General features: G+C 44.7%; 6 protein-coding genes across 10 annotated transcripts in view; 3 read left to right on the top strand and 3 right to left on the bottom strand.

The window, feature by feature from the left end:
* COQ5 (coenzyme Q5, methyltransferase) overlaps positions 1–2795 on the top strand; it is a 15936-nt gene extending 13141 nt beyond the window's left edge. For both annotated transcript variants that reach the window (XM_073881003.1, XM_025889505.2), the window contains exons 5-7: positions 1157–1245; positions 1826–1937; positions 2016–2795. In XM_073881003.1, coding sequence (XP_073737104.1) covers positions 1157–1245; positions 1826–1937; positions 2016–2117 — 303 coding nt within the window. In that variant the 3' untranslated portion in view covers positions 2118–2795. The remainder of the gene's footprint in view (positions 1–1156; positions 1246–1825; positions 1938–2015) is intronic.
* A 2265-nt stretch (positions 2796–5060) lies between these two features.
* Positions 5061–7538, bottom strand: DYNLL1 (dynein light chain LC8-type 1). The gene is made up of 3 exons (XM_025889499.2): positions 7385–7538; positions 7048–7185; positions 5061–5484 (listed from the first exon to the last, which is right to left on the bottom strand). The coding sequence occupies exons 2-3, from the start codon at positions 7177–7179 to the stop codon at positions 5347–5349; spliced, it is 270 nt and encodes an 89-aa protein (XP_025745284.1). The 5' UTR covers positions 7180–7185; positions 7385–7538; the 3' UTR covers positions 5061–5346.
* A 28727-nt stretch (positions 7539–36265) lies between these two features.
* SRSF9 (serine and arginine rich splicing factor 9) lies at positions 36266–43152 on the top strand. The gene is made up of 4 exons (XM_025889481.2): positions 36266–36573; positions 39350–39510; positions 41008–41180; positions 42663–43152. The coding sequence occupies exons 1-4, from the start codon at positions 36386–36388 to the stop codon at positions 42804–42806; spliced, it is 666 nt and encodes a 221-aa protein (XP_025745266.1). The 5' UTR covers positions 36266–36385; the 3' UTR covers positions 42807–43152.
* GATC (glutamyl-tRNA amidotransferase subunit C) lies at positions 38600–54181 on the bottom strand. 4 transcript variants are annotated; one of them, XM_073881006.1, is made up of 6 exons: positions 54000–54179; positions 53734–53906; positions 46194–46297; positions 41193–44620; positions 40447–40521; positions 38600–39526 (listed from the first exon to the last, which is right to left on the bottom strand). In XM_073881006.1, the coding sequence occupies exons 1-4, from the start codon at positions 54144–54146 to the stop codon at positions 44568–44570; spliced, it is 477 nt and encodes a 158-aa protein (XP_073737107.1). In that variant the 5' UTR covers positions 54147–54179; the 3' UTR covers positions 38600–39526; positions 40447–40521; positions 41193–44567. The 4 variants fall into 4 exon arrangements, with proteins under 4 accessions (XP_073737107.1, XP_025745267.1, XP_073737108.1 ...); XM_025889482.2 differs by having other exon boundaries at positions 40447–44620; XM_073881007.1 differs by lacking the exon at positions 41193–44620 and having other exon boundaries at positions 54000–54177.
* On the top strand, positions 54140–56269 carry TRIAP1 (TP53 regulated inhibitor of apoptosis 1). The gene is made up of 2 exons (XM_025889484.2): positions 54140–54322; positions 55298–56269. The coding sequence occupies exons 1-2, from the start codon at positions 54176–54178 to the stop codon at positions 55379–55381; spliced, it is 231 nt and encodes a 76-aa protein (XP_025745269.1). The 5' UTR covers positions 54140–54175; the 3' UTR covers positions 55382–56269.
* Positions 56270–57944: 1675 nt separating this feature from the next.
* On the bottom strand, positions 57945–59936 carry COX6A1 (cytochrome c oxidase subunit 6A1). Its single transcript, XM_025889483.2, has 3 exons — positions 59803–59936; positions 59509–59651; positions 57945–58226 (listed from the first exon to the last, which is right to left on the bottom strand). The coding sequence occupies exons 1-3, from the start codon at positions 59903–59905 to the stop codon at positions 58143–58145; spliced, it is 330 nt and encodes a 109-aa protein (XP_025745268.1). The 5' UTR covers positions 59906–59936; the 3' UTR covers positions 57945–58142.
* Between the last annotated feature and the right edge of the window lie 4954 nt (positions 59937–64890).

The following is a 64890-nucleotide window of genomic DNA, read 5'->3' on the forward strand; positions in this document are numbered from 1 at the left end:
ATGTTTGGTGAATATTAAAAATGTTTTGCTTTTTCTTTTTTTTATACAAATATTAGCATATGAAATTTGCCCATTGCTTTCTTTCCCTTAAAAATATATCTTGGGAGATTTTTCCATGTCAGTGCATAAAGAGCCCTAGCTCTTCCTTTTTTTAAATAGCTGCATAGATTCCATTTATATAGACATTCCATTATTTTTTTAAAAAGATTTTATTTATTTATCTGACAGAGACACAGCGAGAGGGAACACAAGCAGGGTTAGTGGGAGAGGGAGAAGCAGGCTTCCCGTGGAGCAGGGAGCCCGATGCGGGGCTTGATCCCAGGACCTCTTGGGATCATGACCTGAGCCAAAGGCATATGCTTAACAACTGAGCCACCCAGGTGCCTCTGGACATTCCATAATTTAACCAGTATTTAACCAGTATCTCATTAATAGTTAAGATGCTTCTAATCTTGTGCTGTTCAAACAGTGCTGCAGGGAATAACCTATATGCATGTCATCTCTACAATAGATGCTTTTTTTTTTTTTGGAGGGTGGGAAGGGGCAGGAGAGGGAGAATCTTAAGCAGGTCCCACGCCCAGCATGGAGACTGATCTCATGACCCTGAGACCTTGACCTGAGCCAAAATTGTCAGATGCTTAACTGAGCCAGCCAGGTGCCCCTACAACAGATGCATTTCTATAAGATAGTTTCCTTGAAGTAAAATTCCTAGATCAAAGAGGATATCCATTGTGATTTAAATGAGTAATTGTAGGGGCACCTGGCTGGCTCTGTTGGTAAAGGGTGCAACTCTTGATCTCGGGGTTTTAAGTTCAAACCCCATGGTGGGCAAAGAGTTTACTTAAAAAAAAATGAAGAAAAAAAGAAAACCTCGAATGAGCTTTTAATAAATAATCAATAGACAATTGAGAAATTGGCCGCCATGTGATTGTACCAGTCTGAGTACTCCAAGTAACCCCTTCATGGGCAGCAGAATGCCTATAAAATTTAGGATATTGTAGGGTTATCTCTGCTGCTACAGCTTTCCAACTGAGAATGCCAAGGGATCTTTGGGAAATGCTAACTTTTATAATGCCCATCAAAGTTAAAGCTGTTGTGGCCTCATGGAATTGAGTTCTGCTGAGGAGTGTGTTCTCTTGTTCCTTGTCTTGCTCAGGCACTCCAGGAAGCCCATCGAGTCCTGAAACCAGGAGGACGGTTTCTCTGCCTGGAGTTTAGTCAAGTGAACAATCCCCTCATATCCAGGTTGGCACTGTTAACAGGGCTTTATTCTCATTGGCTAGCCAGCGGTTCCCCATCCCCAAACGGACATAAAACAGCCAGTAAGCGATAAGCATGAACCTCATAGTTCAGAGTCTCTAAGGGTCAGTGCCACCTCAAAGTCAGCCAGTTCTGAATGACAACACCTAAGCCAGAAGAGTTTCAAACCAACAGAGGCTCAGGTTGGCCCACAGATCTATTTTGTTTGATTCATTTTATTTTAAGAAATTGACTTACAGGTTTGTATTTAAAAATCAGGAAGTTTCACATAAAAATCTGAGTATCCAGCTTCACCTGAGGAACCATATAGGGCAGTGCTGATCACTTACTCCCACGTGGCAGTAGTCAGAGCTGAGTAGTACCTGCCTCTTCTCCACTTTTATGCTACTTCCTAATTGCACCTGTCACCACATCCTCACTAGTCCCTACTGGTCTTACACGGGGCCCACATTACTTTCAGGGACTTGACCCCTATAGGCATTTGAATTTATAAATCCACGCTTAAACCTTCTTGCTTCTGCCCAGGGGGCATGTTGTAATCTTAATCTTTTGCCTTTGTGTTTAGGCTTTATGATCTATATAGCTTCCAGGTCATTCCTGTCCTGGGAGAGGTCATTGCAGGAGATTGGAAGTCCTACCAATATCTTGTAGAAAGTATCCGACAGTTCCCATCTCAGGTACAAAACTTTGATATTTTACAACAAAGGCCCTAGAGTTTAAATCCAGGTGATCCTTGCTGTATCTTTGTGTTTTAGGAGGAATTCAAAGAGATGATAGAAGATGCAGGTTTTGAGAAGGTGACTTATGAAAGTCTCACATCAGGCATCGTGGCTATTCATTCTGGCTTCAAACTGTAACTCCTTTACCATTCTGGAGTGTGAACCAGTCCCATCCTGTCGAAAGCCTGAAACTGAAGGAGAATCTGGCTAGTGAGACCGGCTGCAGAACATCTCCTCTTAAGGTCATGTGCCTTGGACGCATGTTCTGACGTGACCAGTCTCAAAGTGGAAGAAACAGATCCTACTGTCACCCTACTGCGGCTTTCACTAGGAGCTGCTTTAGGGCTTCTCCCAGAGATATTTGCTCTGTATTTTTTGCTCAACTCCTGCTAATTTTTCTTGGCTGTGCAGTGTGTGGTTAAGGTAAAACCAGCACTACTTCTCATTTTTGAAATGCATTTGTAGCTTCTCTGCTGGTGCTGCCTTCCACAGGGATGACGACTCATTTGAACCCAACAAGGATTTGAACCAGAAAACGTCCTAGCTGTACCTGAGTCAGTCTCTCAGCCTAGGACTAAGTCTGGGGCCGAAAACCAAGGCCCAAGTCAGAGTGCTAACAATCACAACTAGAATTATGAACTGGACCACTGAATGAGTTTACAGTTTGTGTGGTATTTATTTCTTCTTGGGTGGGGGAGTGAGGGAAATACATTTTTGTCATCACTCAGTCCTCTTCTACCAAAAACTACTATTGGATCCTCAGTGCCTGTCATGAAAAAAACCCTTGAGGAGAGAATAAATGTTCCAGAAAACTCCTGCTTTTGTGTTTTATGTGGAGAGCTTCTTTATCAGAATACATTTGAAGGGTTTTATAGCCAAAAAAGAAAAAAAAAAAAACAACTTGAAAACAGTCCAGCCTAACCCCTTTTGGTACTAAGGGGCAGAGCTGGGCAGAGTGCTTGTCTCCTTAATACAGTCCAATGTTTGATGTTGAAATGAGACCAAAAATATTTTGAATGTGGATTAAGCTTATGGTTTTTAAGGGGCTTTGCTAAGACATTGCAGAAAGCAAACTATGACTTGACTGGCCATTTGTTAATTGTGGGTAACTTAGTTCAAGGCTATTTCAAAAGCCTTTAGATATGCTGCCTCTAGGCCCAGCACAGTAAGGGTCTTGCTTTGCCCTATCATTGAAAAGCTTTCACACACAGCTATCTATATACAACCATCTCAAAGAACAGCAAAGAGCGTTAGACAAAGTGCTAAACATTAAAAAAACTTTTAGCTTACTTTTTCAGCCAGCTGGAGCCTGTTGGCCTTTGAAATTAGAATTAACAAGGAGCAGATGCTGAAGGAATTTCATAAACCATCAACCCAATCCTATCTTCCTGGCGAAGTGATTTTTTTCACATCTGAATCAAAAAATAAAAGTTAAAACCTGCCACTTCCAGGCAGTAGATATAGGCCTGATAAATTAAAACCCCCAATGTCCAGCCATTTGTGGACTTAAATCAACTCTAGGGTCTATTGCCAGAAGACTATTTGGAAGTAGGGCTAACTGAACAAGAATGATACAGCTTTGGGGGCTTCGAATAGAAACACAGGTCACCGAAGAGGGGAAGGAGCTAGAAAAAAGATGAATTATGGAACATCTTCAGTATGTTCATATAAATACAAACCTAAATCACCTCAGTTACACTCCTGTTCCACAGAACCTCATCCTTCTTTCCTGCAAAAAGCCGGGGGAAAATTTTTGTCCCATTTTAACTGCCACAATAAACAGGAAGACAATTTTTTGCCTCTTTACCCTGAAACGTTCCCAGTCCTAACCTAGCTCAACTTCACCACGATTCCTAAAATCCCAAGTTCTAGTAGTAATAATATCCCAAAGATATTACAACCTAATGCTGTCTTTTTAAGATTTTATTTGACAGAGACGCAGCGAGAGAGGGAACACAAGCAGGAGTGGGAGAGGGAGAAGCAGGCTTCGTGCTGAGCAGGATGCCCGATGCAGGGCTCGGATCTTCAATCCCAGGACCCTGGGACCATGACCTGAGCCGAAGGCAGATGCCCAACAACTGAGCCACCCAGGCGCCCCCCTAATGCTGTCCTTAAGGTGGAGTCATTTCAACTCTATCCTCCCCTTCTGTGTAGCAGTAGCCTGGCTGCTCAGAAATCCTAACTGCATCTCACAAAGTTTAAAACAAAAAAAGTGTTACCTCGTGTGAACACTGAAAACATAGGGAGACTAGAAAGCCAGGACCTTCCTTGCAACTTCCCAAGAGGAGTGTGGGTTGTTTCAGCCTCTGGCATATTTCCTTTATGCCTACGAAAGCCAAGTCTGCTATATTTGATTTTCTTCCTAGAAAAGACTTAAGTCTTCTTAAAATTGATAGCAGGAAACCTTTAATGAAGGTTACTTATCCACAGCTTTAATTGGGCCTTTTAATGAAAGCTTCAATTCACATTTAATTGTAACGGGGTTTCTAAGCATAGCTAGTTAAAGCAAAGCACAGCAGGCTTACACATTTAAATTCCTGCAGACTTTATTGGAATCACATGGAGGGCTGCTGCTCAAAAACGTTCATTTTCCCTTTTAAGACCACTTTTAATCTGAGTGTCCTTTTGGGACAGGGCAGGAAAAGGGGGTGGAGGCGGACAGCCTAGAGCCCAGCAAATTTCTCATTAGCTCAACTCAGTTACTGGCTTATTTTATAGCCAAAAAAAAAAAAACTTCGATAAAGTTCTACACATTCACCACCACCACCTGAGGCCCAAAGTCCAGAACACCCTCTTTTAACAAAATGAGCACTTAAGGATAGTATTTATCAGATTAGTAATGAGATTTAACCCAAAAGTTTCTGTGCCATGTGTTTCTTAACGTGCACTTCTGAGCAGTATTCTTCCATGCACGACAGCTGCAGGATGGGCGAGAGTAAAGACTCAAGATGAGCACTATGAATAGACTAGTCTATTACATCCCACAGAAACTCACTTCAAGGACTGACCCCCACTAACCTACTCAAGATTAAGTGATAAGCCATTTTCAACCCTAGATTTGAACAAATCGTAACTAACACACACTTCTCCAACAGATTTATTTTGAAAGAAATGGATTTTAGGGGAAAAAACATGGGGTAGAGGTATGGAATAGAAAATAAATACAAATGTAAGCTGTTTTGCTAATTGTTTTATAACCACAACAAATTTGTACAGAGAATGCCCTGTACAAAACAACACAATAAAGGTTCAAAGATCGAGGTGTTCCCCTAGGCAAGGCTGAAGATTTCAGTCTCTGGTATTTGGAATTTAGGCTGCAGTCCTTGGTTTTGGATGGATCACTGGGTGTGTGACACAGTCCATGCTTTTAACCAGATTTGAACAGAAGAATGGCCACTTGGCCCAGGTAGAAGTAGATGAAGTGTTTGGTTTCATGTGTCACATAACTACCGAAGTTCCTCCCCACGATGCAGTGCCAGGTGGGGTTGTACTTCTTATCAAACTCCTGGTAGGGGGAGAGGGGGAAAGAAAAAGAACACTAGAATTTCAGTGCTAAACCAGAGGTCAGAGTTTGCCTCCTAGATAAGCAGAGCCTGTAGGGGCAGAAAGAAGGAACGTTAGCATCTGCAAATTCTTAGCATGAAAGAATGTTCCCCAGCTCCAAGTCGCCTACATAGTGCATTAATGCATACATACTTGCAGTCTGAGCTAAGCTGAGAATGGGGGCTGGGGAGGTAAAAGGCAGTAAAGGCAGCCTCATAGACAGGGCACTTTGTTATCATGGTAATTTCGCCTTCATAGCTCCTATGATATTCTCCTTAATTGACAGCAGGTGATAACAGTTCCAGTTTATCACGTTATGTGTAAACAGAACAAACGAAATTATCCTCCTGTAGGTCACGCACCACAAAATCCAAAATGGTAAATATTTAGCCCCAAATACCCCATTCCTTAACTGCACTCCAGTATCAATGAAAACAAAAGATGTGTGAAGGGCAAAGCCTCAATTCGCATTTAAACCACTGTGGATCAAAATTTAAAGGGTACCAGATACTCTGCAATCCACTGTTCCCAAAAAAGAATGCTAGAAGCAGAATCTGATAGTCACCTGTCAGATTTTATCCTTAATTTCAATAGCCCTCTCTTCCACATCTATCCTGATGGTGCTAATCTATCACCTAGTACACAAAGATAGCAAACTGCAGGAACAACTTTCCCTATTTTCCTCAGCCAAAGGGGCTCTGAGAACAAGAACGCCTGTGGTAATTTCTTCACTAGGTGACTGTAGGGCGGGCGCCAAAGCCAGTCTTTCTCTATGTAATTCTTACAAGTCTCTGTGAGGAGTTACACAAAATTCGGCTCTCACGCTGTATGCAGCATGAACATCTTTTACATCTACTGGAAAAACATTCTTACAAGTTAGAGGAACCCACGGCTGCGTTTGTCAAAAAAGGTATTTCTGTTCCATCTGAAGTCTTTCATCTCCCCATTCTCAACTAGGAACCCTCCCACGGCTTAAGCTGCCAGTTCCCTTCCCTTCCAGAAAACACAGCTCGGGAGAAATTGGCAGTCCTGCCAGCTTTCTACAGACTGCCATTTACCAAGCCCTCACCCCAGCCCCCTAACCACCACTACCACCCACTTTCCCTCAACTGCCGACCAACTCCTCACTGAAAGGCTGGCAAGATCTCCCTCCGGCCCGGCTGTAAACACCCACGCAGCTCCCCCCCTCCGGAACACCCAGATGGATCCTCCGCGCAGGAATCATGCAGAAGAGGGGGAACCGCTGCTCCCTGATCCTAGAAACCGTTGCTAGGTGGCGCTTTCCCCCTGCGGAGCTGGGTAATAAAAAAACTTCGGGAGCGGAGGGTCTGGTCTTCTCATCAGGAGCGCAAAATTCATCTGCGTCCTTTCTGGAAACCTCTACACCCGAGCTGCCCTGCGTGCCTCCAAGGATGTCTGCCAAGAGCTCTGGGGACGCAGGATCGGGGAGAAGGACTAAGTTGTGACTCGCCCCAGCTGCGCGCAAACGGCCCGAGCCCCCCGTGCCCGCCCGCCCCGTCCTCACCTTTTTAATATGGGCCGCAATGTCCTTCTCTATGTTATATTTCTCCAACGCCTGAGTCGCACACTCCACCGAGTCCTGTTGCATCTCCTCCGACATATCGGCGTTTTTGATCACGGCCTTTCGGTCGCACATGGTTACCTGGGGGGCGAGGCCCGGGCAAGAGGTGAGGAGTTGGGGTGCAGGCTGCGCCTGTAAGGCGCCAGCAACCCCAGTCCGCTCCTCCCGCCCCCCACCCCACTTCTCAGAAAGCGCGGGCCGCGCGGACCGAACAGCGGGAGAAGTCCGGCGGGAGATGTAACCAGGCGGCGAAGCCCCCCGCAGCCCCCGAGTCTCTCACCGAGGAGCAGGGGGCGGCCAACTGCAACGGTCTCCTGGGGGAGGGGCTGGCGACACTCAGACCCGGCAAGAGCTACCGTCCCTACCAAAGCCGTGGCGCATCTAAGGAGCCCCACGCCAGCCGCCGCCGCCTAGTGCCTAGGCCCCGCCCTGCTCCCGCCAGCCCCGCCCCCCGAGGAACGTCCCCATTGGCTTGACGCAGCCCCCAGGACTCTCCCATTGGTCTATAGACTCAATGGTTCCCTCAGGATCTTTCTCCTGCATTCTGTTGCAGACCACAATGCATCGCTCGCGGCGTCGGTTGCCCCGGCAATGGGCCGCACGCGGTGAGGCCCACACACCCCGAAGGTGGAGCTGGGGCGGGGTCGCGAGGACCACCCAGAGACTAGAGAGGTGCGAGGGGACTTTGTGCCCAAGCCAAGAGAAGTGCCTCCAGATTTTCAAAGGTTGTCCCAGGGTGTGTTCTCGAATATCTTGGGAAGCTGGGTGTCCTACGTACCCCCCACCTCCACCCCAGGTCCAAAGGGTTTAAGGATTCTAAGTGAGGTAGCCAGTCCGTTTACTTAAAGGGTATTTCTGAAGCAGGGCTGGCTTTATGGGCGAGTAACCAGGGCAGTTGCCGAAGAGGGGCCCCGGGGCTTGGTTAATGCTCACTCTCTCGTTCTTGAAATTCTTAATTTTTTTTTTAACAAGGGACCCCACATTTTCATTTTGCATTGGGTCCTACAAATTATGTAGCCGGGCCTCTTCTGAAATTTGGGGGTGGGGGGTAAGGTCTTCAGGAATGGGAGAGGTTTCCTTATTCTGGCTGGGCAAGGGAGACTTCCTTCAAGGGGCTAGGGTTAGAAAGTGCTGATCCCAGGTATGTGTGTCGGGGATGGGGCTTCTTGCTCGTTGAGGCAGTCTTTCCTGTGAGGGAGTTTCTTGGTTGCGGATTTATCTCCAAGGCGGAAGTACCCTAACGGATAGAAGGGCGTCCTTCAGAGGTATTTTCCGCTGGCTTTGGGAGACTAACCAGTAAGTGGTCTTGAGAGGTTGGGGAGCAGGGTCAGATCAGGATTTAAATCCCACCACTGTCATTTACTAGCTGATTGAATCTCAGTTTTCTTATCCGTGAAGGGGGACTGAATATAAAAGGAAACCACTTCCTAGGCATGTTGAAAATATTAAAGGAACTGATGCTCTTGAAGTTCCTCAGCGCAAGGTGTGGCATTGTAGTAAGTGCTCGGTACATCTTATCAAAAACTATGGAACTATCCCAAGAGTCACAGCAAGATTTTGACCAATGCTTAAATGCCTATAATGTGTTTTTGCACTTCCATACACAAGTTACCGGATTCATCATGCAAACGGAAGCTTTCTGTTTACATTTCTGCATTTTCCTTCTTGACCATTACTCTGGTTAACCCAGAGCCCCTTAATAACAATTGGACCAGACAGGCACACAATTCCAAAGAGAACAGATGAGAATAATGAGAAGAGCTTCAGGTACAACATATGCGTATCAATTAAATAAAATTAAGAGGCGGTTCCCAGTTCCAGGTTTCCAGTGGAGGTATTATGGGTTTCAGGAGTTAAAATAGTTCTGTATGGTGTAAGGAGGATGAAGTTGGGTTGGCAGCAGGGGTGAGGCTGGGTGAGTGCCTTTACCTGACTTGGGTGTATGATTCAGAGCTATGGAATCTCCTTATGAGGCCAGAGCCTGAATTTTTCTTGGGGGCCTTTACTTTACATGAACATGTTTATATTTACTTTTTTAAAAAAAGATTGATTTATTTGAGAGAGAAACATGTGCCTGCACCCCAGGCTCAGGAGCAGGAGGGATGGGGGCGGGGAGGAAGAAGAAGAGAGAGAGGGAATCTCAATCTCACGACCCTGAGACATGACCTGAGCCAAAACCAAGAGTCAGACACTCAACTGACTGAGCCCCCCAGGTGCTCCTATATTTATTCTTCATATATTTTTTTTCAAATATATATATTTATCCCTCTGATCTATGCCTTGGCCAGCTTCTCCTTGTTTGAATAAAAGGAGCTGAGAGTAAAGTATATGCCATAATAAGAATAGCAGCTGTTTATTGAGTGGTTGTCTACCACTGAGTGCTTTCATTCATTCAGTTATTCCTCAACAGCTGGGCTTGGGACCCCTTTCCTCCTGTCTCCCTTTTGGCATAGCTGTCTGCTCATTTAGATTTCAGCTCAAATGCCACCTTCCCTGACCTCCCATCTCTACTTGCCACTACCACCACCCTTTAGTGACTTTCTACAACACTTGTATTTCCTCCATTGTACCTGCTTCATTTATTCCTTCAGAAGAATTATCTCATATTTATTTGCTTGGTTATTGTCTCTCTGTCTCTGTCTTGTTCACTGCTGTGTCTTCAGCATCTAATTCAGGGTCTGCAATTGCATTTATAGTATGCATTGAATTAAATTTACATTGAATTAAAATTACCAGGTCTTACATTGCCATTTTACAGATTAGGACGTTGACTTTCTCAAGGTCACATTTTTTGTTTAAAGATTTTATTTATTTATTTATTCATTTATTTATCTATTAGAGAGAGAGTAAGAGAGCACAAGTAGGGAGAGCAGCAGAGGAAGAGGCAGAAGCAAGATCCCCGGTGAGCAGAGAGCCTGATGTGCGGCTTGATCCCAGGACCCTGGGTCATGACCTGAGCCGAAGGCAGACGCTTAACTGACTGAGCCACCCAGGTGCCCCTCAAGTTCACATTGTTAATAAATGAATAAGTTCCAGGTCTGGATGATCCTAAAATCCATTCTATCTCTCTCTCTCTCTTTGTTTTTAATTGATTTGAGAGAGAGAGAAAGAGAGAGGGAACGGGAGAGCACAGGCAGGGGGTAGGGCCAGAGGGAGAGGGAGAAGCAGACTCCCTGCTGAGCCAGGGAGCCTGACACAGGGCTGGATCCCAGGACCCCACGATCATGACCTGAGCCAAAGGCAGGCACTTAACCAACTGAACCACCCAGGCGCCTCTTAAATCCATTCTCTTAACTTCAGTATTATCTTAATATATTTAGCTGATTAGATAGTCCACCTTTTTCTTATTTATAACTTTGAAGACAAGGCGTTTGAAATGGGATGATGTTGGGACGCCTGGGTGGTGCAGTTAAGTGGGACTCTTGGTTTCTGCTGCAATGGTGACATCTCCGTGCTTAGGGAAGAGTCTGCTTGGGACTGTCTCTCTCGCCCTCTGCCTCCACCTCCACCCCCACCCCCACCCCCGTGCTTGTGCGCGTGCTCTCTCTCAAATAGATAAATAGATAAATCTTTTGAAAAAGAAATGGGGAGCGCCTGGGTGGCTCAGTCGTTAAGCGTCTGCCTTCAACTCAGGTCATGATCCCAGGGTCCTGGGATCGAGCCCCGCGACGGGCTCCCTGCTCAGCGGGAAGCCTGCTTCTCCCTCTCCCACTCCCCCTGCTTGTGTTCCCTCTCTTGCTCTCTCTCTGTCAAATAAATAAATAAAATCTTAATAAATAAATAAATAAATAAATAAGTGGGATGATATTAAAGTTTTCTAACAGATAATAGGGTTTTGTTTAGTAAATGCCTATAACTTGTTCTCCATTTGTAGCACCTGTGTTCCCTCACATGTCTGTGCTTGTACTGCTCATCTCCATCAGCTCTTGACGCTATAATTATTTTCCATAAATGTGAAAGAAGGGCACTACCAGAAATCCATGCCTTCTGGTCTGTGCCTGATCCCCAAAGACCCGTTGGGGGGTATTGTTTCTAGGAACCAAATACCTGTCTTTTTCATTCCTTTATCACTTATTTTTGCAGAATTATTTCTCATTTCCTATCTATTCATCCCACAGTGAGGCATCCCCTAATTATCAGAGAAATATACTGTGCAGCACAGATGCTTGAAATATGTACCTAGATTCAGTTACTGTCCCAACCTCAAGGAGCTTCTAGTCAACGGGAACCTAATCCTTCTAGTATCATAGGTTTGAGGGTTTGAAATACAAGGGGCCCAGCTGGTAAGTGAGGTGAGGTAGGTGGGAGTGGTAGGAACTATGGCAAATAGAAGAGCCCTTTAATTAAAAAAAAGTTTTTTTAAAGATTTTATTTATTTATTTTAGAGAGAGAGTGTGCAGTGGGGAGGGGCAGAGGGAGAGAAGAGAATCTCAAGCCGACTCCACACTGAACCCAACATAGGGCTCTATCCCGGGACCCTGAGATCGCGACCCGAGCCGAAACCAAGAGTTGGATGCTTAACCAACTATGCCACCCAGTGCCCCTAGAAAAGCCTCTTTAAAAGTGCCAGGCAGATAATTGCCATTTGGGAATGCTGACCGAGTGTTGCTAAATCTTCTGATTTTTCAAGAGGAATGAGACATCTGGATTATTTTTGAGAGAAATATCATTTTTAAATGTTGGTTGCAAATTGATTTTTTAAAATACAGTGAAGTCTGGATACAGCCTATGGTCCTCTCATCTAGCTGAATACTCTCTTTTTGCAACCAGAAGACAGACTCAGAGAAGACATACTATAATAATATATATATATATATTTGGTCTTTGTCTAGAGTTCCTGACACAGAGCCCTAAATGCCCTTGGAATTATCTGGAGTCTGCTTTTGTTATTCATAATGAGCCCCTATTAACTACTGATACCTGAGTTTATGCCAATGAGGTGACTTTTTGCAGGAGGGGGGCTGGATAGCTTCAGATATCTTTTTTTTTTTTTAAGATTCTATTTATCTATTTGAGAGAGAAGAGAAACAGCATGACAGGGGAGAGGGTCAGAGGGAGAAGCAGGCTCCCTAGTGAGCAGGGAGCCCAATGTGGGACTCGATCCCAGGACTCTGGGATCGTGACCTGAGCCGAAGGCAGTCGATTAACCAACTGAGCCACCCAGGTGCCCCAGCTTCAGATATCTAGATAGCTAGTCCCCAGAGGAACCAACCTTGTGATTAGAGGTTTAAAACTTTCCAACCCCCTTCCCCAGCCATGTCCCCTTCTCTGACCCTCCCCAGTTCCTCACCTTTTGGGAACAGAGAGGGGCTGGAGATTAAATCCAATCTCCAGTGGCCATGCCTCAGTAATGAGATCTCCATAAAAACTCCCAAACCATGAAGTACTGTGAGGGTGGTGCCCCTGGAGAGGGCATGGAAACTCTGCATCCCCCCCATATGCATCTCTTCCATTTGGCTGTTCCTCAGTTGTCCTTTATAATAAATCTGTAATAGTAAGTAGAGTACTTTCTTGAGTTCTGTGAGTTGTTCTACAGAATTATCAAACCTGAGGAGGGCGTCATCAGAACCCCCAAATTTTTAATCAGCTGGGCAGAGTGGGAACCTCACTTGTAGGGACATCTGAAGTGGGGGCAGTCTTTTTTTTTTTTAAGGATTTATTTATTTATTTATTTATTTATTTATTTAGAGGCTTGGGGGACGGGCAGAGGGCGAGAGCATCCCAAGCAGACTCCTCACTGGGTGCAGAGCCCACGTGGGCTCGATCTCAGGACCCCGAGATCAAGTCAGTGTCAGAATTGAATTGGATTGTTGATGTTGGAGAATTGAAGAATCTGTATGGAAAAATAAGTGCTTGGTGTTAGGGGGTAAAAAAAAACAGTGATGGAAGTGGTGTCAGAAAAAAGACACTACAGAAGGAAAAGGACCTGCTTGTGATTACACAGCAAGTTAGTTATGGAGCCTGGTCTGACTCCAGATCTGGTACTCTGTCACATCAGACAGGCTAGCTTATCCTTGGGTGCCAGGGATTTTATACTTTCTAGGAGTGAATGGAGTGTGGTCTATGCTTGCTAAATGGCACATAATGTTTGCGGAATGAGTGCTGAATAAATGAATGGATATAGCACCAAAATGCCTACACTTAGAGCTGCACGAAGACAATATCTGGTTTAGTTCTGATTGGCAGCAGGGAGGGGACAACTCATCATAGGCACTAGGGGATCCCTGGGAAGGGGAGAAAGTGGAGACTCAACCTCATTTTTAGTTGGTGAGAACCATCTGATCAGATTTAGAAAGCCTGAGAATAGGTCATTTCCAGGGTCCACTGGAAGTTCAGATGACACTAGAGTAAACCCACTATAACTCCACCAAGTAGAAACCCCAGAGAAGTTTCCTAAATCATTCTCATGATTTTTTGCCATACCTGCCATACCTGTGCCCTACCTCTACTACTATTTATTCAATATTTTTCTTTAATTAAACTCCCTTTATTTTATTAAATTTTTAAAAATATTTTATTTATTTATTTATTTGACAGAGGGAGAGCGAGACAGCACAAGCACGGGGAATGGCAGGCAGGGGGAGAGGGAGAAGCAGGCTCCCTGCAGAGCAAGGAGACCAACGCAGGGCTTGACCCCAGAATCCTGGGATCATGATCTGAGCTGAAGGCAGAGATTAACCAACTGAGCCACCCAGGTGCCCCTAAAATAAGTATATTTTAAAAGGCAAATGTATATTATTACATATTACATATATATTACATCCTACATTACATAGGAAATGACCTATTCTCAGGCTTTCTAAATCTGATCAGATGGTTCTCACCAACTAAAAATGAGGTTGAGTCTCCACTTTCTCCCCTTCCCAGGGAATCCCCTAGTGCCTATGATGAGTTGTCCCCTCCCTGCTGCCAATCAGAACTACACCAGATATTGTCTTCGTGCAGCTCTAAGTGTAGGCATTTTGGTGCTATATCCATTCATTATTCAGCACTCATTCCACAATGGAATAATGGAAATAAATGGAAAACCAGTCTCATTTGTCATAAATGGAAGGTAACTATAAAACATGAATAAATATTAGAATATAAAACATTTTGTCCTCATATTGTTAAACTGATCTTGGAGACCACTAGTGATATGGTCCCACACTTGGGAAATGCTGCCCTAAGAGGAGGGTTCTTAAAGGGGGTCCATGGTTGGGTTTTCCACCCCCCTAGAATTATGCACAAAATATGTGCTGTGCTCAAAGGCATTTTTCCAGGGAGAGGATCTATAACTTCCAGCAGATGTACGAAGGGCTTTAGAACCCAAGGAGCATAAAGAACAATTGCCCTAGAGTAACCCAAACTCCTGAAATGAATGTTCAGATTCCCTCCCCAGAGTCCACTGAACTGGCCCACCTGGGGTTCCATAGCATCACATATCTGGGCAACTCACTCTATTCCACTCTAGCTACTAAACCTGCTTGAGGGGCGCCTGGGTGGCTCAGTTGGTTAAGCGACTGCCTTCAGCTCAGGTCATGATCCTGGAATCCCAGAATCGAGTCCCGCATCTGGCTCCCTGCTCGGCAGGGAGTCTGCTTCTCCCTCTGACCCTCGCCCCTCTCATGCTCTCTCTCTCTCAAATAAATAAATAAAATATTAAAAAAAAAACTTGCTTGAAAAATCTTCTAAACCTGAAAATGTGCATTTTCTTTCTTTTTTTTTTTTTTAAGATTTATCCATTTATTTTAGAGGGAGAGCATGTGCATGCAGGGGGAGGGGCAGAGGGAGAAGGAGAAGGAGAGAAACAGACTCCCCACTGAGCGCAGAGCCTGGGTGGCTGAGGGGCTCAATCCCACAATCCTGAGATCATGACCTGAGCCAAAATCAAGAGTCAGACACTCAACCAACTGAGCCACCCAGGCGCCCCAGGTTCCTGATTTTTAAATGGCAAATGTATAAGGTGTATATTTATTATAAGGTGGTGGGAAGGATTATATTAAATAATGCATCTAAGACCTAACCAAGGTCCAAAAAAATGGTAGCTATTGCTGTTATGTATTGAGAACTTAGTATATGTTTATATACTTATATACTTAGTATATGCTTATATACTTATACTAAGAGAACTTAATTGTCTCATTGACTTCTTACAACTCTATGGGGTAGATATCAAGAATCTCTCCGTTACACAGATGCTGGTCTCTCCGTTACACAGATGAGGAAAATTAGGTTCAGAGAGGTGAAGTCCCTTGCCTACAGTCACCCTGCTCAGAAATGGCAGAGCTGGGTCTGACTCTGCAGTCACATATGGTAGGGAGAACCTCTGAGCTGCCCCACCTCCCCAGACAAAGAGAGATGATGCTCCAGTTCCTAGAGACTGTAGGTATCCCTGGCTCCTGGCTGAAGCCCCCTACATATATGTTGGATGGGTGGATGGATGGATGGATATTTCAAACTAATTCAACATTGCTTCCTTTCACACTTGACCCTAGATTGGCCCTTGACTGTCTTGATCTTCCCTGGACAAACTACCTTTGTATTTTAGCCACCACACTTTCCCAGGGCCTTCAGAAAGACCTTTGAGATTATTCATAAGCAGGCTGAGGGATCCCTTGCAGGGCCTGGAGCTCTACCCTCCCACAAATAGGCTAGAAAAGACCACAGCCTGCTCCACCTCTGCTTGCCACTGGTCCAGGATTACACTCTTCCCAGCCATGTCCAGCAATCATTTTTCAAGGTTTCCTGGGACCTCAAGCCCTATCTTGGACCAGTTCTGTCATCAACCTAGCAGCCCTAGCCCTCCCTTACCTGAAAGGACATGTGAGATGTGACCTTGCAACTCCCAGAATTGATTCAAGGACTCCTGCCCAGAAAGGATGGGCTCCATGGGAGAGTGCATGAGGCCTAGGTCTGAATCCAGAAACTTCCTCCCCATAGAGAAGGGCTGGCACTAGCCTGGGGCTGGCAGGGGAACTGAGCTTTAGAGCCAAGTACTGTACTGCAGTGCAGGGAGAGTGAGGCCAGACAGGCTAGGACAACTCAGGGAAGAAGAATCTCCCTGGCCGATAGCCAAACCTTGCCTGAGTGGACAGACCCCTCTGAAGGCTCACTGCTCAGCCTTCTGTCCATGGGGGGCAGCAGATGAATTCAGGCACATCCAGAAAGGCCTAGTTCACCCCACTCAGCTTCCAACTAGTGGGCAGAGCAACGCAGAGCAGAGGCTAAAAGGCCACGTGGGCTTGGGTATGCATCCCGGCTCTACCCCAACTAAAGTGTGTAACCTTAGGTAAGTGAGTCCACCTCTCTGAGCCTCAGTTTTCTTATTTGTAAAATGGGGATTGCAATAGTCCTTGTTTCTCAGGGACAATTTGGAGATTGAGATGGTGCATATAAATTATATAGTGCAAGACTTGGCACATGGCAAAAGTCAACGATGCCAGCTACCAATTATTATTAATGTTACCCTAAACCAGGATTTTTCCACCTTGGCACTAACATTTTGGACCAGAAAGTTTTTTGTTGGGGAGCCATCCTGTGCTTTGGAAGATGTTCTCAGCATCCATAGCCTCTACCTACTAGACGCCAATTGCATTTCATGCCCAATTATCAACCAAAAATGTCTGCAGACAACACCAAATGTCCCCTGGAGGGTGAAATGGCCCCAGTTGAGAATGACTGCTGTAAACAATCTAGACTGAGTCCAAATTTCATGAATGCCAAACTCACAGCCCCATGTAAAGACCACAAGGCAGGCAGGCCTACTATAGATGAAGGGATGGGACATCCAACAATTACAGAACAAGTTCCCTCCAGTGTGCGCTAAGAAGCAGGACCTGTACTTGCTCTGGGAGCTAACAGCCCCCTCTGACTCACTAGGGACCTCAGTACCACTCTTTAATTATGTGCAAAATGGCCACCAGTTAAATCTCAATTATTCTAGGGCCCAGACAAAGGGACAAGTTGTGGGTATCTGATTTCTGGCATCTGCATTCTTTTTCACTGACAGGGAGAAACTTGTCTCTCCAGAACTCAAGAGTTCATTCAGACTTTCATTCACGACTGCTGAAAGATTTTTTTTTTTTTTTTTTTTTAAGATTTTAGGGACTTGGGCACCTGGGTGGCTCAGTTAGGCATCTGCCTTCGGCTCAGGTCCTGATCTCAGAGTCCTGGGATCAAGTCCCAAATGGGGCTCTCTGCTCAGCGGGGAATCTGCTTCTCTCTCTGCCCTCACCCAGCTTGTGCTCTCTCTCTCTCTCTCAAATAAATAAATAAAATCTTAAAAAAAAAGATTTTAGGGACTGCTGAGAGTTTTTTTTTATTTTTTTTTATTTTTATTTTTTAAAGATTTTATTTATTCATTCATGAGAGACAGAGAGAGAGAGAGGCAGAGGGAGAAGCAGGCTCCCCACCGAGCAGGGAGCCCGATGCGGGACCCGATCCCAGGACTCTGGGATCATGACCTGAGCCCAAGGCAGACGCTTAACCATCTGAGCCACTCAGGCGCCCCTAGAGAGAGAGATTTTTTTTTAAAGGAGAACAGATTCTTTTTTTTAAAAGATTTTATTTATTTATTTGAGAAAGCGAGAATGAGAGAGAGAGAGAGAGCACATGAGAGGGGGGAGGGTCAGAGGGAGAAGCAGACTCCCTGCTGAGCAGGGAGCCCGATGTGGGACTCGATCCCGGGACTCCAGGATCATGACCTGAGCCAAAGGCAGTCGCTTAACCAACTGAGCCACCCAGGCGCCCACTGAGAGATTTTTGAGAGAGAACTAGGTGTCGGTCATTGTTCTGGGTGTGGAGGATTGTGATATTGTGACTTATAATGAAAAATATATATTTGATCTTCATCCAGGTTCCTGGCTCAGAGCTCCCAAAACCTTGGAATTTCCTGAGCAGTTATAGAAATGGCAGCATCTTTTTTTCCATTTTATTTTATTTTATTTTAATATTTTATTTATTTGACAGAGAGAGAGAGAGAGAGCACAAGCAGAGGGAGCAGCAGAGGGAGAGGGAGAAGCAGGCTCCCTACTGAGCAGGGAGCCCAATGCAGGGCTTGATCTCAGGACCCTGGGATCATGACTAGAGCCGAAAGCAGACACTTCACCAACTGAGCCACCCAGGCGTCCCCCTTTTTTTTCCTTTTTAAACACAACTCAGCTATTGTATCACTTTATTTGTAATCAGTTTGTGTCTCTGTGGCAGCATCTTTTGTCATAACATTTGGTCTCTAGTTTCAGTTCCTGAAATGGGTGAAATGGGTGAATTGGGTGTCTTGTTATCATAACAAGTCTTTCTCTACTATGTTTATGTTAATAAAGTGACTTTTGGAAAGTACCTAAGGATTGGAGCTGATTGCCAGTGGAGCCAACCGTTAGAAGGTTGGAACTTTCAGCCCCACCTCTGACCTCCAAGGGAGGGGTGAGGGGCTGGAGGTTGAGTTCAATAATAACTAATGCCAATGATTTAGTCAATCATGACTGTTTTGAGGCCTCCATAAAAACCCGGAAGGACAGGGTTTGGAAAGCTTCTGGGTTGGTGAACATGTGGAGATGCAGGGAGAGTGGCAGGCTGGGAAAGGGTGTGGCAGCTCTGAGCCCTTTCCCCATACTTAGCCTTATGTGTGTCTCTTCCATCTAGCTGTTCCTTTTACATCCTTTCATAATAAACTGCTGATCCAGTAAATAAAATGTTTCTCTGAGTTCTGTGAGTTGCTCTAGCAAATTAATCAAACCCAAGGAGAGGGTCATGGAAACCTCTGATTTATAGCCAGTTAGAAGTATAGGTAACACACACACACACACACACACACACACGAAGAAGAAAAAGAAGAAGTAGTAGTAGTAGTACAGGTAACAACCTGGGCCTGTGACTGGCTTCTGCTGTGGGATGGGTGGGGCAGTCTTGCAGGACTGGGCCCTTAACCTGTGGATTCTAATGCTATCTCCACATAGAGTGTCAGAATTGAGGTGAATTGTAGGACACCCAGCTGGTGCCCAGAGAATTGCTTGTTGGTGTGAGGGAAAACCCCCCGCCCCATATATAGTAATTGGTAACCAAAACCCGATTAGGAATGTACAAGAGGGTTGCCTGGGTGGCTCAGTTGGTTAAGCATCCCTTGATTTCAGCTCGGGTCAGGATCGCAGGGTCATGAGATGGAGCACTTGCATTGGGCCCCACACTCAGCGTGGGGCCTGCTTAAGATTCTTTCTCTCCCTCTGCTGCTCACTCCCCAACCCCCGACCCTGCTTACCCACATGCGTGCTCTGTCTCTAATAAAAAAAAAATTTTAAAGGAATGTACAAGAGAACAAAATGCACAATATCCCACCTTCATGGAACCTATATTCTAACAGGAGAATAAAGATAATAAACAAGCAAAAATATGTCATACCCTGGTAAGTGCAATGGATAAAAATAAAGTAGAAGAAGAGAACCAAGGGTGACAGGATGAGGAGTCTTGCTTTAAATAGAGGTTTCTGAGAAGGACTCTCCAAGAAGGTGCTATTTGAGCCAAGATTAGATGAATGGGTGGAGGATAGAGTATGGAGAAGCCAGTGGGGGCAGAGAGGCCAGGTAGAGGCTATTGCATCAGATGGCTTGAACCAGACAGAGGTAGGAATAGAGGTGGTTAGATTTTAGATATATTCTGAGGGTGGAGCTGACAGATTTGCTGATTAATTGAATGCAAGGTGTGAGGAAAGAGAGGAGTCAAAGCATGACTCCAAATCTTGTGGCCTGAACAATGAGAAGAATAGATTGGGTTGAGGAAGGCTGGACAAAACAGAAACAAAAAGTTGTTTTGGCCATGTTAAGTTTAAGATGCCTATTAGACATTCCAAGGGGAGGTGTCAAATAAGTAGTTAGATATATGAGTTCTGGGAAGAGGTCCAGGCCAGTGCTATAATTTGGGGAGTCATCAGTTTATAAGTGACATTTAAAGCCATGAGACTGGATGAGCTCATCATGGAGGGAGGAATACATGAAGATGGAAGAGGTAATGCTTATTCAGCTAACAACATTCTCTGAGCTTTTAAAATGGGCCAGGCCCTAAGGTAGGTGCTAGGTACAGAGATGTATATCCCTAGGCACCTACCCAAGAGACGCTCCATTACTTATTTAATTTTTCCTGTCTAAGTGCTTTGGCCACTTAGAGGATAAACATTGGGAGTTCCCACCCTGCCTCTTAGTCACTTATTTTTTTCAACAGATACTTATTGAGCACCTACTTGTACAAGGCCCCTGTTTAGGCACTAGGATCATGAAAGGAAGTAAGTCAGATACGGCTCCATACTAATGGTATTTACATTTTGTATGTGGAAGAGGTGGGCATTGAACAAGATGCATATGATGATGTGATTACAGTTGTGACAAATGCAATGACAGAGAATGTAGGCTAGTATGAGAGCTGTTAACAAGGGCTGTGCCCATGGGGCACCTGGGTGGCTCAGTCGTTGGGCGTCTGCCTTCGGCTCAGGTCATGATCCCAGGGTCCTGGGATCGAGCCCTGCATCGGGCTCCCTGCTCTGTGGGGAGCCTGCTTCTCCCTCTCCCACTCCCCCTGCTTCTGTTCCTTCTCTCACTGTATCTCTCTCTGTAAAAAAAAAAAAATTTTAAAAAAAAAAAAAAAAAAAAAAAACAAGGGCTGGGCCCTAGCCTGGGAGGTAGGAAGGCTTGCCTGGGAAGTCACATCCGAGGAGCAATCTAAACGAAGACGAGCTTGCAGAAGGGGACATGCAGAAGCTTCTCAGGTGAAAGGAATAGCACAATGACCTGAAGGCTCAAAGGAGGTTGAGAGCTCAGGAAGGCCAACTTGGCTACAGAGAAGTGATCTGGGGGAGTGGGAGAGATGAAGCCGGATGGGGGGGTGGGAGTGGGCAACAGCCAGACCTTCAGGGTCTTGTGAGCCTAGCTAAGACACATGGACTCTGTCCTGGGGCCACCATTGGCCCTGAAAGGCTATAGCTTGGGCTTCACATGATCATAGGGTCACTAAGAAGGGTAGGCCAGGGCAGGGGAGCAAATGTGGCAGCCAAGTCACCACTGAAGAAGTATTTGACTATTGCCCCTTTGCCTCAGTCTCTAGGTTGCTCCATTTTAGACATCTGTTTGTAGAGCCCCAGTTCCCTTCAGGGCAGGAGGGATGTCCTCTTTCAGAAGAGTAGAATCCTTGGTGCCCCCAAAATTGGCATCTGGGGATCTCAAAGCCAGATTTAAGGCTGGACATAAAAGTCTGTTTCTTCTAGGAGCCACTCCAGAGATATTACAGATAGTCCCTGGTTTAGAAGATGGTTAGACTTAAGATTCTTTGACTTTACAATGGTGCAAAAGTGATACACATTCAGTTGAAACCATACTTTGAATTTTGATTTTGGATCTTTTCCTAGGCTGGCGATATGTGGTACTATATGCTCTCACCCACAGCTTCCTGTCAGCCGTGCAATCGCAAGGGTAAAAGACTGATGATACACGAACAGCCATTCTGCTTCTCACTTTCAGTACAGTGTTTAATAAATTAAATGGGCTAGTCAACATTTTATTATAAAATAGGATTTGTGTTAGATGATTTTGACCAACTATAAGCTAATGTAAGTGTTCTATTTTTTTTTCATTTATTTGACAGAGAGAGACATAGTGAGAGAGGGAACACAAGCAGGGGGAGTGGGAGAGGGAGAAGCAGACCTCCTACTGAGCCAGGAGCCCAATGCGGGGCTCGATCCCAGGATTCTGGGATCATGACCCAAGCTGAAGGCAGACGCTTAACTGACTGAGCCACCCGGGTGCCCCTATAAATATAGTTTTTGTTACATGCTATTCCATGTCCTTAAAAACCTTCTACAACATAATTTTTCTTTTTTAAAAAGATTTTATTTATTTATCTGAGAGAGAGAGCACAAGCAGGGAGAAAGGCAGAAGCAGACTACCCACTGAGCAGGGAGCGGATGTGGGGCTCCATTCTAGGACCCCGGGATCATGACCTGAGCTGAAGGCAGATACTTAACCAACTGAGCCACCCAGGTGCCCCCAACATAATTTTTCAATAGCTTCTTAATAGTCCATCCATAACTATTTTCCATCAATCACTTTTTGAAACAATCCCTTATCCTTGGACACTTGGGTTGTTTCCAGTTTTTCAGTATCGTAACAACACTTTGTTCTGATGAACATCCTTCAAAGTTAAAAATAATCTTTGTTTTATTCTATTTTCAGAAGTAATAGGTACTCATTGTATAAAGTCAAACGCTGCAGCAATTTAGACTCTGGAAAAGAACATTCCTGGTAATCTAACAACTCAAAGATAACAACTGTTAAAATTAGATTTTTTAAATGCATAGAATAGTTTTTTTCTTTCTTTTTACCAAAATGAGATGATTCTGAGTTTTCCATGTCACGACATATAAATCTGCTTCATTCTACAAGAATCTTCCCTACATTCCCCCCACGATCGCTCCCTGCCCACGCACATCTGTATGCACACGCTGCCTCCCCTCCAGGTACCAGGCATGAACCATGAGTGCTCCTACCTAAGGCCATCTTCCTGGCCCTGAGACCATCTCCTCTCACTCCTGTGATGGCCAGTGTGTCAAATCCTGCATCATTAATTTCCCCCATCTACTGGATAATTCCCATTAGTGTACAAACATCCTACAACACTCTCCATCTTTAACAAATGCCTTCCTTCACTCTACACTCTCCTCTAGCTACCACCCCATTCAGCTCTCCTCCAAAGAGTTGCCTACACAGTTAGTGCCCCCTCACCCATGGAGGATGCGTCCCAAGACGCCCAGTGGATGCCTGAAACCACAGAGAGTACAGAATCCTAGATATATACTATGTTTTTCCTATACAGACCTACCTATGATAAAGTTTAATTTATGAATCAGGCACTGTAAGAGATTAACAGGAATAGCTACCTAACAATAATTAACAATTAGTAACACTTAACAATAAAATGGAACAATTATAACTGTAGAACAATTATAGAACTGTCGTAAAAGTTGTGTGAAGATGATCTCTCTCTCAAACTATCCTATTGTGCTGAACTTCCCTTTCTTTTGAAGTGAGATGATAAAATGCCTGTGTGATGAGATGAATTGAGGTGAATGGCAGGCATTGTGACGAAGCTAGGCTCCTATTGACCTTCTGAGAATAGTCAGAGGAGGATCATCTGCTTCCAGACTGAAGCTGGAACCCGGGAAAGTGAAACTGTGGATGCGGAGGGGGTAGGGAAACTACTATTTCAATGTCTCTGATTCAGAACTATGAGAAATGAATTTTGCTCGCTTATAAGCCACCCAGTCAGTGGTATTTTATTACAGCAGTCCAGAGGGACTTTTGCCCATTGTCTCCTCAAGTCACTGCACCAAAACAGCTTATCAGGGTGACCAGTGACTGCCATGTGCTAAATCCAGTGACCAGTTCTCAGCACTTACATTGATGTACTTGGGTCACAGTTTGCTTTTTTCCCTTCTGAAGCTCATTATTTGCTTGGGTTCCAGGATCCCCGGGACTCTCACTGTTCTCCTCTCCCTGGGTGCCCCTCCTCAGCTTCAGCTGCTTGCCCACCTCTTCTCCCTGACCTCTGAAGGAAGGAGTGTCCCCAGCCTCACTCTTTGGGCCACTTCTCATAGTCTCTATTTTCATGGCTCGAAAAACCACCTCCATGCCCAGGATTTCTGTGTTAGTCCGCTTGGGCTGCTATAAGAGAACACCATAGACTTGGGGGCTTAGAAACAACCAAAATTCATTTCCACAGTTCTGGAGGCTGCAAATCCAAGATCAGGGTGCTGACGTGGTTGGCGTCTGGTGAGGGCCCTCTTCCCGGTTTATAGCCAGCTGTCTTCTCCCTCTGTCCTCACACGGTGGAAGGAGAAAGGGACTTTCTGAGGTCTCTTTTATAAGGACCCCAGTCCAATTCTTAAGAGTTTCTTAAGAGTTCTACCCCTTATGGCCTAATACTTCCCTAAAGCCCTTCCTCCTAATCCTATCACACTGGGGCGGCGGGGGGGGGAGCATAAACATTCAGTCTGTGGGAAGCCCTAAATTTGTAGTCAGCCAGAAAAAGAACTGGGTATACTGGAACCCCATTTGTGGCCCTTGCTTAAAGGAAGGATAAGTTTTGCAGGACTGAGCCCTTAACCTGTGGGGTTCTGCACTGACTCTGGGTAGTGTCAGAATTAAATTGAATTGGGGCGCCTGGGTGGCCCAGTCAGTTAAGCGTCTGACTTCGGCTCAGGTCATGATCTCGGGGGCCCTGAGATTGGGCTCTGCACTCAGCAGGGAGCCTGCTTGTCCCTCTCCCTCTCCCTTTGCCCCCCTCCCACCACTCATGCTCTCTCTCTCTCTCTCAAATAAAGTCTTTTGAAAAAAGAATTGAATTGAATTGTTGGACACAAAGTTGGTGTTGGATAATTGATATGGAAAAATGACACATTACATGTCAAAAAAAAAAAAAAAAGACACCAGAGGAAGTCTCTGGGTATTAGCACAGTGCTAGATGTACAGACTTCAACAGATATAAAAATTATAAGCCACGGGCGCCTGGGTGGCTCAGATGGTTAAGCGTCTGCCTTTGGCTCAGGTCATGATCCCAGGGTTCTGGGATCGAGCCCCACATCGGGCTCTCTGCTGAGCAAGGAGCCTGCTTCTCTCTCTCTCTCTCCCTCTGCCTGCTGCTTCCCCTGCTTGTGCTCTCTCTCTCTGTCAAATAAATAAATAAAATCTTTAAAAATATATATATAAGCCACAAATAGGAGAAAAGAAAAGTTGTGAATAAATGGAAAGTAACATCAAGGTTCTGGATGGGAAGGCCAAATATAGCAAGAATGAAAAAATTTTCCACATGTAAATTTATAGATTTAACACCATCCCAATTAAACTACCAACAAGATGTTGATAGAAAGATGCTAGATTATGCTTAGATAAATCATGGGGTGCCTGGGTGGCTCAGTTGGCTAAGCGTCCAACTCTTGACTTCATCTCAGGTCATGATCTCAGGGTTGTGAGATTGAGCTCCGGGTAGGGCTTTGCGCTGGGCATGGAGCCTGCTTAAGGTTCTCTCTCTCCTGGGGCACCTGAGTGGCTCAGTTAGTTAGGCATCCAACTCATGACCTTGGCTCAGGTTATGATCAGGCCCCTGCATGGGGCTCTGTGCTCAGTGGTCAGTCTGCTTGAGATTCTCTCTCTCCCTCTCCCTCTGCCCCCTTTCCCCCAAAAGAGTTTGCAAATCAGCAACACAACTAAGCCTTTCAGAGGTACAAATTAGGAGGACAGTTCTAGTCTGGGGTCATAGAGTTCTTGCTACCACTGAATACCAAAACTCACCAAGTCAGGAATCTGGAGGCCACAGAGGGTTTGGCCAAGCAAAAGACTGGGGAGGCAGAGGTGGAGAAATCAATGTTCCAAGAAGTCGTAGCCCCTGTGAAGATCAAGTGCAGGCTTTCAGACACAGAGAAGCTGGCTGAGGAGTAGTGGGAGATGAGGAGAAGTTGGGGGAGGCACCTGATGAAGAGCCAAGATAAGGGGTGTGGAGATGGGGCTCTCTCCAGGGGGCAGACGCTTTGTCTCCTCCACTGCCGAGTCCCTAGTATCTAGGCCAGTGCACACAGTAGATGCTCTATAAATATCATGAAGATCTTTCCATACCTGCATATATGGACTTGGATTTTGTAACATCTGCATAGTGTTCAGGCCTCCACATTTCCCCTGTGACAGGTCCATCTCACTGGATGGACCTGGAGGTTGGCTTCCAGTTATCAGGGAATCATAGTTATTATTAATAAACATCCTAGCATTTCGAATACAGCTCCCCCTGTGGCCCTTCTTCCCAAGGGCCAGGAGGGATCCATTGGATTTTTGCTTGGTCCAGTTCTGCTCTCTTGGTTCCCAAACAAGCACCCTTTTGCTATTCATGGTCCCCTCAGAGACTGTGAGACTAGAGTCCCCTCAGGCCTTCCCGTCCCCCCAGCCTACTCCCCTTTACAATCATCCTATTCAGGGATATACAATAAACATTTGTATGGTAAAGCAACTCACACCGATTTCTACTGAGCAGCTGAAATACTCAGGACTTAGATATATACCTTAACCCAGCCAGGCTCTGATTTACATTAGGGCTTCTCACCAGAAGTCACCTATGGTTCTAGAGGTAGAAAGAACACACCTCACTCCCAACTCAGGCCATTATTGTGCTGAGCTACTGAGCCTCCCCCAGAGCACCAAGCTCTTTTTGGCCCTCCCAGCTAATTCTTTGCACAAGCTCTTCCTTCTCTCCTCAGTACCTGGCTAACACCAGCTAGTTCTTCAGGTCTCACAAGCCACTCCCTCTAGGAAGCCTTCCCTGAATACCCACTCCGGCCTGGGTCAAGAGACGCAGAAGCACCCCGTTATTTCTTGTGGCACATATCCTACTTTGTTACAATTTCCTTTTTGTTGTCCATGAATGCTGTGAGGGCAGACTTTGGGTATTTTTTTTTTTTAAGATTTTATTTTATTTATTTATTTGACAGAGAGAGAGACAGCGAGAGCAGGAACACAAGCAGGGGGAGTGGGAGAGGGAGAAGCAGGCTTCCCGCCGAGCAGGGAGCCCGATGTGGGACTTGATCCCAGGACCCTGGGATCATGACCTGAGCCGAAGGCAGACTCTTAACGACTGAGCCACCCAGGCGCCCCAGACTTTGGGTCTTGTTCACTGTTTTGTCCCTGGCGCCCACCACAGAGCCAGGCCGTTCTGTGGCTCAACCCATATCAGTTGAATGAATGAACAAATGTCAAGTGCGCAAGGAGCGGGGGAGCCACCAAAGTCCCAGCGGCCACATACAGCACTGTGGGCTCTTAGAGCTGGGGAAGGAGCATTCCATAAGGGACCAAATCTTGGTTTCCTGCAGGGACCTTCAAGGAGTCTGTCACAAGACAACTGTCAACCCAAAGGAAAGGATGGGGTAACAAAAGAAACTGGTCTCCAGCTGCCTTGCTCCGGGGAATATTTGTCAGTGCGACATTCACAGAAGTCCTGCACACGGGCTGACTAAAGGGGAGAGCCAGCCTCAGCCAGACAGAAGGAAGTTCAGTTACTGTGCATGTGTTAGCACTAAGTGATGTGTGGCTTAGAAGCTTCTTGGCTCTGCGTTCATTTTTTTTTTTTTACTTTTAAAAAACCTCCAGATATTTCATTTATATATATATGTTTATATATATATATATATATTTACCTTTAAAGAATGTTTTTATTTTTGAGGTGCTGTTACCAAATTATATGGACAGAGTTCATTAAAAATCTGCTTAGTACAAAACTGGTTCGAGTCCAAAAATATTAGAATTCTATTAAACAAATGCATCTTCTTGCTGCATCAAAAAAAATATATCATTAGCACTGTCATTAATCATTTTGCATACCTTCAACCCTTTGCTTGTGTTGCTGGTTTGCTCTGCCATAAAATGAGTTTCAAAGGTATGTGATAGGGTGGAGCATGTTTAGGGAATAGTTCTGGGTTGAGGGTAAGGAATTTGGAGCTGAGAAAATAAAACTTAGTGAACTGCAGGAGCCCTTCTGTCATTTTGTACCTCAGTTCCCCTTTTCTGGAGCCAGAATAATTCTTTTTTAAGTACTAGTTAATAAAGTCAACAGGTGTTTATTAAGCACTGTTAAAAAGAAAACCACAGGCCCAAAATGGTGTCACTGAGGTAAAGACCCCAAGTCAGTAAAGCAGGACTTAATGGCTAACCTAACGGTAGTTTCAACCCCCCAGAAATGTAATCTTTAACCAGTCAACGTGGGAATTTTCTGGTTAACACTAGGAAATTTACTGATAGACCCCTTCAGTTCCCCTTGAGAGGGTGACTTTGCCTAAAACAATGGATTCTTTGCTAATCATTTGCTTCTTTCCATTCCCTCTCTACCTTTAAAAACCTTTCCTTTTCTGTAGCCATTTGGAGCTCTCGTTTACTTGCTGGACTGGATGCTGCCTGATTCATGAATCAACTAATAAAGCCAATTAGAGTGGCGCCTGGCTGGCTCAGTCAGAGGAGCATGTGACTCTTGATCTCAGGGTCCTGAGTTCAACCCACAATGGTGTAGAGATTACTAAAAATAAATAAATAAACTAAAAAAAAAATAAAGCCAATTAAATCTTTTTTTTTAAGATTTTATTTATTTATTTGACACAGAGAGAGAGACAGCGAGAGAGGAAACACAAGCAGGGGGAGTGGGAGAGGGAGAAGCAGCCTTCCCGCGGAGCAGGGAGCACGATGCAGGGCTCGATCCCAAGACCCTGAGATCACGACCTGAGCCGAAGGCAGTCGTTCAACCAACTGAGCCACCCAGGCGCCCCTAAAGCCAATTAAATCTTAAAATTTAAATTTTTTATTGTTATTTAACAGCACCTACTATGTGCCAGTGTAACATGGCTGCTGTAAGGGGAAATGACTGGTCTCAGTGGTTCTTAACCTTTTCTGGGGGGATGTAGATTTACAGATCTTTGAGAATGATGAACTGCCCCACCCTATATGGTAGCCACTAGCCACATTTGGCTATTTAAATTAATATAGGGCGCCTGGGTGGCTCAGTCGGTTGAGCGACTGCCTTCGGCTCAGGTCATGATCCTGGAGTCCCGGGATCGAGTCCCGCATCGGGCTCCCTGCTCGGCGGGGAGTCTGCTTCTCCCTCTGACCCTCTTCCCTCTCGTGTGCTCTCTATCTCTCATTCTCTCTCTCTCAAATCAATAAATAAAATCTTTAAAAAAAAATTATCTATGAATGTTTAAAAAAAAATAAATAAATTAATTAATTAATTAATATAAACAAGGGTGCCTGGGTGGCTCAGTCGGCTAAGCATCTGACTCTTGATTCCAGCTCAGTTCATGATCTCATGGATTGTGAGATCGAACCCCATGTTGTGGGGCTCCATGCTCATCAGGGAGTCTGCTTGAGATTCTCTCTCTCCAGCTCCCTTTGCCCCTCCCCCAACTCCTCTTGCTTCTCTCTCTCTCTCTCTCTAAAGTAAATATATCTTTATAAAGGAATAAAGTAATATTAACTAAGTACAATTAAATACAATTAAAAGTTCAGTATCTCAGTTGCAGTATTCACATTTCAAGAGCTCAATAGCCACATGATGCTAATTAGCTACCACACAGAACTCAGATATAGAATGTTTCCATCATCACACAAAGTTCTACTGGACAGCACTGCATGCATATTCTCCCCAGAATAAAGGCTTTTCTGTTCACATGCAATAGTTTGCATCCAACTTTACAACTTTTACAGTTTTGCAGGGTTGCGGTGGGGGTTAGGTGGGGAGGTAGTCAGTCATTCACTGATTGCTGAGGCCCCAGAATCCAAGAAAAAGAAGCCCTGATATGATAAGCAATTTGAGGACTCCATCTCAGAAAACAGCAAGTTGACAAAAATAAAGCAACAAAGCTGCTACAAATTCAGTATGCTCACTGCTTTAATTGTTCCTCCTCATGTAAAGGGTGATTCTTACCTATTCAGCCACATTTAAAGAAAACATCAGCTTAGGGGCCCCTGCGTGGCTCAGCCGGTTAAGTGTCTACCTTCAGCTCAAGTCATGATCCCAGGGTGCTGGGGTGGAGCCCACATCGGGCTCCCTGCTCAGCGGGGAGTCTGCTTCTCCCTCTCCCTCTGCCACTCTCTAGCTCTCTCTCTCAAATAAATAAATAAAATCTTAAAACCACCACAACAACATCAGCTTATTATCCAAAAATAACTGAAAAACAATGTTAAGGATCTTCTGCAATCTCTTAAGAAGACACCAAAGGGGAATAATATTCACAACACACTGCAAATCTTCTTGAATTATCTTTCCTATCTTTTTCCTCTTCTCATCCTCCCACACATGGCACTCGCTTCCTGAGAGCTCTCTGCATCCAAACCCCCTCCAAACCTAGTCTGCTGCTGCTTCTCCCCTTCCTCCCCTGCACGGCGAAGTTCTCTGTTATGTAGCTCTGCAGAATATGTTTTATTTGATTCCGTCATACAAATACAGTGGCAAAGAATAACAAAGAGAAAGCTCCCAGGGTGATGTGACCAGGCACACATTCCACAGTGACCCAACCCACGGCTCTCCCTAGCAGCCTGGACCAGTTTCTCTGAGGTGACTCATTTTCCTACTGATGGTTTACTCCCCACATCACTTCCTCTTCTGCCCTCTGCTCCCAAGGACCAGAGTCTGGGAGAAACTCACGACTGAGCCTGACCCAGAAGAAAACATTTTGCTGAGATGCCAGAGGGAACTGATGTCATAGGGAAAGGGAGAAAACCAGATGGGCCAGTTCATAGAATGTTTTATCCCCCACTGATAATTGTTTTATTATTACTTTTTATTGGGCATTGCCCTACTCCCTAGTGAATGGCTTGCTGTGGGAAATACATTAACTCTTAACACTCTGTGAAGGTCAAAGGCTTCTTTTCAATCTGAAGATAAGCCCAAGAGTGACATTCTTATCTTCATATTAGGATTGAGCTCCCACGTATTTCAGGTGAAAGCTTATCCCTGTAGAAAGAGCAGTCCTGGGGCGCCTGGGTGGCTCAGTCCTTAAGCATCTGCCTTGGGCTCAGGTCATGATCCCAGGGTTCTGGGATCGAGCCCCATGTCGGGCTCCCTGCTCAGCAGAGAGCCTGCTTCTCCCTCTCCGCTCCCCCTGCTTGTGTTCCCTCTGTCACTGTGTCTCCGTCAAATAAATAAAATCTTAAAAAAAAAAAAAAGGAAAGAAAGAAAGAGCAGTCCTATCTGAGAACTCCGATGCCAATCCACCATCGTCAGGTCACACACCCAGAATTAGTGGAGAAGGCACATAGAGCCGAGAGCCGTCACATTTCTTATCCTTCCTTATGTTCTTCACACGCATCAGAACTCGTCATCATTGTCCATTCCATGTAGATCACTTCCTTCTGCTTTATTCCCCATCTCAGAATGCTACCACTGCATAACCAGTTCCTCAAGCCAAGAACTTGGAAATCAACCTGAACTCCTCCTCACCCAGCCTCCCACATCCAGTCTATCTCCATGTCTTATGATATTGCTTCCTTGGGATAACTCACCTCCTTAGTATGTATCTCTATCACCTTACATCAGGCCACTGGCATCTCTTGCTTGGAGGACTGCAGTGGTCTCCCAGCTGGGGTCTCCCTGCACTGGCTCCCATGTTACTTCCCCCTGTAACCTGCTAGTCAGTGGGCCATGTGGGGCTATCCCTGTTCTTACCTTTATATTCACCTTTAGGCCAATCTGACTACACTGTCATATCTTTCCAGAACAGTAAGAATCCAACTGCAAAATCACTAATGGATAATGTAGTTTTAAATGAAGGGATCTGTAAGGTCCCAGGAAGGGGCTTCAGTACTTCCTACACAGAACCCTCATCTCTCCTCTCTCCCCACCTCATTATGGCAGGTATGGCCACCCCTCTCCCTCACTCCGTTTCTTCCCCTATATCCCGCAGCTGCCCTCTAGTCAAATTAGCTCTCGGTCTCCTCCTCCATATCTCCTACTCTGTCTCTCTAATCCTTTCAGCTGCCATTTCCTTCCGAAACTATCTCATCCCAACAGAACTCCTTAAAGCCCTTCATGGCTACTCACCGCTTTCAGTAGAATCCACACTCCAGAACATGGTCTACTAGGCTTCGCAAGCCCCAGCCCCAGCTCCTTCTCCTCCATCTCCCCCACTTGAACCCTCTGCCCCAGACATACCATAGGGTAGTGGGGATCACCCCTGGTCTCCTGTGCTCTCTTCTATGTGGGCGATCTGTCATGCTCCCCTTTCTCCCTATGATTAACTCCTACTGTCTTTCAGGGCTCAACCTAAACATCTCCTGGAAGCCTGCCTTATAATCTCTAAGACTGTTAGGTGGTCTCACAGCAGTTTACCCTTATCACAAATGTGCTCTCAACGGCTGTTTGAATAGCAGCTTGAATATACACTTCCACGACAGAATTGTATTACTGCATGCCTTGGGCCTCTTAGAGGGCCTCAATTATAGCGTTGTACTCAATGATACTGAGTAACTAGATAAACAAAAGCTTAAAAGCATGTTCCTGCCTAGGGTCTGTGGCCTTAGTAGAGAATGGAACCCATTAGCCCCTTAAGCATTAAGCCCATGATTCTGGCCTTGTTTGTGTTCTAACCTGCAAAGGTTAGTACCTGGGTTCACAGAAAAAAAAAAAAAAATCCACCTTTAGGGTTCCATGGATGATCATAAATGCCCCCTAGCAATTTAGCTGTGTTCCTTCTAATTCTGGAAGGCTGTACTTGGCCCTATCTCCATATCAGGGCACATTTTCTAAGCTAGACATGAACCCCTCTGGTGATTGCATGCTGTGAGACTGCACAATATAAGCTGAATCATTACTATTTATAAGCAATCTTCCACCTTGAGTCCTAGTAGGCTACTTAGCTGACTCCACTTCTCTCCTAGGAGATAACCAAATTGTCTCCAACCACCATTTTTGGGGGGGGTCCTTCCAGGCAACAATTATGTAGAAGTGGTAGGAGTCAGATAGTGCTATTAACACACCTAAACACACCCCCCAAATGGGGAGGCATCTGGACTTCTGGATGCCTTTAGCATGTGTAAGCTCCTGTAAGGTTTTGTACTTTGACTCAAGATTGTATTTGGCCAAGGCTCTTTCCTGCTTGACTTCTGAAGGCTAGCAAAGAACAAATAGAAACTTTACATAATCCAGAATACAACAGATGGTTCTGTTTTATTTTAGAAATAATTTATTGTGCTTTATTCCAATTATAAAAGTAGTACATGCTAATTACAGACAATTTGATAAATACAGAACAGCATAAATAAAAATATAGAAATCATTTCCAACAAGAGATATCTCCACAAACATTTGGAAAGTTATTTTCTTCTATGCTTTCTCATTACAAGCAATGAATATATATGTGTGTGTGTGTGTATATATATATATATTTTTTTAAGGAACCTCCAATGAGTGTGTGTGTGTATTCCCTTGAACAGAACTGGATAGTACTGCTCAAATTTTGTTTCCCTTTTTTTTTTTCAGAATATAAAAATTGCAGTAGTTTGCAGTAACTATTTTTAACTTTACAGAGATGTATAAGGTCTAAAGTGAAAGTTCCCACAACTGCATTCTTTGGACACAACTGGTATCAACCAATTTAATGGATTCCTTGAGAACATATACTTACATGTGTCCAATGTATTTATTAAACATTTTTTTAAATTAAAAAAAATTTTTTTGTTATGTTAATCACCATACATTACATCATTAGTTTTTGATGTAGTGTTCCATGATTCATTGTTTGTGCATAACACCCAGTGCTCCACGCAGAACGTGCCCTCTTTAATACCCATCACCAGGCTAACCCATCCCCCCACCCCCCTCCCCTCTAGAACCCTCAGTTTGTTTTTCAGAGTCCATCGTCTTTCATGGTTCTTCTCCCCCTCCAACTTACTCCCCAACATTTTTTTTTTAAGTATGCTCCATACCCAGCGCAGAGCCCAATGCAGGCTCAAACTCACAACTGTGAGATCAAGACCTGAGCCAAGATCGAGTCATCCACTCAACTGACTGAAGCCACGCAGGTGGTCCTTAAACAACATTTTATTTTTTTATTTTTATTTTATTTTTTTTAAAGATTTTATTTATTTATTTGAGAGAGAGAGAGAATGAGAGATAGAGAGCACGAGAGGGAAGAGGGTCAGAGGGAGAAGCAGACTCCCTGCTGAGCAGGGAGCCCGATGCGGGACTCGATCATGACCTGAGCCGAAGGCAGTCGCTTAACCAACTGAGCCACCCAGGCGCCCCAAACAACATTTTAAATTCATTTTAATTATAACTAAATTACCATGACCTTAATATCCTTCAAAATATCATTTTATAACCATGTAACATTCAAAATTATTATGTTGAACCACTCCCTTATTATCAGGGGTTCAATTTTTTAATTGCACACAATGCAATGAACATACATAATTTATTGTAAGGATTTCTTATTTCCTGATGATAAAATCCTACAAGTGAAATTACTGGACCAAGAGCTATATGTATATTATCAGGACCTGATGTATAACATCAATCTACCTTCCAAAAAGGTTATACACTCAGTAGTTATGCATGGGTGCCTATTTTTTTTTTTAAGGTTTTATTTATTTGAGACAGAGAGACAGCGAGAGAGAGAACACAAGCAGGGGGGAGCAGGAGAGGGAGAAGCAGGCTCCCTGCTGAGCAGGGAGCCGGACAAGGGGGGCTCGATCCCAGGACCCTGGGATCATGACCTGAGCCGAAGGCAGATGCTTAACAACTGAGCCACCCTGGCGCCCCAAGGATGCCTATTTTTTTTTTTTTTTTAATTTTAAAAGGCTCAGGGGTGGGGGCGCCTGGGTGGCTTAGTCTGCTGAGCTTGAGACTTGATCTCAGCTCAGGTCTTCATCCCAGGGTCCTGAGTTCAAGCCCCACCTTGGACTCCACGCTGGGCTTGAGGCTACTTAAAAAAAAAAAAAAAAAAAAAAAAAAGGGATGCCTGGGTGGCTCAGGTCATGATCCCGGGGTCCTGGGATCGAGTCCCACATCATCGGGCTCCTTGCTCAGTGAGGAGTCTGGTTCTCCCTCCGCCTGGCGCTCCCGCTGCTTGTGCTTTCTCTCTTTCTCTCTAATAAATAAATAAAACCTTAAAAAAAAAAAAAAAGGCCTCAGAGGTGATATAACCACAAATCAACTACTGTACCTTCAGATTAAATGTTTAGTTTTATTCTCTTGCTATTGCTAGCATTAATGGAGTTCTTGTTTGTTTGTTTGTTTTAGTAATCGCTGCACCCAACGTGGGGTCCAAACTCACAACCCGGAGATCTGAGTCACCCGTGACTGAGCCAGCCAGGCGCCCCTAGAGTTTGTTTTTAACAAGTTTCATACCTGCCCCCCAACATTTATTTTATTTTATTTTTTAAAGATTTTATTTATTTATTTGACACAGAGAGACACAGCGAGAGAGGGAACACAAGCAGGGGGAGTGGGAGAGGGAGAAGCAGGCTTCCCGCGGAGCAGGGAGCCCGATGCGGGGCTTGATCCCAGGACCCGGGGACCATGACCTGAGCCGAAGGCAGACGCTTAACGACTGAGCCACCCAGGCGCCCCCCCCCAACATTTATTATAAACATTTTCAGATATACAAAAAGGCTGAAAGAATGGTACACTGAACATACTGAACGCACCGTCTGGATTCTACAGTTAACATTCCGCCGTATTTGCTTTTGTGTATCTGTCCAGGCATCAATCCATAGAGGTTTCTTTTTTTCCCCACAGGTTTCATTTTTAATATACAAAGCTCTTTTTAGATGTCTATCTTTGTAACGTCCCCAGGTTCAGTGCCCTGAACTATGGGAGGTAAATGTGAAAAAGTGCCAAGATGGCAGTCTGCCTGAGCTCCTGAGAGGCTCGGCCCACAGGCTGGGAGCACGGCTGCAGGTTCTAATCCTGGCCCCACTATGAGACCTCAGTTTTCTCACCTGTAATATCGGAATCCCATCATCTTTGGTGAGGATTAAAAACACAAACAGTGGGAGGCACTCTATAGCGACAGCTGAGGTAGCTGAGACTCTTGTACTCCCTCCTAGTCTCTCCTGAATGTCAAGCCCAAGTTCTGGAGGCCATCTCAGGCCCCTCACGCCCATCTTTAGTCCACCTTAGACCCTCAGTTCTAAGCGATTGTAAAATGGGGGCAGGGTCGCCCAGAGGGCTACTGACCTGAATCTGTGGGCCGCGACAGCCCCACCCAGCCCACCGTCCCGGACTCCTTCAGGCCGCAGCCGGGTCAGCCTGTGGCCCGGGCCTGGCTCCCTCCCTCCGGCGCCCCGCCGGACACTGGCCACTACCCGCGTCACCTCAGGGGGTGCTCACAAAAGCCTGTGAGGTAGACAGCGCTACAGAGGCAGAAAACTGAGGCCCAGGAAGCCTGAGTCACTTGCCCATGTCCCGGCCACTTGTCCATGAAGCCGGCGACTGAACTGCCTTCAGAGAATTCTAGAAATCGAACCCAATTCGCCCGACTCCACGCTCTCCCTCTCTTTGCCCCCGGGCCCGCACGCACCTACAGGGGGCGCCGGCCTGCACGCACGCGCAGTCATCGCATCCGCGTCCCCTTTAAGACAATTCCTTTTGCTTCCTCCGACCCCTTCACTTCCGCTCCGCCGTTCCCACAATGCAGTGCGGCTGAGCGCCTCGAAGCCCGCGGGGACGCTGCGGGGGGACCCCGGCTGAGGCGGCGGCGGCGACGTGGGCTGCGGCGGGCCCGCGGCGTCGGGCGGTGCGGATGTCGGGCTGGGCGGACGAGCGCGGCGGCGAGGGAGACGGGCGCATCTACGTGGGGAACCTTCCGACCGACGTGCGCGAGAAGGACCTGGAGGACTTGTTCTACAAGTACGGCCGCATCCGCGAGATCGAGCTCAAGAACCGGCACGGCCTCGTGCCCTTCGCCTTCGTGCGCTTCGAGGACCCCCGGTGAGGCCCCGCTCCGCCCGCCCGCCTGAGGCCGCGGGCCCCGGCCTTCCCTCTTCCCTCTCCCCTCCGGGGCCTCCCCTCCCCCCCTCCGCGCAGACCCCTCACGGCGCCCCCGGGTGGAGGATGAGGCCTCCTCTCACCGCAGGCTCCGGCCGTCCCTTGCTCCGTCGTCACTTCCTCTAGGATTATTTCTTTTTTTTTACTTTACTTGAAAACACAAAAGCTGGGCGTTTGGAGGGCCCCGGCCCGCCCAGACCGGCCTCGGGGATGGTACATACGATCATTCTCTCTCTCACGGCTGGAGAGGCACCCTTCTGGGGAAGCGGCCCGGAACCAGCCGGGAGAGGACTCGGTGAAGAGCAGAAGTGGCCATTCGCCCCTCCCTGCCTACCCCTCCCCCCAGCCAGAACTCGCCGTTAGCGGGGAACAGACTGCGGGAATGTGGTCGCCTTTGGAGGTCGTAAAGGGGTCTCTGTGATGGAACAGATCTCTACCCGCGCGCGCCCCGCCCTGCAAGGCCACGACCTCGTCCTTATAAAAGCACCAGGGATATGGAAAAACTTCTAAAACGGTCTGAGGGGGTCTCTGATTTCACGCCACTCCTCTAATGAGGGAGGCACCGCTAGATGCTTAGGGCCCCAAGCATTTGGAAGCTCTCGATCCCTAAACTGGCTCAAAGGGGGCTCTTTGTGATTTTGCAAACTTTGTCGACCTTGTAGCCAGAAAAGGCCTGGGAACTTTCAAAACTGCCGTTGGTGGTTCTTAGAAGCCACCGCATGGACTGGTCACTGCACTTGGGGGTAAATAAGAGCCCACTCTCTTTCCTAGCACTGACCCAGGGAATGCTTTACCTAGTCTGCGCCCCGCAGGCTTCACCACAAGGACTGTCCATAGGGTGTCTTGCCTACCTGGTGTGGTGGTATAGGGCAGGGAAGGCATCTGAGGACAGGGAGGTAGGAAGCACCCTGAGGCTTTGATGACTGACAAAGCTCATTCTTAGCGCCTTGCCATTTGTCTGAAAAGCGGAAGTAGGTATTTTCACACCTAAACTGGAGAAGGTTACACTGTAACCTTCTGTAACACTTCTAGTGTGTTTTTTGAACACTCACCACGTGTCAAGTACCACTTTAGTAAACCTACAAAAGAGGTAGTGGTAGCCACATTTTACAAATGAAGAAACTGAAGATTTAGAGTTGCTGATAAAAGAGAATGCTAGTAAGGGATCAAGGTAGGATTTGAACCCCCTATGCTGCTCTTTAAAACACAAACTTCTGTATGGTATGCTACATTGTCATCTCTTCCCTCCTTTCTTCCATAATAGAAAAGCTGTCTTTTTGATAACACTAGATGCCAAGTTTCTAGCAAAGCACTGCATACACGGTATCATATTTAATCCTTACAATAACCTTGTGAGATACGCGTATTACATTTAAGAGTCGTGAAAATGATATAAGCATTTACCCGAAGACGGCTACCTAGTCAGTAGCAGAAAAAGGATTTGAACTTGTCAATCAGTATTCAAAGTCTGCACTTCAATCCTAGCAGTTCTGCCTCTCCTTCACTTCATTGTAAATACAGCCAGGGTTGCACTGGTCGTGGTCCTCATTGCTTTTAACCTTGCGACTAGAATATCGATAAGCAATGATGTGCCTGTGACAACTGAATGATGCCTTCATTAGTACATCTTTGGCTCTGCTTGTCCATCCAAGCTCTGAGGCCATTCTTTCAACAATCCAGTCCTGGAAACAATCCAGTCCTGGAGAACCAGCTTGGTTCTCCTAGAGTCCTAGGGAAGACTGAAAGTAACTTCATGGAATATTTCCTCTTTTGGCAAAACTGTACCCAGAGAGTGGTCTTCACAACTTAGTTTTCCAAACTGTGATGAAAAGGTACACATGAGAGTTGCGTATTTCTCACAAAACACAAAGCATCTGTCTTTTGAGCCTGATTTTTTTCTTTTGAAGATTTAAATTTTTTTTGAAGATTTTATTCATTTTTTTTGAAGGTTTTATTTATTTATTTGACAGAGAGAGCACAAGCAAGGGAAATGGCAGGCAGAGGCAGAAGGAGAAGCAGGCTCCTTGCCGAGCAGGGGGAGCCTGATGGTGGGACTCGAATCCAGGACCCTGGGATCATGACCTGAGCCGAAGGCAGTCGCTTAACCAACTGAGCCACGCAGGCGCCCAAGATTTTATTCATTTATATGACAGACACAGCAAGAAAGGGAACACAAGCAGGGGGAATGGGAGAGTGAGAAGTATGCTCCCCGCCAAACAGGGAGCCTGATGTGGGGCTCGATCCCAGGACCCTGGGATCGTGACCTGAGCTGAAGGCAGACACTTAACAACTGAGCCACCCAGGCGCCCCTGATCTCTTTTTAAATGAATTTTTCTTTCTAGATACTTAATGGTACTGGGCCTTGTTGAAGAATATTAAAGGACTAGTGTGTGCTGGGCATTTTGAGAAACTGCTCACAGGGTTAGAGAAATAAATACACTGGTGAAATCAAATCCTCTGTCAACATTTTTTTTTTCTAAATTAGTCCTCTTATAAGTCATCTATTTACCCCTTTATTATCATTCCATACCTAGAAAACCGTGTGTGTGACAGTTGTAAAGTTTAATTCTAATATCATGAAAGGTCTTCACACAAAAGCAGTAGTGCATCAAGACTTTTATTTTTCTGACTCCAGGTTTCCCTTTTATACTTGTTCCTCAGGTCCCTCACTGGGAAGTCAGCCTCTTGAGAAGCACTAACTCCAAACCTTTTTTTGCAGAGATGCTGAAGATGCAATTTATGGAAGGAATGGTTATGATTATGGCCAGTGTCGGCTTCGTGTGGAGTTCCCCAGGACTTATGGCGGTCGGGGTGGGTGGCCCCGCGGTGGGAGGAATGGGCCTCCTACAAGAAGATCTGATTTCCGAGTTCTTGTTTCAGGTATGTTCCTTTAAAACTGAATGAGATCATGCATGTAAAATACTTAGCACACAGTCTGGCCTCCAAGAAATGTTGTTATTCTTCAGTGCATGGGACATGTGGGGCTTTCTTTTCAATAGCCTGTGCAGTCTGAAGCCCTGCCATCTTGCCACTGAGGCAGGTATCTTGCAAATGAAACTGCACTGGTAGTGTAGCCTTGGTAGAACATCAACTTGCTTCTTATAAATTTTCTAGTGTTGAGAGGGAAGATGAGGGCAAAACCCTGTGAGCTAGAATTCTATAGAGATGTTTTCTTTTGTAATGTACTCGGTATCAGACTTGGTAGACATTCCAGGAATCAGATTTGAACTACTGCCTAGCCTTGGATGCTGAAAAAGGCCAGATTTTGGTGGTGGCTTTGGAATTATATAAAAAAGAAAACAAAAGAACTTGGAGTTTTAGGGGTTGTACTGCAGAATAGAGAATGAAATGTGTAGTGTTGACAAGTCATGAAATGCCAAGCTCAGAGGTTTATGCATCTTTTCAAAATACTAAAACAGTGGTAAAAACCTGGGGCCTTCTGCACACTGCAGGGGCATTTTAGGACCATGGTGGAGTGAAATATATTGAGAAACCTGGCACTTTTTTAGATATGAATGTCACACAGTTACAGCAGACCCCCATGGTACTTAAGAGTGATCCTCTCAGTATCTGCCTATCTTGTGTCCCTTTGTAATTTTTTAACCCCAGAACTCTATTCCCTCCTTCAGGATGTCATACATATCTTTTTTTCTCTCCATGCTGCTCTGAAATCCTGCTTAGAAAACTATTAGGAAATGGCTGCAATCCTGAGCTGTGAGCGGTAAACACAGCCTTTGAGAGCAGGAGCACATTTCCCTTTCATGACATCAGGTAGGGTTGTATAATTCCCGACTAGTTGTAGCGTCTGAGTCTTACCTTTTCCCCCACTGTATTGAAGAATGTTGGTGATCTTTTGAAAGGTACTTTGTTTAGTTTGTTAGTCATTCACACCTACAAGAAAACAAACTTTAGATTTTTGTTGTGTTGTCACCTTCAGCTACGCCTTGGTTACTTTCACTGGATAGTTTCAAAATTCCCATGTCCTGAGAACCCAGTCAAGCAAGAGATAATTGGTACTGTTAAATTTCATAATGGAGAAAATTAGAACTCAAAGTCTTGGGAGTTTGATATTAAATATGAAGGCTAAAGAAAGGCTGTGAATTCTCAGAGATATTAAATCTGTAATGGGGTGGACTTCTTGCTCTGTTGGAAGGGCTTGGTGTCTTGAAGATTAGCCTAGGACCAACTTCTTATGGTGATTTACCACACATACGTTAGTACTCTTCGCTGGTTTTATGCCCCTTACAATTTGTGATTTGGGGATCCTCAGGATTTTAAAGTAATGATTGATGAAAAGGGGAACCTAGGTATTGCTGGCTCTTAACAGGTCAGTTAACATGGCTGAAGGATATGGCCTTTTATGTTGTCCATGCCTAGGACTTCCGCCATCAGGCAGCTGGCAGGACTTAAAGGATCACATGCGAGAAGCTGGGGACGTCTGTTATGCAGATGTGCAGAAGGATGGAATGGGCATGGTTGAATATCTCAGAAAAGAAGACATGGAATACGCCCTGCGTAAACTGGATGACACCAAATTCCGCTCTCATGAGGTGAGTTCCCACCTTCTTTTGAGCTTGCACCTCCGCCACTCCACCTGAAGCTGACCTAGCAGACATAGCAACAGGCCATGTGTTTGCCATTTGATGACCTCACAGTACCATTAAAGATCTATCTTAAGTGGATAAAGCCAAGGAATTCATCATGCCCAAACCCAGGGTCATGACAGAGAAAAGTCTGCAGTCATAGTGTTTTTAACCTGGAGAGAATACTGTTGCAGTCTGTCATAATGTGGTGAGCTGTTCTGTGATACCATCCCTTTCACAACTGGCTTAATCTGTAATGTACTTCTGTGAACCTAATTATTATGGTTGTCTCTCCTCTGGGTCTAGTCTGGGCTCTGCAAGCCAACCTCATCATCTCACCTCTCCTAAGGTACTGCTGTTGTGCCAAGTTATCACTTCATTTTTCCTTTCCCAGAGTAATGCATTTTCTTGTAATCACCTTATCCTCAGGACTTAGTTCTTGATGTCTTTCCTTTCAAGAAGGCAGCCGCTGCTTTAGATCTCTCAATTTGATTCACATGTTGACTACCCCTTTGATATCACTGAGATAAAGACAGCAGACCCAACTGGACATTGCTTTTTCTGGTTATCTTGTCTTGAGTTACTGTGGGGTTTAGGTATGTCTGGGGTCCCTTTCTTTCTCTAAGGATTCATATAATTCCCTAATTTTATGACTTGGAAAGTACACAACAGTGCTTTTGCTCAGACTGAATTTGGAGCAGAAACAAAACAGGATCTGGTCCTCAGTTATACTGCAAAGCAGGGCCTCAGTAAGGATAAATCCAATTACTGACTTCACCTAGGGACTTCCGCATCCGACTTCTTTCATCCTAGCATTTTTAGATCCTCTGAGAGTGCTGGCTGAGGGCAAAGGGCACAGGCCAGCCTGGACATGACTCTGCTGCCACTTAATAATTTTTTAGCTGAGCTATGCTCTGAACCTTGGTTCCTCGATATGCAGAATAGGAACAGTAATAGCACTGTCTTGTAAGACTTGCCAAGAAGCTAACTTATGAAGATAACTGAGTATCTAACCCAGATCCTGACACCTGAGAGGTGTTGAATACAGGTTAGCTTCTTCCATAGGTATTTATCCAAAGATGCATATATGAAGTGGCAGAGGATTGAATTGTATGACCTCTGAGATCCTTTCTAGTTCTTAGATTCAGGGGTCAGTGGCAGTAATTCAGGTATGTTAACAGTACTGGGTAGTATTTGAGCATTTACCACATGTGAAGTTGCCATTTATTATTTGTGTCACACTGGAACAGATAAGAACATTATTTTCCTCATTCTTGAAATGAGCTGGTAAGCATACCTACCTCATAGCATTATTGTGAGGGTTTAATGAGATAACATCATGCCAGAAAAACAGTAAGTGCTCAGTACTTAACTATTATTGTTAGGTATTAGTGTGCTGTATTCTTCGGGGTCTTATTTTTTCCTGTACTCTTTATGTTTAAATTGCAGGGTGAAACTTCCTACATCCGAGTTTATCCAGAGAGAAGCACCAGCTATGGCTACTCACGGTCTCGGTCTGGGTCAAGGGGCCGTGACTCTCCATACCAAAGCAGGGGTTCCCCACACTACTTCTCTCCCTTCAGGCCCTACTGAGACAGGTGATGGGAAATTTTTCTTTATTTTTTAGGTGAACTGAGCTGCTTTGTGCTCAGAATCTACATTCCAGATTGATGATTTAGTGTCTTAGGAAATTTTTTTAATTTTTTTTTAAGGAAATAAAATACATAATTTCTACCAGGGCCATATTGGCAGTGAAGCATTTTAAACTGCAGAAATTGTGGTTTTGGTTCAGAAATAAGTTGTATATTTTTCACCCCTGATTATGGGAAAAAAATCAGTGCTGTGTCTTTGTGGGTTGCTCTACTATGGAGATCAGCAGTTACTGTGACTGAGTCGGCCCATTCTGTTTAGAAATATATTTTAAACGTTTAGTAATTGACATGTGTGGTTGTCCTTGATTAAGTTAATGGATTTCACCAAACAGGTACACTGGTTAAAAAGAAAAAAGTAATTGAGTTGTAGTAGCAGCTTATACCCAGTTGGTAAGGAGCAGAAGTGGATAACTATTTGGGGACAAAGATAGTCGCTATGTTGGTGGTTTGAGAATTTCAATCCCAAGAGTTGCTTCAGGATTATCTTATAATTCAAGGCCAAGCTTATAAATAAAGCTGCCTTGAAGACGGGAGCATTTAAGACAGGGCAAAGGAATGGAAAGAATAAAACAGACTTTTTAAAGTCAGCAGCAGCATAAAGATCATTGGAAGATTTTAAAACCAAATGCGGCAGTTTGGAGGGGGGGGAATCTCTTTAAATTTTGGTTCTATCACTTTTATCCATAAATCTGTTTCATTTATCCTTGGTATCTGAACTTTCTTAAAACACAAAACAAACCAGAAAACTCCACTATCTTGGATTCTACTCAATTCAGTAAGCATGGTGGGGGTGGGGAAGTTACTTTTTTCCAGGCCTGGGCTTTTTTTAAAGAGCCACTTTATTGAAGTATGATTGACATGTAAAAAGTTGTACTTCCTTAATCTCTACAGCTCAGTGAGTTTGGGGTTAAGTGTGTATCCATGAAAGCATCACCACCATCAAGGCTATAAACATATCCATCATCTCCCAAAGTTGCTTCCCTACTCAGATTTATTTGTGGTAAGAACATTTAATACAAAATCTACCCTCTTGGCAAATTTTTAGTGTACAGTACAGTACTGTTTAGCTATCCCCAGGGCTATTTTTGACATAGGTTCTTTCAAGAAAAACTATAGCTGTGGCTAGCATCCCTTTTGCATGTAATCACTTTGTGGGATAGTGGATGATTGTAGGTTAGGAGTTCGCAAGCTGTAGAGTCTACTTTGAATACTCTTCACACCTTAGGAGAAAGTTAGCCTTCTGCTGGGAACAAAGTAGGTACCCAGGGACAAATCTGAATTTGTTTGGTAAAGATACAAGGTTTCTTGGATTGACAGAAACAGCAACTAAAAAGTACAACACACGTCACATAGTGATCAGATGCACTGTCTAATAGTTACATCAACAGAAAAATTCACTTAAGTGCAGTTTGGTAGATAGTCTCTAGAGGAGATAAAGGAGGATTAACATCTTACATACTGAACAGTCTGTGAATAAATACTTGGAAAGTAACAATACCTCTTCCAGTAGCAGTAGGAACTCATTGCCTTGTTTTGGCTAGATTATTTCCCAATTTTGTCTTCAGAGAGTTATTAAAAAATACTTAACCATCAGTTTTTTTTCAGGTGACTGAAGAAAGTTGGAACATTACTGTTCACAGTAACAAAATACTATCTTTGGGCTTCCACGTGTTCACAGGGTACCCATTCCCAGAATAGCTACTCAGATGTGTGAAAAAGGCTCTTGTTCATCCTGCTTTGGCAAAGAGATATTACCTGTTTGAAAACAGTAACAAGAAAGAATGTTATAGTGGAGTCTGCTTCCCAGCGGATTCTACTGAGCTAACTTATCACTTGGTTTGTCATGAAAAATAAGCAATGCAAATAAGTGTAGCTACTACCCTGTTTTTCTGAGTGTCTGAAAGAATAACAGTTGTAAGTGAAGCCTAATAAATGCACACTTTTCAATAAGGAGCAGAGACAGTTTAGCCAGTTCTATGCATATAGGAGTGGAAGGAAAGACTAATGATTGTGAATTCACTTTGTCTCAAGAAGCAAAGTCTGACACAAAGTTCTTTTTGAGAAATAGCATATGTGGATCAATGGCTATGTCTGCTAAAACAGTGACAACTATCAGATTCTGAGAGAGATCCTAAAATCTTTTTTTTCTCTTCACAGTTAATTTGAGGTGGTTTAGTGAATCAGAGGCATGATTAACAGTCGAGTCCACAATTTTCTAAGCTTTCTTTCCCATTCTTGCTTCAAGCAAAGCTTTCCTTTAATTGGCTGGTCTTGGTCAGAGAGGTAACCCTGAGCTGGGGGACTGATGTTTGTCTCTGAGGCTAGTTAGAATGGTTCTCTGAGATGATCGGAACCTGAAGCTGGTACTTGGAAAACCATCTACTACCTGAGTGCTCAAGCTAGTCCCATTCCCAGATATCCAGAAGGGTGCAGCAGGTGTCTGCAGAGGAGATTAAAAAGTTCAACCCACCCAAGATTCTGGATTTTAGTATTAGCCCAGAGTTATTTTAAGTTTTTATTTAAAATAGTCACAGTACATTTTAGAGATGCAAATCTCAACACCAAGGTTGCAAAATGATGGCTCACAGGATGCATCTGGCTTGCAGCTATGTTTTATTTACATGGTATTTATTTTTTTAAATCTTTGAATTAGTTCCCATACTTAAAATTTGGGAAATACCACACACACATGAAAATGCCAGATGTCCGGGTTCTCGGGGAAAATGGGCTCACATTATTGCCAGGCACTGAATGAGAAGCAGTGAGTGTTAGTTGCCCCTTCAGGCAGAGCTTGAGCTCCGGATTTGACACCATATACACACCTCCCCGCCCCAGTCCTGTTTTGTGTATTCCTATTACAGACTGGCCCCTAGAGGTGCATGTGACCCCTCCAGTCTACTGCCACCACCTATACTTTTTTTTCCACTGTTAATATATGTGGGGTTTTTCATTTCACTTTTATTGAGATATCACTGAGATACAACACGGTCTAAGTTGTACAACCCAATGATTTGATATATATATATAGCAAAATGATTACCAGAACAAGATTAATTAACATTCATCATCTCACATAGTTACAATTTTTTCCTTGTGGTAAGAACTTTTAAGATCTACTCTCGTAGCAACTTTCAAATATAGAATACAGTATTGTTAACTATAGTCATTCTGCTGTATGTTGAAGTTTGTACCTTTTGACCACCTTCACCTAATTCCCACATTATTCTTCTTAAAGTACTTTCATGTAGCAAATTTGGACTGTACAGCTCCTACTATATTCTTAGTTCACTGAGGGACAATCTGTTAAGCCACTTTGGGGAACACATACCTGGGGGGGCTACAAAATACTCCTCCACAACTCGATGGGCGTTTTGTAGTAGTTCTTCAGCACAGTTGCCTTCTACCACATTGTCAGATCTCAAGTATAGACATCTACAAAACCAGAAGCTCAAGGTTAACTTCCCAGAAAACACGCTTCTATAGCATGGGTGGAGAGGGTCAAGAATGGGAGAAAATGGAGCAGCATATTCTTTAGTTATGGTCACTACCCAAAAGATGGGAGGAGCTATGGTCAATAGTCGACCAAATAACAATCTATAGTTTATAGATTCTCCACCACTCTAAGAGGTAAGTGGTAATTATTCCTGAGGACTGGTATGTTCAATAAATATTTCTGCATGATTACTATGGGTAAGTTGCTTTTGGTGGAGACAGGTAAGGCAATTACAATATAATGTGTTTAAGTCTAATACGTAAGCAAAGCTTGCCAAGGGAGTAGAAAGGGGCACCTAAACCAGCCTAGGTGAGGAACAGGTACTCAGAATAGGTGATGTCACTGCTAAAGGATGAGCAAGAAACCGATGGATTGGTGGGATGGGAAATGGCCTTCGGGCAGGTGAAGAAACTTGCTCAAGAGTGGATAAGTGCTTAGACAGTAGGTCCAAGTGACGGGACTGGAATTGGCACCAAATAAATTGGTACAGTTCTTGTACCCCTAACATGAACTGTTTTTTCACCAGCAGCCACCTTCAGGGACATGGAGGTGCCTGCCCTTGCACAGCTGAAGAATATTCCACTATTCTCTGGGCCTAGTGGCTTCATTAAAATGTCCAGATGGCAAACTAGTGAAACCAAACAGAGGTTGAACATATCTATGGGGCTTCACTGCTGTTTCAAGGTTTAAAAGTGCATGGCAAGGTATCTGAGCCTGCTTCCAGATACTTGGGCTGAAAAATAAGCAGTCTGCTCAATCACTGATAGGGGAGCAGCCAAGCTCTTTCTACTTTGAGCCAGACAGACTGAGGGCTAAACCTAATGGGACAAAAAGGCAAGGATGTGACATGAACATCCAGGCAAAGGCTTCAGGGGTTAAGTTGTAAGATTCTTTTAGGAAAGGACTTGTTCTGTTTCTTTTGTGGTGCCCACCCTAGGGCTAGACACAAAAGCACTCATGGTACGCAATGTAGAGCGCTGCAGTCTATTCCAGGATCTGGCACTCTTAACTCTGTGTCCTTGGACAAGTATGGATCTTCCCAGACCTTAACTTTCTTGCCAAAAAAGTAAAGGCTGCACTTTTTTTTTTTTTTAACCATATGGGGGCCTATGAGAACTTGGAGAACAAAATAAAAATCCTCTGTAAAGGTGACCATTGGACCTTCTGGAGTTTGTATTTCTGTTGGGTGGTATAACAAAATGGCTAAAAGAGCTTGGGCTCCTGAGTCACAGATAAATTCAAATCTTAGTGGCATGTGTGGCACGTGTACAAGTTGCTTATCCTGTCCATGTACCTGTTTCCTTATTTGTGGAATGCTTCATAAAACTGCTGGGAAGATTAAATGTTAAAGAAGATCTGATAATTCTCAGGACCTGCATTCTCACTGCAGTAAGAGGTGGGTGCTGAATAGCACCTGCTCCTTTCAGAAAGAGTTAGTGCACCTGGGCACACCTCAGTCACCACTCCTCATTCAGAATATACCTCCGCACTTAACCTGCTGTAATCACACATTACCTGCCTAGCCCCTACATACAGGAGGCTAATTGCTCCTGGGCACTTGGAGAGTTTGATGAAGTGAGACTCTACTACCACCAACGGGTGGTTAAAAGCTACTGCTTCTCCACAGATGTAATAGCAAATGATTTATTCACTCATTTGATAATCAGGTTTCCTATGTAAGTAATGTTTCCAGAAAAAATTCACTCCCATAAATGCCACACATTTTCACCTAGTTATACTGTTTATGATGGAGTTGTTTGCAGAAGAAACCCACACCTTCCTATTTTCATAATCATAGGCTACTGAACCCAGTGTCTCTGTGAGCGTGGCACATCAGTAGTTCACTTGGCAAGTTGCTTAACTTTTCTTGACCTCAGAATCATGCATAATACTCCAAACAGGACCAGGTGCCTATCAGTTGCTGACTGACTAAATGTCTATCTCACTTCCTCTTTCTCAGGGTTCTACCAGAGAATTTAGCCCAAGTACTATAGGACACCCATTTTGATAATAAATCAACTATGGACGGGCGCCTGGGTGGCTCAGTTGGTTAAGCGACTGCCTTCGGCTCAGGTCATGATCCTGGAGTCACTGGATCGAGTCCCACATCGGGCTCCCTGCTCAGCAGGGAGTCTGCTTCTCCCTCTGACCCTCCTCCCCTCTCATGTGCTCGCTCTCTCATTTTCTCTCTCTCAAATAAAATATTAAAAAATAAAAAATAACTATGGACTAATAAAACTATGGGACAGATAATAAATAAAATATGGGCTAATATTATATACTATCCTGGGAAGCACTGAAAAAAATCATTTGAATCTTTATGTGTTCTGGTTCAGATGAAATCCTGGTTGAGAAAGGCTCACAAAGCACTTTAACCAGTAACTGTGAGAAATGCTAATAAAAGCAATTTAATGGAAAGCACTATGGCCGCACCGGAGAAGAAATGCCTTTATTGGCCCTTAGACTGACCAGATAGGACCACTCTGCTGCTGGTGTCAGGCTGCCAGGAGTCATTTCTCTGGGCACCACTCTTATTTCCATCAAGCCTTTTCCCTCCTTCCTAATTAATTTCTAGTTTGATGCAGACTGGAATGAGAATCAATTTGGCTAAGAATTTTTGGTTCAAATAAGATTCTGAGGGACATCCTAAGCACTGAAGAAGTATTTGGCTGCAGTCAGATATGTCATCATCTGAGTCAGTCTCTGGAGATGGGAGAAAATAAAGGTTCTAGGGGTTGACTTTTATTTATTTTTAAAGGTTTTATTTTTCTGACAGAGACAAAGAGCACAAAGAGGGAGAAGCGGGTTCCCTGCCAAGCAGGGAGCCCGATGCGTGGCTCCATCCCAGGACCCTGGGATCATGACCTGAGCCTAAAGCAGAGGCTTAACTGAGCCACCCAGGTGCCCCAGGGGTTAACTTCTAGATGGCATATGGGTTAACTTCTAGACGGCATATCTAAAATTTATTTTTTGTCAGAGAGATCGAGAGCATGCGCACACAAGCAGGGGGAGCAGCAGGCAAAGGGAAAAGCAGGCTCCCTGCTGAGCAAGGAGCCCGATGTGGAACTAGACCCCAGGACCCTAGGATCATGACCTGAGCTGAAAGCAGACACTTAACTGACTGAGCCACCCAGGTGTCCCTTAGATGGCATATCTAGAGGTATATTTGAGAACTGAGGCTCTGAATTTCAAGTTCTGGATTCTCTTACTACACATGTGAAACTCTGGGGCATGTTACATAAGCTATCTGTGCCTCAGTTTCTTCATCTATAAAGGAGATACTAGTATTTACCTTCCAGGGTTGTATGTGATAATTCAGACAATGCATATAAAATCTTAGTGCCTGACACATAAAGGCACTAACTGCTTTTTAGCTAAAACCAAAGGATAGGGTATTAATGTGCCAAGAGCTTTCTAATAGCCAGTTAGTGCTTTTACACCTAGTGTGGCCTAAAACGGTTTAACACTTGTCTTAAATGGGTTCCATTTCAAACATCAGTGAGGCAATATGTTCAAAAAACAAAGTCCTACAAGTGCTACATCTCCTAAAACAGAATTAAACTGGTTTCCAAGTTTATGGCCAGACTGCAGATCACTGAATATGAAGTCACTACTCCAGTTACCAGATCCAAATCCCTCTCCCATCTTTTTCACAAACTCTTCCCTGAGTAATAGTTGCATTTCTTTAGTTTCCCTCTACACGATCTGGGAAATTCTGTCTCCTCTTTGTGCTTCTATTCCCAACTTTCCCAAAGATATTAATAAAGAACATTCAGTGGGGTGCCTGGGTAGTGCAGTTGGCTAAGTGACTATTGGCTTTGGCTCAGGTCGTTATCTCAGGGTCGTGAGATCAAGGCCCCCATTGGGCTCTATGTTCAGTGTGGAGTCTGCTTGGGACTCTTGCTTCCTCTTGCTCTGCCCCCCTTCTCTCTCTCAAATAAAATCTTTAAAGAACATTCAACAAACATTTACTGAGTGCTAGGTGCTAGATACTAAGAATATGATGAGTAATAACAGATATGCTCCCTGGAACATGGATGAGCAGTAGGAGGGGGACAGAGAATTAAATATTACTCAAATATGGGATGCCTGGCTGGCTCACTCAGTAGAGCACCCAACTTTTGATCTCGGGGTCATGAATTCAGCCCTACATTGGGTGTACAGATTACCTAGGAAAATAAATAAATATATAAATAAATAGTACTCAAATAGATGTATAAACACAAGTAAAATTACAGCTCTATTGAATACCATGAGAGAGCCACAGGTCCTGAAACGGAGCCTGACTTGATAGAGAAGAATCTGAGGAGGAGGCAGTTGAAATCTGAAGAAAGAAAAAGTAGGCAAAAAAGAGTAGTGGGTGGGATGAGGTAGGGGATTCTAAGAAGGAAACAGAATGGAGAGCTCAACTGAATACCATGAGAGAGCCACAGATGAATAAATCTTTTTAAAAAATTTCTATTTTGAAGTGCTACGTAATTTTGGGGAAACACTGACATGTAGATTTGAGCAACAAATTACAAAATAAACAGCCCCCCCTTTTTTTTTAAGATTTTATTTATTTATTTGACAGAGAGCACGAGAGCAGGAACACAAGCAGGGGGAGTGGAAGAGGGAGAAGCAGGCTTCCTGCCGAGCAGGGAGCCTGATATGGGACTCGATCCCACGACCCTGGGATCATGACCTGAGCCAAAGGCAGATGCTTAACGACTGAGCCACCCAGGCACCCCAGATTACAAAATAGAGAAAGGATGTGAAGGAATCAAAGACTGGAGGTGAGAATGGGAGGCTAGCAAGCACTTTACACAGAAGTTATGGTTACAGATAGGTCTGGTTCTCCTTATTGGTGCTAATGGCAGCTAATCTTTTTTGCTCCCATCTATATTAAGAGTATTTTTTTTTAAGTAGGCTCCACGCCCAGCATGGAGCCCAATGTGGGGCTCAAACTCACAACCCCGAGATCAAGACCTGAGCGAAAGTCAAAAGTTGGACACCTAACTGACTGAGCCACCCAGGCATCCCAAGAGTGTATTTTTTTTTTTAAATCCCATCAAGGGGGCACCTGGGTGACTCAGTTGAATGTCCAACTCTTGGTTTCGGCTCAGGTCATGATCTCAGGTCCTGGGATCAAGCGGGGAATCGGGCTCCCCACTCAGCAAGGAGTCTGCTTGTCTGCCTCTCTCTGATCCTCTCCCTCTCTCTCTGATCTTTCCACTGCAAACCACGCTGCACTCTCTCTCAAATTAAAAAATCTTTTTAAAAAAATCCCATCAAGAAAAGGATAGGACAGAGTTGTAGACTGCCTCTGTCTTTAAGAGTTACATACCCATCCTTCCCAAGAAACTGTAGTCCTAACCAGCAAACAAGTCTGCTTTTCAGAAAAGAGCATTTTCTTTAAAAATGTATTAAGAGGGCACCTGGGTGGCTCAGTTGGTTAAGCGACTGCCTTCGGCTCAGGTCATGATCCTGGAGTCCCAGGATCGAGTCCCACATTGGGCTCCCTGCTTAGTAGGGAGTCTGCTTCTCCCTCTGACCCTCCCCCCTTTTGTGCTTTCTCTCATTCTCTCTCTCAAATAAATCTTTAAAAAAATAAATAAAAATGTAAGATTTTGGGACACCTGGGTGGCTCAGTTGGTTAAACATCTGCCTTCGGCTCAGGTCACGATCCCAGGGTCCTGGGATTGAGTCCTGCATTGGGCTCCCTGCTCAGCGGGGAGCCTGCTTCTCCCTCTACCTGCCTCTTCCCCTGCTTGTGCTCGCTCTCTCTCTGACAAATAAAATCTTTAAAAAATTAAATAAAATAAAAATGTATTAAGATTTGGCAAAAATTGGTAGAAGTGGGGAGAGGCTGTGCATCCTTTTAGTATAATATTCACAAATTGCTTTGTCAAAGACCTGCTCCTCCCTGCTGCACTATACTACATCACTTCTTGTGTTACTATTCTGCTCCTTTAAGCATTTGTGTTTTGGCCCTCAGTATAAGATGAAAAGTTAGAACTTCCCCCTGTCTGCATTTCCACTTTCTTTTAAAACTAATTAGTTACAGTTTCTTGCATGCTCTGAGGGAACAAAACAAAACTTAATGCATATACCAGAATATGTCAAATAGATAACACATTAAAGTATTGATAATCCCATACACAATGTTCTGAACTTTGCCTTTTTTATTAAATATATCTTTTCATATCAGCATAGTTGTTTCATTACATTTATTTATTTATTTTAATGGGGGGGATATAATGTATCCTAAGATTTTTTTTTTTTTTTGACCCAGAGAGAGAGGGAACACAAGCAGGGGGAGTGGGAGAGGGAGAACAGGCTTCCCGCTGAGCAGGGAGCCCGATGCGGGGCTCGATCCCAGGGCCCTGGGATCACAACCTGAGGTGAAGGCAAACGCCTAACAACCAAGCCACCCAGGCGCCCCAGTTGTTTCATTATTTTTAAACAACTGTCAAATATTCCATTGTATGATGATGTATTTAGCCATGAAGGACACTTAGACTGTTTGTTTTTTGTTTCTTGGGGTTCAAAAAAAATTTTTTTAATTAATTTAAGTAAACTCTACCCCCAACTGGGGCTGGAACTCATGACCTGGAGATCACAGCATGCTTTATGGACTGAGCCAGCCAGGCACCCCTTGTTAGGAGTTTGTTGTTGTTTTTTGTTTTGTATTATAAACAGGTTTAGATACCATGAACACTCCTGCATACATCTTGATGCACTTTACAGATGTTTCCACAGGGAACCACTAGGTCTGAAGATATGTACAGGCCATATTTTGAGACAGGAATCCAACAAGTAAGCAAGTCAAACATGAGCTCACATTCTATTAACAAGAGACAAATCACCAAAAATAAGATAACCAAGAAATAGAAGAAAATCCAACAGGATCAGGAGTAGGTAACTGTTAAGGGAGAAGATATTTGGAGAGGCCTTAACGAGGAGATAAACTAAGACCTGCCAAGGAAACAGGCTGTCCAAGAAAAGGGGAATAGCAAACGCAAAGATCCTAGACAAGAAACACATTTGTCATGTTGGAGAAACAGTAAGGAAGCTAATGTAGCTGGAGTAAAAAGAGCAGAAGGCCCGAGTGCGGGGACTCTGTGAAGCAGGGCCTCAAAGGCGATGATTAGCAGTTCGGACACGGTTCCTAGTTACACTGGGAGGCCAAGGGGACTTTAAACGGAGTGACAGGATCCGTAATGAACAAAGGAAAGCATGAAAACACTTACCCGCGGGGTGACCGTGAGCAAGTTCTTGCATCTCGCTAAAGCTCTTTTCCCTTCTGTGAAAGGACACACTAATCATCGCCACCTCAAATGGCTGCGAAGGCGCCACAGGCAAGGCTTGGGGGTGCGCAGCCGCGAGTGTTTACCTGTCCTCCAGTACTGATTCCATGGGCTCCACCCCGTCCGTGTCCACGGCGCGGAGCCGGTCGGCAAAGGCGATGGCTTTCTCCAACCGTGCTACAGCCTCTAGGCTGCCGAAGTCCACAAGGGCTAGACGCTCCAGGTGTTCGATCACCTCGGCCGTGACCCTGCCACTACGCTGGGGGGATGAGGCGGAGAATAGGGGTCACGGGTGGGGCCTGCTCCGCCTCCTGTCCTTCTTCACCACCCGCTTAGACGCCCCGGACTTTACCTGAGGATCCGCCTTGGAGGTGAAGCCCCGGCGCCAGCCCACCCAGGACCGTAGGCCCAGCTTCACCGCCCGCGCCCACATTTCCCTCTTCAGCCGCCGTAGTGCGTCCTCACGTAAAGCCGACGGCGCACTTAGGAGTGACGACATCAGAGCGCGCCACTACTGCCGCCGCCGCCATGAATAGCGTAGGGGAGGCCTGCACCGACATGAAGCGCGAGTACGACCAGTGCTTCAATCGCTGGTTTGCCGAAAAGTTCCTCAAGGGGGACGGCTCCGGAGACCCGTGCACCGACCTCTTCAAGCGCTATCAGCAGTGTGTTCAGGTGAGCCCTTAGGTGGCCAGGGCCCTTTCGTCTCTACCCTCCGCCCCTGCTTCTCTCTGCGGTGTCCCCGCCACACGCGTAGTATTTCGCGGAGGTTGGGATGGGGAGGGTGAAGAAAAGCCACAGTGAGGACAGTGGCCGGAGCTCTCTCCCCACCATCACCACCAAGGCCGCCCGGTATTTCTCTAAATGACAGAGTTAAATATTTTTACAATGCTTTACATTTTACCGAGCACAGAAACATCCTTTGGTTCATTTGGTGCTCCTCCTAAACTCGTAAAGTGGGCATAGTTCTTGGTATTTTATACATGGAACGTTCCCCAAATAGGAAGTGATTAGTTCAAGTTAACCGGAATCGTTTCTTGATTTTTGCGGTGGTGCACTATTCCACTATTGTTGGGGGGCGAAGAGGGGTGTTAGTTTCTCTGGCCTGTTAGACATGAGGGTCTCATTTTGTTGTTGTTATAATTCCTTCCTTGGTTTGCTGTATCTCTCAACCCGCTGGGAAATTTTCATTCCAGTTCAATGAATGTGAAACTGCTTTGGTTTGTAAGAACCGCACTGGACACAACACTCCTAGTTAAAACATCCTCAGGGTAATTCCAAGTTGCTATCTTTAGCCCATTTATAGATAGGAAAGTGAGGCTTGCTCAAGGTCACATAGCCACCAAGCCCTGGAACTCAAGATTTGAATTTGTGTGTCATAACAGAGTGGAGATACTGTTTAAATTCCACATCTGAAACACTGACGATTCCTCACAACTCCTTTCCAATCTCTCTCTGGTCTTACATTTAATTTCTCCATAATGGTACTCAGGTTAAAAAAAAGTAGTCAAGTACAGTACAGTAAAAAAAGTACAACCCAATCATGGTTGGGTGTTCTCTTGATCTGATTTACTTTTGTACCATCATATTTACAAAGTTTGGTCCTTAAGCTTCACATAGACCTGTGTCGTGTGTTTTCTTCTCCATCAGAAAGCAATAAAGGAGAAAGAGATTCCCATTGAAGGACTGGAATTCATGGGCCATGGCAAAGAAAAGCCTGAAAGCTCTTCTTGACCTTGACAGTCACCTTGAAAATAGACTCCTCCAATCAGGAAATTGAGGACACTGGATTTGGGCAATTAAGGCTGTGAAAATAGCCATCGATTTGATGAAGAGTTTAGGAGGAAGGAGTTTTCTTTCCTCCTTGATTTCTCTCACTTGTAAAAGATGATGAACCCCATCACTCTGCTAGGAGATGATTTCTCACTTGCTCTGGCATCCTGCAGGAACTCCATGTGCTTAAACTGAATGACTTCTTGGGATTATGGTTGCAATACTTGGTCTGGGATCAGCTTTAAATATCCTTTGTATGTAAATACTGATAAACCTGTCCAGATGATCAGGGCTGCCTGACCTCTTGAGTTTTGCTGCAAAGGACATTAGGTACATTGTACCTAAAGGGTTATTATTCATGGAAACAATTGGTTAGGATCTCTCTTTTCTCTCAGGGAGCTAAAGCTCTGAAAAGGGATCCCAGCACAACAGTTTTAATCAATGCTTGGGAGCACGGTTTTATTTTTATAATAACAACTTTTAAGATTGCTGGTGGACTGGGTTAGCCAAGAGGAAGACAGCTTTAAGAGTTCTCTGCCTTAAGAAGAGGTGTCAGATTTCTGATTAAGATGTGAAAGCTTGAAGAATGTTGCACACCATTTCTGAGCTCATAGTGTAGTTTAGGAATGAAGATCCTTGGAGTAACAATGGAGGAAGATCCTAAATTGCAAAGATTTGCTGTTGCCAGCTTTCAGCCCAAATTAAGCAAGCGAACCTGTATTATCATTAAACTGCCAAAATGCTGCCTTTAGTAAAATGGGAGAAGTTTGTTTTATTTGCCTTGTGTACCTATCCTGCCTGTAATGTTTGTAATCATGAAGATGGAATAAACTGTAACATTTAGTTTCATTATTTGCCCCTGGAGAACTCAGTGTACTTTACAGAACAAGTATTACACTGTAACCCCACATATCCCATATGTACACTGGGGAAAGTTTTGTTTTATAATTTAAAGATGAAGAAAAAGTTAAAATTTATCTAAGGTAAATAGTGTGCTAAAACAACTAGAAACCTGATTTCTAAAATTTATTCCCACAGTAAGCTACACAAATAACTTAATATGCTTCTATACTGCAAAAAAAAAATGTCAGGATCAGGTGAGCACTTACACACTTTGGAATGTCAGGTAGTCACCAAATTGCATGTCTTGAGTAATTTGGTTCAATTATATATACCCAGTACAGTAAACAATTTACAGAAGATGGAAATTGTATTAACCTCTAATTTACCAGTGACCACTTCATATTTAACATGACCAGTCCTTAATGTCATTTCAATACATTCTACATTTACATTTTGACTGGTTACGGTCCATTATATACATGGATTAAAAAGATATTTGAGATCCAGCTGAGGGAGGCCAGGCAGCAAGCCAAAGTAAAGTAATCTGTCCTGAACTCAGACTGACCACAAGTACAATGGTTCTTTGGGGACTTGGAAGTACAAGCACAGGCTGCGGTTAGATCACAAAATGGAAAAGGGAGCAGGGATCCTTTTCTCCCTTACGGTAAAAGGCTTTTATAGCCTGTGTTTCCATATGCCTCACCTTTGCAGTACTAGTTTACTATATGTTACTATGCAATACCAAAACCTGGTAGCTGCTTGAATCTTACTACAAAACTGTCTGGTTGAGCCTCGAGAATAAAACCACTCCAAGTCAACCATGTTTTTTCATTGTAACTGCTGAGAGAATAATTTCTTCGGATTGTTCTTTATTTTTTTTGAGAGGGAGAGAAGAGAACCTTAGGCAGGCTCCACACAGCGTGGAGCCCGATGTAGGGCTCAATCTCACAACTCTGAGATCATGACCTGAGCTGCAATCAAGAGTCAGACACTTAACCAACTGAGCCACCCAGGTGCCCAATTGTTCTTCATTCTATTTTGACTTCATCCTGCCCATAAAGTGATTCCAACTATCTCAGCTACTTCAAAGATTTTAAATTTTGAAGAGAAATTAAATGCTCTGTAAGGGTGGCTTTGTTACTATTACTCTTGTTTCTCCCTAATTCTTAATGCTACAGGAAGGTTTTAATTCCAGAAACAAATAAAGCTCATTGCCATATACAGAAATGTGTCATACTGCCTTTATTTCTCCAAAAGTTTCTGACCCTTCTAACCTTCATGGTGCTGAGAGATGACAAGATGAGAACTTGACACTTTTGGAGACAATTACCTGACCACAGGGAATATTCTTCAGCAAATGCTGGTGGAATGGGACAAGAGAAAGCTAGGACACAGAGTAAGCACTTCTTCTGGAGAGTCAAAGATACCTCTTTCAGATGTAAATTTCAGGGATTCTACTCAATATCTTTACCACCCAAAGTCTGTCAGGACCCAATCTTGATACTTAAATTAGCTCCACTTATGGTCCCTTTGCTCTACCTACTCCAGGCATAAGAAACCAAGGACAAGCCTATTATAAACACTTATCCAGAGGCCTGTACAAGGCAGCCATAAACCTTCATTATAGAAACGAAAATAACAATGCTGATTTTGGAGGGAAAAACACCAAAGAATGCAACTCTCAGATCATGGACCAATCTAAGTTATTTATTTAAGCCATCTCCTGCCATAAGAAAAGGGATGGAAGATCGGTATACTGGTCATCATTTGATACAAGTAAGGAAGGTGAGCTTAAGGTCCCATAGACTTCTGGTCTGTGTGCAGAGTCATGGTCCAAACCAGTGCTGTGGTCCCCACTGGGTGGTGGTCCAGGTTCTCTCTATTCATCTTCATAGCCGGTTGGAAGTGGATTCACGTGAGAGTTATGGAATAGAGTATGATTACCATCTCCCCAGGGAAAGGGCTGTGGAGTGAAGATGTCAGTTAGGCAATTCCAGAAGAGAATTCAGAAACAGCACTGCCATGAACTGCTTCAGACAAAGGGTGACAGACCATACATAAAAACAAAATGGTAATTAGTCCTTTAACTACTGGCGTATTTCAGCCTTCCCACAATTTAAGGGAGCTCTTTTAACTTCCAGGAGAGCCTTTAAAGTAGGCAGTAGGAAAAGCAAGCTCAAGTTCATTATTCATAAGCCTCTCCCTGGCAACTAGTCTATGAGGGCAGTGTTTATGAAAGTGTAATCCTCACATCATCTGTATCAGAATGGTAGAGGTGGGTAAATGAGAGAAGATGCTTATTTAAATGCAGACTTTGGGCTTCATTCCAGATCTAAAACAAACCTCTGGATTGGAAACTGCAACCTACTCTCCTCAATTTTTTGCAAGCTGCCTTTGAAAAACATTGCTCTAGGGCAGTGGTTTCCAAACCTGGATGATTTTGCCCAAAGACACTGGGCAATATCTGGAGACATCTGGGAGAGGGCATCTAGTGGGTAGAGGTCAAAGGATGCTGTTAAATATCCTAGGACTCAAAGGATAGCCCCTTGTCCCAACAAGAATTATCCAACCCCAAATGTCAATAGTACTGAGGTTGAAAACCATGGTATATGGCTTTTACATCTTTGTAGAAGGGTGGGAGTGGGGCTCAGACTCAAAAATTCTTTCTGAATCTAAGACTCTAGCTTAAGTTTCTATAAGGCCAGTCCTGTCTTGGCTAAGTGATATAATAGTTATTAAAGAGCCAGCAGGGCCTCTTGTTAAGAATACTTACAACAAGCAATGGAAAACAAATGATTACATTTACATCAATAGCAAAGGATAAAACAGTTGAGAAAATACTAGCAGAGGTAGGAATAAGAGAAGCTGTTAGTCTCTTCAACATGCAGCTGGTACCTGCCAGATGCCCAGGTCCTAGAAGTGTGAACCACCTTCCGATTTTGCCACTCTAAGGGAGATTCCCAAACCTCCAAGTCTCATACAACGGACAACTGTTTCAGAACAGTATCAGAAGGCAGAGGTGGGATGGATCAGGAAAAAAAGTAAAACTGAAGGGCACTTAGTGTATGACCTTGAAAAAGAAAACAGATGTGACCCCCCAAGTCTGTTACATTTCCATAAAACCGGAGAAAATAAAAATCTGTAAAAATTAAATGACAAATTCTACACGATTTTAGAGAATGAAGAACTCAGACTAGGCATTTGTAATAAAAGAATGGCTGCTCGAAGAGCCTACAAAGGCGTACCTTGGACCTGATGCGGAGATGGGGGTAGGCGACGAACTCGGGTCTCTCGTGCTCTCCGTGACGCGACTTCAGAAAGACATTCAGCATGCTCACACCCACGCCAGGGAGCGCTACGAAGTAGGTGAGAGCCTTCCACATGCGAGCTGCAAAGGAGGCACGACCGCTCAGGCCTGGTGTGGGGACCCCGCCCGGGTCTCACCCCCCCAACCCCAAGTCCTCAAGCCAAGGTCACAGTCCTGCTCCGCCTCGCTCGGGTGGGGCTGAGGCCCGCCCCGCCAGCCGCAGCTCCAGTACCTGAGCCCTCCTCGCCGTGGGCGCCACTCGACATGGAACGCCCCAGCTGTGCCCCGGACCGACCTAGCAGCCCAGACAGCCGAGACACAGACGCCGCCGCCATTTTCGACCTGGACAGCCTCAGCACCGGAAGCGGAAGTAGAAAAGGGGCTGGGGGCGGGACCACAACCTCAAAAGCAAGCTCCTATTGGGCGGAGCCTTCCCACTTGTCTTAACGCGAGGAGCTTGCGTACTCCGCTCTTGGCGGTCGGAGTCTAGTTAAAATCCTCAGAGCCACAGATCTTGAGGGAGCATGCGCTCTGCACCTCCCGTGTGCACGCCCCTCTCCCTACAGTCTCCACCTTGGTGAGGCTCGGCGAGGCTAAGCGCGAAAGAGAGGTTTATGGAGTGCACGCTGGCGTTCGGAAGAGCTGTCTTCGTTGGAGTGCGCGGACAGCAACTGGAGGTTCTGAGCTCAGAACACCGCGTCTGAAATGCCATTCCTGTTCTTCCCCGTTCTGTGACGTCACTTTTCTTTGCACTTGACATAATCGTCGTCATCATTATTATGTCTGTCTCCCCTACTAGAATATAAACTCTATGATGCCAGAGTTTTCCAGGGCACCATTCCCAAAGCCTGGAATTGTCCCTGGCACGTAGCAGGTACTCAGTACAAATGAGTGAGTAAGTGAGTGAATGAATGAATGAGTAGCAACGGGAATCAGGAGCCCCGGAATTGGTGCCAGAAGATCTGGATTTTAATCCTGCCTCAACATCCTTAACTTTTGGCTTTTTTCGTCACGTTAGCCTTCTCTCCATTAAAATTCTGTAAACAAAAATTAGCATGCTTTGTCTCTTCAATTTCCTTCCCCCAGTTTTTCCTTTTTCTTCCTTATACTCATCTAAAAACAGTTTTAAAAATAAAAATTAGGGGGCGCCTGGGTGGCTCAGTTGGTTAGGCGACTGCCTTCGGCTCAGGTCATGATCCTGGAGTCCCGGGATCGAGTCCCACATCGGACTCCCTGCTCAGCGGGGAGTCTGCTTCTCCCTCTGACCCTCCCCCCTCTCATGCTCTCTCTCTCTCTCAAGTAAATAAATAAAATCTTTAAAAAAATAAAATAAAAATTAGGGGCGCCTGGGTGGCTCAGCCAGTTAAGCATATGCCTCCGCGCAGGTCATGATCCCAGCTTCCTGATATCCAGCCCCGCCATCAGGCTTCCTGCTTAGTAGGGAGTCTGCTTCTCCCTTTCCCTCTGCCCCTCCCTCTTGCTTGTGCTCTGTCTCAAATAAGTAAGTAAAATCTTCTAAAATTTTTTAAAAATTAAAATAATAATAATAGAGGAAAAGGCAATGTGAAGACTAAGACAGAGATTGGAGTGATATGGCCACAAGACAAAGAAGCTAGAAGAGACATGGGATGGGTTTTTCCCTAGAGGCCATTCGGACAGAGCATGGCCCTACTAACACCTTGATTTTGGATTTCTAGCCTCCAGAACTGTAAGAGAATAAATTTGGGTTCTCTTAGGCCAAAAAAAAAAAAAGGTTCATAAAAGAAAATGAAAGGAAACTTTTGGATCATTGGTCCTTTTGAGAATATAATGAAAGCTATGAACCCCTTCCCCCCAAAATGCACCTGCTCCTAAGCACTGAATGTTGGGGGAAGAACGTACCATAAGGTATACCCAGAGACCCCCTAAGAGTCCTTGTGCCCCAGGTTAAAAATCCCTGAGTAAAGGAACAAATAGGGACGCTGTTGTGGGAAGACTGGATTCACATTTTGTTTCCATCCCTTACACCCTGTGTGACCTTGGGCAAATAAGATACAATAAGGCTATGCAGTTTCATGAAGACAAAACTTTAGGATTGTGTGACTAGAGCATCACAATCTGATCTCGCATTAGATCTTTCTCTCTCTGAGTAGTCAGGGTTTTTACATATGATGGTACACCGTATGATACATCAGGATCATCAAATCCCTAGGCATCCCCAGACACAGCCAAAGGGCCACACTATGAGGCTCCATAGTGTGACCATAGAAAGGGTGCATGCTCAAGGATCAGGATATCCTGGGTTCGGTCCTTTGGTCTGCCACCAGCTGTTTCCTCTTCTCTAAAATGGTAATGTAATACCCATTTATTCATCCCTTTATCCAATAAATATTTATCAGAACCCAGCTCCACCTTCAGATTTTACTCAGCCTCCATCCATAATAATGAGATTTCATTTAATAAGTATTAACTAAGATGCCTGCTATGTGCCAGGCATGTGGGGTAGTACACATCAGGGGTAAGATCTCTCTCATGTAACTTACATTCTAGTGTTGGAGAAAGGATTAAATGAAAAAAATGTCTGAAATATATTAAAAATTCAACAAATATTCATTTTCTCATAGGGCTTTTGTACACTTTTCAGGGTGGTACTGCTAAGTAAAGATTCTATCATGTGCTTGGCTCACAGCACCCATACTTAGGCATGAGGCTTATGATGTTATTGCCAGGTATGCCTACCATTTCCAAAGCTTTGGGTGACTGAGTTTTGGACAGCCCGTTAAACCAAAATCAATAATACAAAGAACAGCTAATATTTATTGGGTATTTATTTTGTGCCCATTTATATGTGTGCCATATAAATGTGCCATTAAATGTGCCACATTTATAAAGTGCCCAAAGTAAGCACTTTACACAAATTGTCTTCCGCACCTCATTAAGTGACTACTCCATCCCTCAAGTTAAACACTTTGGAGTCATCTTTGACTCTACTCTCTCTCTCTCTCTCCCTTCTTCTCCTCTCTCTCTCTCTCTCTCACACACACACACACATACACACACACACACACTTTATATCCAATCCATCAACAAATCCTGCTCGCTCTTCCTTCAGGCACATCCGGAATCGGACCATTTCCTACTGCCCACCGCTACCAATTTGATCAAAGGTGTTCTCATGTCTCACCTGGACAACTGGAACGGTCTCCTGACTGGTCTTCCTGCTACCTGGTCCCCCTACCGTCTATTCTCTACATGGCAGTCAGAAGGATCCTTTAAAATCTGTCAAATCATCTTCCTCCTTGGCTCAAAATCCTCCCATGGCTCCCATCTCACTCAGAGTAAATACCAAACTCCTTAGAGCAAGCTACCGAGTTCTCCACCCCCTGCCCCTAGCCACGTCTCTCACATCATTTCTCCTTGCCCCTTTGCCCATTTCACTCCAGCTACATTGTCCTTCTTGCCTTTCCTTAGACGAGCCACCCATGCTCCTGCCTGTTGCACATGCTCATTTCTCTGCCTGGAAGAGTTTTCTCCCAGATGGCCCCATGAATTGCTTCCTCTTTTCACTCAGGGGTCGGCTCAGAAGTCCTCTTATCAGAAAGGCCTTCCCAGACCACCCAGAAGTGAAATAACTCCTCCCCACCCTGACACACTATCCTCCTTTCTGTGCCTTATCTATCTTCATGGCACTTACCACCATCTGCTGGATTAAGTATTTATTGGTTTATTGTCTGCTTTCCTTCACCAAACACCAGGGGGCATGGACTATGTTTTGTTCACCGGTATGACCCCACCCCCACGCCCCGCACTTGGTGCACGATAGGCACTCACTGAATATACATTAATCCCAACCAAGATCCTGTGAATCAGATACTATTCTACCCACTTTTCATATAAGGAAACTGAGGCTCTGGGAGGTGTAGGAAATTGCCCAAAGTCAGAAATCTTTAGACAAGTGCTTTAGACCCAGGCGGTGTAGAATGCAAGCTTTTAACCTCAAATCCATACAGACTTTGCTTTAGGTAGAATGATATCAAGCCCAAGAGGTCACCCTGTCACGTTCATGCTGATCTGAGGCTCTGAAAAGAAAAGGAATAGCTATTTGATTTCTGACATCAGTGGGTTTGGAAAGAAAAATATTTCAAGTCGTGGGGTCCTTGAGAATGGACAGAACCATCAGATGTGTCCTCAGGGTACTGAACTGGCAGTTCCCAGCTTGTGCTTCCTCTCAGAGTGACCCCCAGGGTACCAGGCCTCTCTGTGCAGGGAGCCTCCCCAAGGCCATGGCCAGGCAGGCCTGGATTTGACGTCATCCTCTCTGGCAGCCAGTGATGTTTATGCTCATGCTGAAGCCACTAAGGTCTCTGATGCTCTATTTCCTTGAAACAGGGAGCTGGCAGGTGGACATCTCAATACCAGGGGCAGCTGATGAAGGGAGGCATTGTTGTAAGACTGGGGGAGGCTGCCTAGCCAAGGACAGGGCTTGCTTAGGGGAAAGCTTATCTGGGGGTACCCTGCCTGCTATTCCTAATGTGGCTTTTCCTAATAAGAGCACCTCCAGTTCCTGGGCCAATAAATATTTGTCTGCTAACAGACTAATCCTAGGAGACGGCACTGAAACCTTTTTCCAAAGCACACTGCAGGGGAAGCCAGGGTGATATGACCACCACCTCCATCTTCTGAATAACTTGTCTGAGCTGGTCAGCATCATTAGTTCCTTTAATTAGGGTCTCAACTGTGTCCCTGGACTGGGTGACAGAAGTGACCCTCACGGAACACCCAGTCTAGAGGGAGAGACTGACAAGTAAGCAGTTATTACAACCAGTGGGATGGGTCCTACAATGGGAGGTAGTGCAACATAAACTTTGGTGTCAAGTTCAAGTCCCAGGTGAGCTACTTACCTATGTAATCAAGGAGAAGTCAAGTTACCTCTTAGATTCTCCACCTGTGAATTAGAGTCATCACAAGGGCTTAAAAGAATAAAAGTTATTAGCTAACATTTATTAAGCACTTACCATCAGTTTACCTGGGTGGCTCAGTCGGTTAAGAGTCTGCCTTCAGCTCAGGTCCTGGGATCGAGCCCCGCATCAGGATCCTTGCTCAACGGGGAGCCTGCTTCTCCCTCTCCCACTCCCCCTGCTTGTGCTCTCTCTCTCTCCCTGTGTCAGATAAATAAAATCTTTTTTTTTAAAGATTTTATTTATTTATTTGAGAGAGAGAATGAGATAGAGAGCATGAGAGGGGAAAGGGTCAGAGGGAGAAGCAGACTTCCTGCTGAGCAAGGAGCCCGATGTGGGACTCGATCCCGGGACTCCAGGATCATGACCTGAGCCGAAGGCAG

This window comes from Callorhinus ursinus, unplaced genomic scaffold (genome assembly GCF_003265705.2).
Source record: "Callorhinus ursinus isolate GAN/ISIS: 27379988/994484 unplaced genomic scaffold, GSC_fseal_2.0 scaffold41, whole genome shotgun sequence".
Lineage (NCBI taxonomy): Eukaryota > Metazoa > Chordata > Mammalia > Carnivora > Otariidae > Callorhinus > Callorhinus ursinus.

What these genes read in the sequence shown, in the direction of transcription:
- SRSF9 (XM_025889481.2), top strand. Translation starts at nt 36,386, where the DNA reads ATGTCGGGCTGGGCGGACGAGCGCGGCGGCGAGGGAGACGGGCGCATC. An exon ending in GTGCGCTTCGAGGACCCCCG is followed by an intron (nt 36,574 to 39,349) that starts GTGAGGCCCCGC and finishes CTTTTTTTGCAG; the next exon opens with AGATGCTGAAGATGCAATTT. An exon ending in TTTCCGAGTTCTTGTTTCAG is followed by an intron (nt 39,511 to 41,007) that starts GTATGTTCCTTT and finishes GTCCATGCCTAG; the next exon opens with GACTTCCGCCATCAGGCAGC.
- DYNLL1 (XM_025889499.2), bottom strand. Translation starts at nt 7,179, where the DNA reads ATGTGCGACCGAAAGGCCGTGATCAAAAACGCCGATATGTCGGAGGAG. An exon ending in TTGCGGCCCATATTAAAAAG is followed by an intron (nt 5,485 to 7,047) that starts GTGAGGACGGGG and finishes TCCCCCTACCAG; the next exon opens with GAGTTTGATAAGAAGTACAA.
- COX6A1 (XM_025889483.2), bottom strand. Translation starts at nt 59,905, where the DNA reads ATGGCGGCGGCGTCTGTGTCTCGGCTGTCTGGGCTGCTAGGTCGGTCC. An exon ending in CCACGGCGAGGAGGGCTCAG is followed by an intron (nt 59,652 to 59,802) that starts GTACTGGAGCTG and finishes CCTCCTTTGCAG; the next exon opens with CTCGCATGTGGAAGGCTCTC. An exon ending in ATCTCCGCATCAGGTCCAAG is followed by an intron (nt 58,227 to 59,508) that starts GTACGCCTTTGT and finishes TTCACTCCACAG; the next exon opens with CCCTTTCCCTGGGGAGATGG.
- GATC (XM_073881005.1), bottom strand. Translation starts at nt 54,146, where the DNA reads ATGTCGTCACTCCTAAGTGCGCCGTCGGCTTTACGTGAGGACGCACTA. An exon ending in CCTCCAAGGCGGATCCTCAG is followed by an intron (nt 53,907 to 53,999) that starts GTAAAGTCCGGG and finishes TCATCCCCCCAG; the next exon opens with CGTAGTGGCAGGGTCACGGC. An exon ending in GAATCAGTACTGGAGGACAG is followed by an intron (nt 46,298 to 53,733) that starts GTAAACACTCGC and finishes CTGGTTTTGTAG; the next exon opens with ATGTCTATACTTGAGATCTG.
- TRIAP1 (XM_025889484.2), top strand. Translation starts at nt 54,176, where the DNA reads ATGAATAGCGTAGGGGAGGCCTGCACCGACATGAAGCGCGAGTACGAC. An exon ending in GCTATCAGCAGTGTGTTCAG is followed by an intron (nt 54,323 to 55,297) that starts GTGAGCCCTTAG and finishes CTTCTCCATCAG; the next exon opens with AAAGCAATAAAGGAGAAAGA.